The following is a 72,089-nucleotide window of genomic DNA, read 5'->3' as shown; positions in this document are numbered from 1 at the left end:
GAAGCCAAACGTCTAAGATAACTTATGTAATTTTCGATAGATTCAACCTCATTCTGTACTCTTTTGCCAAAATAGTATCTCTCCAGAATGCTACTAACTTTTGGTAAGTAATGCAAATCTAGCTTCCTAATACAGGTTTCATATTCATTTAAGTCAACAGCTTCACTGTCAGGAATATCAGGAAGATGATCAAATACCTCTTGACCCTCCATTGCAAGACAATGCAGCAACAACACAGTTCTTCTTTCAGCACTCAGTGAGGTACCAAATACCCTGGAGAATCTTTCAAAAACTTTTTTCCATTTTCCCCACTTTATAGGTGGGTCTCCTGGAGTGAACAGGAAAAATGGAGGAGCTGTACATTTTTGCTGTTTAAATTTGTAAATAAACTAGTCCAACATGCAAAAAAATATTTAAAAATAAATAAAAATAATATATATATATAAATAAATAAACATATTTATATAGTATATAATGTATTAAAAAGAAACGTTTATAAGCGTGCCTTTCGCTGTATGTAGATAGGCCAAAAAAGTTGATGTGTCTCCTTACAAAAGGATGGATTTTTCATGCATGCCTATCGCAGTAGGCAGCAACTTGATAGGCAAAATCCTAATCAGAGTGTGCCTGTCGCGGAAAAGACACTCTGTATTTAACATATAGGTGTGAACATATGCATGCCTATCGCAGTATGAAGTACCATGAGAGACAAATGCCTAGGGGCATATTTATGTCTGCGCCGAATGTGCGTCAAAAACTTTGACACACAATCAGCGCAAACCGTGCACCATATTTAAACTTTGACGCCGGCAAATGCCACAATTCCGCCATGTGCATCATTTTCTGGATGCGGGAAACCACCTTGCATTAATGACATGCAAGGTAGGCGTTTCCGTCCAAAAAATGACTTAAACTCCCATGTGCCTTATTTATGCTACCGCGATAAAATGACGCATGGCCAGGAGGTGGAGTTGGAAAATGCCACACAGCCAGATTTGAGTAAAAAAATAACGCCTGGGTCAGGGCAGGTGTTAAAATGGGGCAAACAACCCTGTACTTCATGAAAACACACAGAAGCAACAGCAGAGCTCCAAAAGGAAGACATGGAGGTGCTTTTCATCCAGCATGCACGCAGACACAGAGCACAGGACCAACCACAGCAGCTTCCACAACAACAGCAGGGACTCCAAAGGCAAAGCAGAAGGCAGGAGAGGATATTCCGCACCAGGACAACCCTTCTGGGACTCTGCCAACAAGACAATATTCAGAGGTACAGGCTGAACTGGCAAGCCATTCAGCAGCTGCTGCACAACATTGAGCCAAGTTGGCACCCTGCATGCAGACACCCCACTTCATTCCACCAGAAACCAAGCTGCTAGTTGTACCCCACATGTTGGCAAGTGGCTCCTTTCATACCACTGGTGCCCTGGTTGCTGGGATCTCACAACCACCATTCTCCGCCTTCCTACCCAAGGTACTGGATGCTAACATCACCCTCACACCCTGCCACATCAGCTTCCCCAACACACAGGCGAAGCTGCAGGAGACAAAACAGGGGTTTTAACAAATTAATGGATTCCCACACGTCCTTGGTGCCATTGACTGCACACAAGTACGCATTATGCCACCTGCTGCAACCGAGCATCTATACCGCAACAGGAAGCACACACACTCCATCAATGTGCAGGCCATTGTCTAACACCGGGGTTTGATCTCCAACATTGTGGCAAAGTATCCAGGGAGTGTACATGATTCATTCATCTTCCGTCACTGCACCATCAATCAACACTTCAGTATTGATGATAGGTAAATGGCCTACTTGTTGGTAAGTACAGAGACCCAGTTATATATACACCGCACAGCAACCCTCTAGGACACACAACACATACACCACAACAACGTGCAATGAGGTAGTGACAGCGCTACGCATGTTTGATATCCCCACCCAATGGGATACACACCTAGGGACAAATGACAGTTTCAAATAACAACAGATGCCACTCCCGAGCCACAAGGGGACAATTTAAAACAACACAATGACAAAGACATGGCCCCAACTGGCAGTACAATTTGGAAGATTATTCTTTCAATATTACATCAATAACACTCAATCCAAATCCCTTCCAACCAATACATACTGTGTAAGGGGCGTGTAATGTTTTTTGCTGCAGGTCAAACACCATGACACACATAGCATGATGATGACTCCAATGAAGGTCACATGCAATCATTGAGGCCGTACCAATATCTCACATCACTCCTGCTCTCACATTGCCCACTACCAATAAGCAAGTGGACTGTGCGCAGAACACATCTTGATGGGACAATATTGAAAGTGCACATTCCAACACATACGCATTGCGACAAATTAACACACACACAGCAGATGTACAGGCATACGGACCTTCAGAAACTCTAAATGACAACCTCACAACCAAGTTAGCCATCTGAACTAGAACATGTTCAGTAGTATAGGTACACGTTACAACCTGAGTCGACTTGGCAGGGGGAGAGAAATAGGTCTGCAGTGAACTTGTCACGCATGTGAAATTAGTGCATATTCAATTGTTAACACGTCAGTGCTCACAACATACGGGGATGTGTTGCACATTGTCACCTTGCCAAATCTAAGGGTCTCACTGATGGTTAAATAATTCTATTGCATATGTGAAATTGGATGGGATGTCCAGGGTATATAGATGCAACCGTGTTACCACCACTGTGGAATTGATTCTGTGTATGGAAGTATCATGTCACCCCCAGTTAAGACACAGGGACACCTATTTCACATGACACAATGCAAGGGAGTACACACTGTACTGCAACTCCACAAAAATACTGCTGACATCCGGTCAACAGCCAAACACCCGTTCAGATAAGGAAACAACCCAATGCTGATGGTACATCCTAGAAGCCTAGGATTCCACACAATAACACAAACACCGATGAGTCACAGACAACACAAGAGAACAACTAGCATGCAAATTGATATTTATGGTGCAAGGTACATCAACATGTTCTCACTCATTTTCTCTTTCAGCTGATCAGGGGTATGGGATCCAGCCATGGATCATGGCCCCATTTGCAAACCCAAGCACAGCATCAGACGTGCCTATAATGAGGCACATAGGAGGACACGCACCATAGTCAAGAGGACCCTTGGCATCCTGAAATCAAGATTCAGGTGCCTCGACATCACCGGAGCCAGCCTCCTATACTCACCTGAAATGGTGTGCAAAATCATTTTGACCTGTGCCATCCTGCACAACATATGTGTAAGAAGGAACATTCCCCTATATGAACCTGATCCACAAATGTCTGAAAAGGAGAAAGAGGAGGATGCTGTCCATCAACATGAGGGGGACCATCCAAACACAGCTTCAAGATTACGTCGGAGACAACCTATTGTCCAAAATGTATTTTAAATCTACTCATCCAGTACCACTGTCTTAACATATGTCAATAAACACCTATACTATACACTACATCATGGTCTGGAAAATCATTTTTGCATAACATTATCTCTAACTATGAGAATCAGAGTGTAGCCTCATGGAGCATTGCTGAAATACAGATTAGGACACAGAAAATTCCAAATCTATTTTGATGCGTTTGAATGTACAGCCACATTCACACACAGTGTAAATGACATATATCATGTACATTTTACATTTGAAGGGCAATAGCAGAGGACCACACCTATTTAACACATACATGTTGGCAACATGGTTCATCGCAGCATATGGCACACAACTAAGACACCATCAGTCAATAAGTGTAAAAAATGCCTCATACATGAGGCAGTGGATGTGCTATTGCATTGGTAACAGGAATGAATGACCAGACCCTTGACAGCAGTAAGTCTCACATCACCTATCTTTGCAAGGACTATGTGTGACAAGATTTCCAAATAAGAAGCAAATTGATATCACAAGTGCACCAGGTATGACTAGCATTGCTCACATGACATCCCCTGCACATGGCAGCCCATGTCCTATGTCCAGCCACACCCATGTTCCCTGTTTCAGCCCACCCCTCTTCAGAGGTCTCTGGAATGGGAATATGTGTCCCAAGATAATCCCTCCTCTACACACACCCAGACTCACAATGTTAATCCAGTGTACTTTCCTCTTTAGTATGGTATGCCATAGTCATTGTACTTCTGTCTGCATGGACGTCAGGTTAAATAATGCACTGGCTTGTATTCGGTGGGACCCGAAATCACCTGTACATTGCTTCTCATGTGAAAGGTAGTGTTGGCCCTTTGAACTTGAATCTCACCTACAGGACTTGTGAGAGACTGATGCTGCACACACCTGTGAGCACCTCCATGGAGACCAGACATTTGAACATGAACTGCCCTTGCAGCTGCCTGGAACAGCATAGCAGCTGCCATTTTATCTATAACACTGTTATGCATTGCCGTCAAAATCAGCTGTGTAATACAGCCCTTGGGTTAATGTGTGACGTTCCAACACACAGGAGATACAATGTTTTCCATTTCCACAGTGTTGTTCCACCTTTGACCAGTCTCATTCTGACCACTGTGTATTTACATTGTTAAATGTTTGGATCCTGATTGACCCTGCATCCTGTTAGCCTGACTGGCTCCTGTCTTTGTGTTACCCTAAAGGTTCCTTGTGCCTACATTTGTATCATAGTTGCTTTCCCAACCCTCACATTCCTCCTGGGGTATTGTGTCAGGTGGGTCTACAATGCATACTCAAATACATTGCATAGCATAATCAGTTTATTTATCGTACCATGGGGGGGGACTTGTCTCCAAATAGCCGAATCATGGCCTATCCCTTGTCTGAATTTCATGTATGCATGAGTAACAAATAGTGACAGTGTACGATGGCTGTATGCATGGATTGGGTATGGTGCCTCCAGCACAACAAACAACGTCAGATAGTGTGCACGAAATGTCTAAACATGTTAGGACTCTGGCAGTCCACACGCTGATTCACATTGCTCCCAACATATTGATGGGGCTTGTGTGGTGAATAGCTGTGAGATTAATCAGCACAGAGGCACTGATGTTCCCAGATGCAGTGGGAATTTTAGAGGCACACTTGTGTACAAATGTTGTGAGGACACCTGCCGGTATAAGAATCCTGAGACATTAACTTTGTCAGCACACCAAGGTTGCCCTGTTGACAGTCTCATAACACGTCTGCAGTGACAGGGCTGGACCATCCCCATGTGTGTTCTCAATTCCTCTATTGATCTGCGAAGGATACTTTGTAGATACAGGAAATGGCTCCACAGACTCGTGACTAGACCTGCATGTAACTGTGACAACATAGACCCCAATAATGATACAGGCTAAACATTGGCCCACACACATGCACCAGGCACCACTGTGCATTTTACCACTGGAAATATGTGAACACGTGCTGCTTGGTCTGCTGGTCCTCGACTGCCACAGGAGAGTCATGGCTCAGTTATATGTCTCCAACTATGGCGTAACATTACAATTGTGTATTATATTTGGGACTCGGTGTCACAAACACAGTACCCACATAGTATTATCCCATGCCTGACTCATGGTGGGTAAACAAACAAGTGCCTAGGAAGTAGTATCCAACATTCCAGGACATGTGATGGCTAAGTTTTGGAACATTGCCTTGAACAACCGTCTTCTATCTATCCTGTGCATGCTTTGTCATGGGTGGTGTTTATGTTCCAAAAAACCTAGGAAGTGCACACAGCAGTTGTTGCTATGTGTATGACTAACACATGTCCTCTCTCATTTCCACACTGACTTGCATCTGAGGGTTGGACACATTGACTCCACATGCATACAAGCAGATTTGCAAAAATGCATCTTGTGATGGTCACACAGTGGGACAACAACAATAGCACTAGCCAAATCACACACATTGACCCATAGGCATTGAGTTACTGTATTGAGTTGGGTCGCCTTGCTATCCTCTCATGACACAAAACATGCCCAAACTGGGTAATACCTAATTGTATCCCACACGTTTGGCCATCTATTGCGTCAATGAAGAGTGCAAATCCAGTACAAATGTAGAGGATCATGGTCCGCAGTAGTGTGAACTGTCACATGTGCCTATACACCGTAATGCCCAATGTGGGTGCAATCAGCCTATCTCTGTACTGTCACAACTGTCATGTACCATTACAAAAGAGAAATTACCCAAACCCAGTTAAAGACAGAAGTTTTGACGCACATGCGTCAAAAAATGATGCATATGCGTTGAAATTTGACGCACATTGCCATGTAACATCCATTGGCCCTGAGCGGTAATTCCCACACTGTACCCCCGGAAATTGGTTAAGTATGAAACATATTTTACAATATGGATGTGCGGTTATTTCTAATCATGTGTGTAAAAAAAATGACGCACAGACTGTAAGCATCATAATATTTTGACGCATAACAATAAAAACGCACCACATTTAAGGCAGGAAGTGATGTAATAGGATATCCTGTTTACAGAATTGGTACAGTGGGTATACTTTCACTTTCACTCTGCAGTCTGTGATATTTCCTGACTGTGTGGCTGTGTTTTGACTTGTCTCTCTGTGCATTTTGTGATTTTGTCTCCAGTGTGGTCTTTAAATTGGCTTTTTGTGTTTCATAACTGTTTGTGGTATCCTGTCTTAGTGTTTTTTTGGTCATTTGTGGTCTCAACATTTGTCTTTGTTGTGTGGGGAGTCTGTTGTGGGTATTGGTAGTTTGGGTGTAGTTGGGCTGTGTTCTTAGTTATTTTGCATTTCCCTGTCCTACTTTCCGTGTATTCTCCTCTGTACCCCTTCATTCCCTTTTTTTTTGTGCAAGAATGTTGGGTAGGCCTCGTCTTGGCAGGATGGGAGAAGAGAAGCTGGGTGGGTTTATTTGGCTGGTGTGCCACTTCCTACCCTTAATGATATAGGCAGGTGGTCGTGTGATCCAAGGCAAGGCAAGGAGGCTCCGTCGGCAAAGGTTGTACCATCTCCAGAGAATATACAACACACGCGCAATGACCACCAGCTGAAGCAGCACTGGGCTGACCTTGCTGCCAGGGAGCAAGACCTGCTGGACCACCTGGGAATTGTGATTGGTGGCCCTGTTGGTGAGTACAAATCAGAGTAATGTGCACATTTAAATGCTCTGTAGTGACGGTAGCTGATTTGTTAATATGCTGCCGGCAATGTTTTTGAACATGTGGAATGCTAGTTAAACATACAGGGCCATATTTCTACTTTATTAGCACTGCAATTTAGACCTGTTTTGAAGCAAGAGCGGTGCAAATTGTATTTTGTAAGTTTGCGCCGCCTTTGTGTCAAAAAGCAGCACAAATGTGGTGCAAAATTTGTATAAATATAGGCCACAGTTGCCTGTGAGGTATACAATATTTCCTACACCGTCATTTGTTGACGCAACAGCTAGACTAACTTTTAAAACACAACAGAAGCCTGTAAATTACTGCTGCCTTCACATCAATTGATGATGCCAATGTGGCTATAACACATGTTTAATGTGTGGTCTGTGAGTGTATCAGGAAACATATGTTGGAAATCCAGATTTTTTCAAGAAATAATGTGTCCCTCAATTGTTTTCAGAAACATGTCTGAACCGGATTCTGTCACATACGTAGCAAGTTATAGCTTACCTCAGGTAACATCTTAGACTGATATTTTGAGATTGTAGTGCCACAGTTAAATTAGGGATGGATGGCAAACGGTATGCACACAGGTTCATATCTCTATGGTTGGTGCAACTTACCATAGCTGTGGCACATCAAATGAAGAAAATGATACAAATTGAGGGCTAACAACTGTCCCTGGCCCTCTGTACATTGTAACTGTGTGTCTTAAATTGGTCTTAGTCACAATGTCTGGGTGAATGGTATTGCAGTCCTCACGGAAAGTGGCTTTGCATGTCTCTCATGGATACACATGATGAGAGGCATACACTCCATAAATTTGTCTGCTAACTAATGAAGGAGCATGTGTGCCACCACATGATAGTTAGGGCCACTGCATGTGTGCAGATATGTGTGTCTCACTCACTGGAGTCCCCGGGTCTGTACATGTTTGCAGTGGTATGTAGGATGCAGTATCATCATGTCTGAGAGGCTTGACATTCTAAGTTAATATTACACATAGTATTTGTATTTGGAAGTGTTGTACAGTGCACAAACATTGAGCACATTTCTCCCTTCCATGCCTTGCAGGTGGACCTGCACCCTACACTATCGGAGAGGTGACTCGATTTGCGGACCCAGACATCTCCAGTAAGTATTGATATTTCTGTTCTGTGTTGTGTTTGCTGATGATGTGTGATTGACTACTGTGTGTTGGACACATAGCACGGTGTGATACGCTGGTCAATGATCTGTTTTGTTCCTTGAGTGGAGTATCATTCTTTCCCCATCTTTGAGTAGGCCAATCCTTATTGTATTGTCATAATTTGGGATTGTAGGTCAGTCCTGTAGGCACAGAAATGTGAATAGGGATGAGGTATGTGGATAAAACTTGAAATCAGAAAATGTAGCAGTGGACCATATTAATGATTTAGTCAGCCAGTCAGACCCTGATTCTCCCAGAGTAGGGATGCCAAAGTCTTACCCGCAGACTTCAGCTTCCCTCTTCACTAATAAACATGTTTGACTTCATGTTTAACTTCCTAGCAGCATGTAGCTCCACATGGTGTGCTACCAGTATGAGGCACTTGAGTACAATGGCCTAGGTGAGCATGCAAACTCATGGCCAGAGGTGTGCTTGCATCTATCTGTTTGTTGTAAGTAATGGGTTACTGGTAGGAAATGATGTTGACAATGGTCTGCATTTCCAAAGATAAGTGTTGATGGGCTTGTCCAAGGTTTGGGTGCATCCTAGTTGGACTTCCTCCTTACCTGTGGTGTGCTGGCCAAACCCATGTACAGCTTTCCAAAGCGTCCTTGTTCTTAGAAATTATTAGTGGCTTGTCCCCCCTCCCCCCCTCAGGCACAGGCGTAGGGTTGTGAATATTCTACCTAGGACTGATGATCCAAGTGTAGTACACAGACATGTAAATCTGTAAATCACTTGTCCAAACCTAGGATACTCACTCATGATTAGCACCTGGATTCTATACTGGCAATTCCATTCACAACTCGCAGATATTGTGGCCCTAGATTGTCATCAAGAACATAGTAATTTGTTGGCCTGTCAGTGGTGGAGGATTTGCAGCATGATTTTTACCTGACAAGTGGCTGAATAATGATGCCAAAGTCATTCTAGTTGTTACCCATCTTTTAGGGTTTTGATGTGCTGTTTGATGATAGGACATGTGTATGCTGGCTTGGCATGTACTGCCTCAGGTACAATCAATGATCTGTATGATGATATGGGCTGTTTCAGGTACATTAGATGTATTGTCTGATTTACTTCTTGAGCCATTTCACACAATGAAGTACCCAATGTTTGGTTTTCTATTTGTCTTAATAGCTGCCAATATGACTCCCATCCAGATTCAAGAGTTTCAGCGCAGGGCAATGCGTTACCGCCACATTCTGGATGTGGAGTCTGGGTTCCGCAACATGGCAAGGCTTTATCGCCATGAAAGAGCCTCCGGAGTGTGGAGGGCATTTGCCCAAGGGGGCCCATCCGTGTCCACCACAGCCACCACCACCAGCACCACCACTACCACCCAGGTGGCACTAACATTAGCAGGGACCTTTACTGGACCATCAACATCCACAGCTCCAGGAACTGTCACAGCACCACCTGCACCTCAGACAACAGACATGGCACCGACAAGGGCCCATACTTCCTCCACTGGTACCCAGACCACCCCTGCTGCAGTCATAGACCCGGCAGCTTTTAACCAGATGCAACGGAACTTGGACCGTGGGTTGCGTAAAATGACCAGACTGCAGCAGGAGGTGGCACAAGTGAGTCAGAGGCTGCCAATTTGTAGGCTTATACTCAGCCATGATTCCCACCCCCACCCTCCTCTTTCCTGGTTCTTTAAATTAGTGGGTTTAGGGGGCTTAGTGTTAGGTTAGTATATGTTGTTAGTTTAGTTAGTAGTAGTGGGTGGGGTATCATACTTTTTACAACGTTTTTTATTATGTGTGTGGGTTGGTGGGTGGGGGACGATGTTGGGGTTTTGGTGTTTAAAAAAACATATATAGATATATATATATATATATATATTTGTTTAGTATACAAGAGTATGTGTTTAGGTTAGTATATGTTATCCTCCGTGTGTCCCATCTTATAAGGGGGGTGTGGGGTTGATGTTTAGATCGTTTTGTTAAATGTGATAAGTAAGTTTATCTTAGGTTAGTTAGGGACAGTTGTGGGTAATGTGTTGTTAGAGTAGTTTAGGTTAGGTAAGGTGTTTCCCCTGATTTTAGCTTCTGTTTTTACTGTTTAATAAATATCTAGATAACCCTTTACATTATGTGTCAAATACTTGTAGATCAGGGCCTTGCATGAGTGAACAGTATCTCTTTTGTATTAGCTTTTGTGTCCCATGCTGCAACCATATCCCAACTGAGATGTTACAGTGGCAGCTACACCAAAGCTACTTTGCTAAGATTCGGCCATCCATTGCACCCACCACTCATGGTTACTATGGATCCCAAAGTGTGGTTATTTTGTGATGTATATTTTCAATGGCACATACTTTGCTAACAGATTTGATATTGGGGACACTTTGTTAAGTCCGCCTGCAGCCTGATCCAAGCGAATCCTTATAAGGTGAGTGGTAGTATGCTCTCATGTAGTATGGTATACAGAACTCACACCTATCATTTGTTGCAATGTTCAGCCCTGTGGCTTATTTCTATGGAAACTTATACACATCAATTCATGCTGTATGTTGTGTGTTAGCTAAAAATTGGGGCAAATGTCACATACGTAAGTTTTAACTTTCAGTAAAAGTTGAAGGCACTATTTCCTGGCTTAGACATCCCTTGAGGAAGCGTTATTCTGTCCAACACAGCATTATGATGTATAGTTTATATTTTCCTAGGAAATAACGCTCAGGGAGGGCAGATGATGGTACAATCCAGACCACTGGGCATAGTTATCAGCCAAGATTTGTTCAGGCCAGATGTATTGACAATCAATAATCATTGACCCAAGGTAAACATCACTGATGGCCATCACGGTTGATGTGTCACATTACACAGAGACAAAGTTGTTGTGTAAGTGCTATTTATTATAAAGTGCTGTCGTGCTATATGTACTTTGTCCATGATTGTGAGTCCATTAGTGTGACATCTTCCATTGTGATCCTTCACAATTGCAAAAGGACATGTCATTGGACATGCTGGGGTGAAGTGTCAGACATTGCAGAGGGACAGGATTTGCCAATAAGGTAGTGAGAGACAATCACAGGGCAGGATGACAAGATAAACAGTGGGTTGAAGAACAGTGCTTGAGTACAGTTGTTGCAAGACTGGCATGTTACAAAGCACTGGACCTTGGTAATAGGTGGCCATGTGGCAGGGACTAGTGCTACCGGGTACTCTTACGGGTGAAGGTGATCTGTTCCACGTCTTCATCTTCTGATGTGTGTGTTGTCTCCACTGCCCTTGGTGGTGGTGGTTGTGAAGTGGCAACACACACCTCAGTGTTTGAAGACGTGGAGTCAGACATCCCGGTAGCTGCCAACTGTGGGGCTCTTAAGGGCAGTACTGCAGCAAGGAGGAGCTTTTGGTTCTTAAGAATAGCAGCCACATCACGGTGTTAGGCAGCCAGGTCGGCCCTGAGGGGTTCAATATTGCATTCGTTCACGCGTTGACAGGATTGTTGTTGTAGGTGTTGGGTCAACTCTATTACAGCTGTGCTGATTTCCTTCAACCTTTTTTCAAGTTCCTGTAAGATTGTTGTTCGCCCTTGCATAGCTGCTGCCTGTTCTTTATTTGACATCATGCATGAACGCACCCACTCTAGGCTGGCTGCCATAGTTTGCATCCCCACCCGCACCTCCTTGGCCAGCTCCCGCTGTACTCCAACTACAGTTCTCTCAAAGCTGGTGCCAGTGTCATCAGAGTCCTCAGCTGTGTTGGAGCTAGCAGGTCGTACAATTGGGGTGGTAGGTGGGTCCTCTGTGATGGCTGCTAGTTCTGTGCTCCTCCTTGTGACTGAAGGTGGGGTCTGGAGGGTTCCAAGGACATCTTGGAGGGTCTGCTGGCTGATGTTTGTCAGCTCATCATCCATGTCATCAGGGTAGTCCTGGACAGGCATATCTGCAGGAGAGCCATCGTCCTCTGCAATGAGATATGATACAATTAGTGTGTCTGTGTTGTGGGATTTGTAATGTGGCATGCCTGCCTTCCGATTATTTTCACATTGTGATCTTGGTTCCTGTTCATTGTTCATGTCTATAATATAATCATTCTCCCAGGACTATGCCCCACCTGCATGTCACATGTATTGTGGCCAGTTTGTGGACTTGCCAGCATCACATCATCTAGGTGTTGGGTTGGGCCAAACTGTGAATTTCCACCTTCTTGTCCTACCTCCCCTCCGTCTACTTCCATTCTCATGGTGAGGCCTTTCACTGGCTGTGGGTGTTCTGATGGCACTAGCACCACACTTAACAATCTGGAACTGCCCCAGTCTCTGATCTTTCACATCCACCTATATGTTGTTGAGATCTAGCATATACTATGTATAGCATTGTTATGGCATGATATGGATGTCAGCATTGGTAATGTGTACTGCTGATGTTGGGGAATGTGGGGTACATTGGATTGCACTGATTGTCCTAGCAGTGTTCCATTTCCTCCTCTGACTGTGCAGGTGTATTTCTCTAACCAGTTACATGTGTCCTCCCCCTCAATGCTGTTGTCTGAGCAGTATGACAGTTGGGAAGTTGCATGGTGTCATTTGAGCTATTGTGACCCAGGCACAAGGTGGACCCTGACATATGCAGCATGGTTATGGCATTGGTGTTGTGTACCTCCTAATGCTTATGACAATGGCTGATGTTTGTAGCAACTTTGGGCAATCACATTTGACAGGATTGGAACATTTGTATTGATTTCAGGGGATTGAAAACGTTGTCATTCTGAACACTCTAATTTGGGTGTGTTTTATCCATGGGGACGTTACTGCCATTAGCTGTCCCCCCGGTGGCTGTTAACATTTGTGCATTTTAGTTCCCCATGCGACTTACCCTGCATCTGTGTTGTCTCATGGTAGTCTGCGCTGTCCTGTCCTTGAATCCCTGTGACGATCTCCTCAGGGATGACGGCTGCCACCATCTCCTCCATGTGGTCCAGGGCCTCCTGCAGTGCTGGACTCCCACCTCCAGTCTGCAGTGCTGCCTTCCTGTTCCTGGACACATTTTCCTTGGTCCTGTGCTTGCAGTCATGCCAACGTTTCTTGCACTCAATGACTGTTCTCCGTACTTCTGCCACACTTTTGATCTTGTCAACAATTTGTTGCCATATTGCCTCTCTCCTACTGATTGTCAACTTTGAGGTGACAAACAGTTGGTGCTGGTGTTCCGTCACCTCTTTAACCAGAATTTCCTGCTCTCTGCACTGAAGCAACACTTTCTTTTCTTCTTCTCCCTTTCCTGGGCCTTGTGTGGGTCCTTCTGGCTGGTTCCTGATCTGGTGTCTTCTTCCTGGGGTCTGTGCAAGCATCTGGGATCCATTTTGGCTCTCCTTAGCACATTTTGCAGTGTTTGCACCGCTTTTTGACGCAATTGCATAAAAAAACGGCGTGTATCCGGTTTGCGACGTCGTAAACCGGCTCACAGTCATTTTTGCCGCATTAACGTCGTTTTCCTTTACGACGTGACGCATTGGTTTGAGTAAAAAATAAATGGCTCACACCTGTGGTTTGCACCGCCGTGCGTCAAAGTATAAATTTGACGCCGCACGGGGCAAAGAAATGGCGTTAGCCGGCGGTAATATTTTTGATGACAAACTGTGTCAGCGCAGTTTTGAGTCAAAAAGTATAAATATTGCCCCAAGTTTTAACAGGCAGTACCTATCGCAGAAAATCTCAGTAGTGTCAAATTGAGGCTCCTAGCATTGGTTCGTTGCTAGTCAGCGGTAGAAAGTCTTCGTAGAAGTGAGACTGGCTAACTCTAAAACTCGTCGCTAGGCAACTGAAGATTACGTAGCGGGGAAGCGTCTTCGTGTATCCACAACACATTGCCAGGGAATGGGAGATTGTGTTGCGTCGAGACATTGCAAGGCAACCACCCTGGACTTCCAGGATGCGCATCAGAGAAACCACAACAAAGTCCGTCAAATGCCAGCACCGAAATGCCCAGGACTTCCACATAACATCCCAGCCTCAGCTCGATCACTGTCCACCAAACCACTGTCAGTTGCTCAAAGACAGCAAATGCCTGCCGCTTATTTAAAACTGCTTCATGCATAAAATAAAAGTATCCATTACAGTAAATACCGTTCCGACGTTGAGATGTCAGTCTCCATTGAGTTCGTTCCACTCGTCGCCAGTGTTACAAGAAGGGTAGATTTGTTGATCTAAATTATCTTTATTGTCGCGTTAAAGTACAGGCCTTATGAACATCTCACCCACTGCACCTCCTCTTCACATCCTCACCCTACCGGTCTCCTCCTTTCAAATCAAAACACCCTTTCGGCTATAACATTTTACAGTCCTGAACAACAAAACACTTTCTTCACTTGGCCTGTTGTTTAACTCCACATACATATCTTTAGCCAACTGAGATTTTATACACACTCCAGACAGTATGCACACTCCCACTGCTTAACTTGAAATGGAAATAGTAAATTTGAGACATCAAAAACATAAACAACAAGCAGTGACAAAGCCAAGAAGTTTGGCTTTCATGTGCTAATGAATAAAAACACATGCTCGCACAATTGCTGTGTTTTTCATTCTCAATATTTGGGTTGCCTTTGTTTTGTATTCAACACGTTTGTGGTGGTGATGCATGCAGCGTCCAAAGCGTGAGGCTCAAATAGAGGGGCACATGCCTGAGAGAAAATCAAGGGGCACGTTACATAGAGACAAATTTACAAATATTTTATGTTTGTTTCTGTATGCCTGCATACCTCCTAATGCATGCAGTAGCAAAATAAACCTAAACCTATCGGCTGTGCCAATGCTGTTACTTTTTCTCTATATATACATATACATATGTATATCCACTCTACTGAGTATATGGAATTAGAGACATGACTTTATAACACTAGGGGCCATACGTCCGAAAGCTTTTTTCCATAGACACAGAATGGGTAAAATCCTTTCGTACATCTGGCCCTAGATTATCTATTTTTTGCGATTCTCAGGCTCTACACCCAGGGCCTGAATGATCAATATTTGACACACCACAATGCCACAAAGCAACTTGATGCGTTACGCTGCGTCAAATTGAGAGAGCAGAAATGTGCCATATTTGCTAACATATGGCTCATTCCTGATCTCTATCTGCTCTGGAGTACTGTGTGCTGCCTATCACCAGTGCAAGCACCCTTGCACCATGGTGCAAGGATGCCTGCATTGCAGGTAGGAATATTTTTGTATAGGAAGGGACACTTTTCTGCACAAAACCAATCATAAGAGGCATTTTCCTCTGTCTAAGTGTCCTGCAGAATGCAGCATACTTAAAAAGAGGAACCTCTTTGCGCCTCTGTCGGAAAGGCATACAACTTTGATATATTCGCAGGTTTACTTGTTTTGGTAAATATGGGAATGCACCAAAATTCATGGGTGGATGTGTAGGAAAATCCACACTCCACCTATGTGACACCTTACCTGCAAAGAGTAATGCAAGCCAGCAACTTGCACTGCCTTGAATTTCTCCAGCTTTACCAAGCCAGGCAGGGCCACGCAAAGTGGCTTTGCGTGCCTTGGTAAATCTGATTTAAGGATTACATTGCTCTTCTGTTGCCTTGCGTGACGCAAGCGCAATGCAATCCTTTGGTAATTCTGGTCCCAAATGTATTTCTCTTTCTTTTTTTCTTTGAGTTGTGTTTTCTTCCTATTCATTTTTTAAATATCCTAATTTTGGTTTTTAAGAATTTACCTAGGAATTTCGTTTGGTATCTTGTGCTGAAATGTAATAACGCCCCTTTAATACGTTGATTAATTCTAATGGTTATTGCAAATATAATTTTCTTTACCTAACAGCTGAATATAACCAGCACTTGTATACATTTATAGGTCTGAAAAATGATACTGTGAGCAAGATGGCAAGGGAAATCCATTCAGCAATTTATGCGGAGTGGCTGCAATGAACAATGTCATCTAAAATATTCACTTTCTATGAATATGTTTTCTTTTGGTTTTCTTCAGAATTTAAATGTGTTTCCGCACCAAAAATTATTTTGCATTATGTAATGAAAATATATTATGTCTTTGTAGATATAACCCTTCCTTGACGTATTTTGTAAGCTTTGCTCTGTCATTTGTTGAGCAAGCCTGAAATGGAATATTTGTCTTAATTTGCCAGATATCAGCGCGTTCAAATAATTTGTAGCCACATGATTTGTTTTACAAATTAAAAATCGTAAACCCTTCTAAAACTCATTCTTCAACACAAGTCGCACGGTTCATGTTTATCTTGCTCACACTCTGGTTGCTTTGTGCTGCTATTTAAAGCAAAAACTATGTGGGAACGGGAGGCAAAAAACCTTCTGGTGCTGGTTTCCACAGTCATGATCCACGGGGAAATGTTTAACAGACATATGCATCCATTTCATTGATAAATAACGCCATGTAAACGTCTTTTTACAGGAATAGAGGATGTAAACATAATACTCTCGACTGTAAAGACAGCCCTTGGTGAATAATTCCTTCCCACTAGTGACGCATCTACAGAGGTTGAAAATAATGCAGTGAAATAATTGATCAACACTTATAAAACTGCAGTATATGCCTCTAAGTCGGTTGTATTACTGAATAGTAATGCCAACAATACTTTGGTTCACGAATATCAAGAACAGAATAACAAGGGACATAGGGGGTGATTCCAAGCTTGGCGGGCGGCGGGAGCCGCCTGCCAAGCGGGAACCGCCAGAAGACCGTACAGCGGTCAAAAGACAGCGGCGGTCATTCTGGGTTTCCCACTGGGCTGGCGGGCGACCGCCAAAAGGCAGCCCGCCAGCCCAGTGGGAAACACCCTTCCACGAGGAAGGCGGCTCCGAATGGAGCCGGCGGAGTGGAAGGGGTGCGACGGGTGCAGTAGCACCCGTCGCGTATTTCAGTGTCTGCTAAGCAGACACTGAAATTCTAAGTGGGGCCCTCTTACGGGGGCCCCTGCAGTGCCCATGCCATTGGCATGGGCACTGCAGGGGCCCCCAGGGGCCCCACGACACCCCATACCGCCATCCTGTTCCTGGCGGACGAAAGACTGGCGGGCAGCGGAAAGCCGGCGGGAGACCGCCGACTTTCCGTTTCTGGCCGCGGCTGTACCGCCGCGGTCAGAATGCCCAAAGGAGCACCGCCAGCCTGTTGGCGGTGCTCCCGCGGACCACGGCCCTGGCGGTTTTTACCGCCAGGGTCAGAATGACCGCCATAATATGGAAAGGTAACTGCATGTAGAGAAGTATAGATTTACTATTCCTAATTCCACATCTACAAACACGAAGATATGTACGCACATAGGTGCATATATGTGTAGTTAGGTGTAGAAAATCTAGACTAAATTACCTGTTGATATATATTTTTCGATATTTTGTACTCGATATTTTGTTCAGCAATATTGTGGGTTCAATATTTAGGGTGCACATTCTCTGAGTCTAACTTGAAAGAAAGTTGTCACTTACACCTGAATGGGCTGTGCCTGCACTCACACAATGCATTCTCAAACCGCCTGGTGTGTGGACCAACACCCCAGATTTTTAGATGACTTCTGGAACCAAGAGGAACCTCTACCAAGATGAAGAGCAGAAGAGCTGGAGGAGGAGTACTGCCCCTTTGCCTGTGACTGTACTTTGTTGGGTTGGCCTGTAGTTGCTGCTTCTGCCTGAAAGAGGGCAAATATTTGACTTTGTGATATATTCCTGCTTGTGAAGAATCTCCAGGGGCTTAAACTGGGCTTGCCTCCTGTTTTGAAGTCTCAGGGCCATCAAAGACGTCCTCTGCCAGCATCTGGACTCTCTGCTGAGACTCCTGCCTTGCCAAGTAGTGCCCTTTCAGTTCCTGGCCCTTGAGAGGTGAAGTTGGCAGAACAAGGACTGAAATCCACACACAGGACACCGTGTGGGGAATTTTTCAATGCACCACCCGTAACATGGCTGACAAACGATGCTCCACCCATTTGCGGCTAAAATCGATGCTCCACCTGCATCAAGCTCGGAGATCAATGCATCACGGCTGGAGAAATTATGCAATACCACCTGCAGTTGCTGATAACGATGCAAACCCCACGCAGCGCAGTGTTCCAACACCATGGGGCCAGATTTTTCATGCATCATCGCTGGGTGTCAAAGTCATTGTGAACCTGCAAGGATCCGAGTTATCCTGTCCAAAAATCGATCCATCGCTCTCTTGTGGGGGCAAAAAGGATGCATCGGCTACCTGACCAGAGAAGAAATGACACACAGCCTCACTTGCGAGTAAGGAATCGCCGCATTGCTGACTTTTCTGCTGCAAGCTCGCCTGTGCAGCTTTATTTTTGATGCAAACCAGGTACTTTGTTTAAAATCAACTTTTCCATTATTTCCTATGCAATAAGACTCTTATTCTTTTGAAAATGTATATCTTGACTTGTGCATGTTGGATTTTTGTCGTTTTGGTCTTGTTTGATTTAAATAAGTATTACCTATTTGTCTAACCTGGTGTGGTGTCCATTCTGTAGTGTTTTCACTGTATTATTGTGTGTGTTGGCACAAATACTTCACACATTGCCTTTGAGATAAGCCTGACTACTTGTGGCAAGCTATCAAGGGGGTGAGCAAGGGTTATCTTAAGTGTGTATCTCTATTGCCCTGACTAGAGTGAGGGTCCCTGCTTGGACAGAGTGCAAATTGACTGCCTACCAGAGACCCCATTTCTAACACATTTGTTGGAAATTGGCTCTCTAGTTTGCAGAGGTATGCACCCTGTCAAAGTAGGGACCACAATCCTTTTAGTTAGCCTGTGCTCACCCTCTAATAGCTTGGCACAGAGCAGGCGGGCTTAAGTTAAGAGGCAATGTGTAAAGTACTTGTGCAACACATACACACTGTAACACAATGAAAACCCCACAAAAAGATTTCACACAGGTTTAGAAAAAATAGGGAATATTTAGCTGATTAAAACAAGACCAAACCAACAAAAATCTGATGTATACTTTTCTCAATATTAGCTTTGAAAGTGTGAAGTGCTTAAGGTTCTGAATGTTGGGAGAACACTCACATTTTGCAGGTTATTTACAGCCATGTCAACCGGGTTGCACTGAGTGAGATCCAAGCAATGGATCATTACTTAAGCAGTTTTGAACATATATGGAAATTAGTGCCCTACCCCTACTGACATGGGTAATCCTTGACAGTTCACTTGAGGCTCAGGTACCAATACTAAGTCAGCCGCCCGTGAAAGAGCACAGGATGGCTACGGGAACCACGTGGATCTTACCTTGCACAATATCTTCTCTTGAGAAGTAGCAGGGTCACCGTTGAGTTGTTGGGGTCTTGAGCCCAGGGAATGAAGTTTTGGAGGTCGTGATCTTCTCCTTCATGCAGAGATCAGGGGTCGTTGCAAGTCGCATCGGCCTGGTGCCATGCGGCACCAAAGTGTTCTCCCCTCAGAGTTGTAGATGGGGCTCAACACTGACTTCACCATGCTCGGTGCTGGAAGGCAGTTGATTATAGCAGCACATTTCTGTCAATAAGGACCCTGCCAAGTTTGTCCCTGAAAAGTGGATCTTTGGATACAGTCAAACATGGAGCGCTGAGACTAGCTAGAGATCAGCCAAGCACTGATTTTTACAACACGGAATCATTGGTAAGTACAGAGCGGAGAGGTGGTTGTCAATGCACAGTACTGTTCTCTTGTGCAGCTGATGCGCTAATTCTCATACAACTTCTGCAGCAGTGTAATAAAAACAATAATGAAGTCTTTGATGGCCCTGAGACTTCAAGAACAAGAGGCAATCCAACAAGCCCTTGGAGATCACTTGGTGCAATTAATGCACATTCCAGTCCTTCAAGCAAAGTCAGGGAGCAGAAAAGCAGTTCCTTGAAGTAGCACAATCCCTTTGAGTCATTCAGGAAGCTCAGCAGTCCTTCTGACATAATCTGACATAGTCTCAGTTCTGGGTCCAGAGCGTCTCATTAGATGGAGTCAGGTCACCAGTACTTATACCCAAAAGTGCCTTTGATGTGGGGAAGACTTCAAAAAAAGGTCTTTGAAGTGCACTGAGATCCTTTCCTCCTAGCCCTGGCTCCCGGCAACTAGTAAAGACAATCAGCCTTTTGTGTGGCAGGCGCTTCCAATTGAATTATGTGTCATCTCCCATCTACCGCTCCTGCCAGGAAGGCTCATCAGAATAGAAATTAATGCAGATGATTCCTTTGTCACGCCCACCCTTCCTATGCTTGTGGCTGTCTGGAGGGAATACGCAAAATGTAGATCTCACTTAGCCCAGATGTGTATTGAAGAAAGGCTGCAAGGCACATGGAGCAGTAAAAGCAGAGAAATGCATACTTTCTAAAAGTGACATTTTGAAAATGGAAATGTTAAATCCGACTTTACCAGTAAGGAGTATTTATCATTACAATACCAATGATATAAATCATGACCAAGCTACTCCTTTCTGATCAGGAATTACAGCTTAAAATTATATTAAGGAATTCTCAATGCTGGCCTATGAGAGGAGTAGGGCTCACAGTAGTGAAAAATGACTTTGGGAGTTTTCACTACCAGGACATGAAAACATAAAGTGTACATGCCCTGCTTTTTACTTACATAGCATGCTTCCCTATGGGCTACTTAGGACCTACAATAGGGATGACATATGTAACAAGGGGAATTTAAGGCTTGACAAGTGATTTAAAATGGTGAAGTGGCAATGAAACTGTACACATAGGCTCTGAAATGTCAGGCCTGAGACATGTTTGAAAGGCTACTTGTGTGGATGCTGCAGGTCCAATAGTAGCATTCAAATTACAGGTCCTGGTTATATCCTATACCACTTTATAAGGGGCTTACCAGTAAATTAAATATGCCAATTTTGGATACACCAATGTTACCATGTTTAGGGGAGAAGCACATGCACTTTAGCACTGGCTATCAGTGGTAAAGTGCTCAGAGTCCTAAGGCCAACAAAAAATACAGCATAAATGTGAGGAAACCACAGGGAAAAATGACCCTAAGGCTGCCAGATCTAATACATTTACCCCCTGCTAAAAGTGGGGAGAGCTAGCCAACCTCTAGGGAGTTCTCATCACTAAGGCAAAAAACCCTAAATAGACCTTCAGGATTGGCATGGTTTACCCCAGGCCTGTGTTCCATCCTGAAGTCCATACCCTGTAGGGAACTGGGCCACCTCAATAATTTCAGATTCTTACCCTTCTTTTGCATTAGCCACCTGCGGGGCCTGTGGTCAGTCTGAATCAGGAAGTGAGCGACACATAGCTATGTCCTCAACTTCTTCAGAGCCCAAACCACAGCAAAAGTTTTTCTTTCTGTAGCACTCCTCCTCTGTTCCCACGGAAGTAACTGCCTAGAGATGAAGGCTACAGGTTTGTCCAGGCCTTCTTCATTGAGCTGTGATAAAACTGTCCCAGGCTAGACGCTGAAGCATCTGTCTGAATGATAAACTCCATGGAGAAGTCAGGGGCCTTGAGCACAGGGTCTGTGCACATGGCTTGCTTCAGAAAGTCAAATGCTTTAAGCATGCCTCTGTTTAAATAAGATTTATTTCTGACTCTTTGAAATCAGCTCTGTCAAGGGAGCAGCAATGGTGCCAAGTCCTTTGACAAAGCTTCTGTAGTTCCCAGTGAGGCCCAAGAATGCTGTGACCTCAATCTGTGCTTTGGAGGCTCCCAGGTCATGATAGTTTCTATCTTGCCCTGGAGGAGCTGCACCTTAACTTTGCCCAAAAGTTGTCCCAAGTACACAACAGACTCCTACACTATCTGGCACTTACTGTCCTTGGTAGTCAGGCCTGCCTGTTACAGAGCCTGAAGAACTTCCTGGAGGTGAAAGATGTGATCCTTCCAGGTGCTACTTAAGACAGCTATGTCATCCAGATAGGCAGCTAAGAAGGCCTCCATGCCAGCAAGTACCTGGTTTACCAACCTCTGGAGTGGAGAAGGATGACCTCTCCTTGGCACCATCTGTTAAGGCAATCTGACAATACCCTGTTGTACGATCAAAGGTACCTGAGTACTGGCCAGCCCTTAAACAAACAGCTCATCAGCCCAGAGGATGGGATAAGTGACTGTCTTGGTCAAATAATTTAGCCCTCTGTAATCCACAAAAACCTCAGTTCAGGTGTGATGCCCCATGGGGAAGCTTTCTGTACCAGAACTATAGGAGTGAGCCAGGGGCTGGTGGTGGCTTCTATCACCCCCAACTCCAGCATTTTAGAGACTTCACTCCTAATGCTGCCCCTCAGCTTATCTGACACCCTGAATGACTTCTTCTTGACAGGGATGTTGTTCACTGTGTCTACATTATGGATATACAGGTGGGTAATCCCATAAGTAAGGGAGAACAGAAAGGAAAACTTTCACAACACTTGGCTGCAGTCACCTATTGTTCAGGAGTTAGAGCAGGGGAAAGGATTGCTCCTTCCACAGATACACCTTTCTCCTTGGGGTTAAAGAGATCAGGGAGAGGCTTACTCTCCCCTTCCTCTCCTCCATCTGTCACCAACAGCACGGTGAGCTCAGACCTTTCAAAGTGGGGTTTGAAGCAATTGATGTGGAGCACCCTGAGGGTTTGCCTAGATGCCTTAAGATCAACCAGGTAAGTGTCCTTGCCCTTCATCTCAATTACCTCATAGGTCCTGGTCAAGTGGTCCTGGAGGGACCCAGGTTCTATGAATTCTACAGCCCACACCTTTTGCCCAGGCTGGAATTACACAGTGGTAGAATTTTGGTCATACCATTCTTTCATCACAACCTGGCTGGCTTCTAAGTTGTCAAAAGCTTGCTTCCACAACTTTGCTATCTGGCCTCTGAAGGCCGGCATGTAGCGTACTACATCTTGGGAAATCTTCCTGGGAACTTGTTCCTAGCTTTCCTTGATGAAACCCAGAGGTCCTCTAACAGGGGGTCCATACAGAATCTTGAAGGCGCTAAAGTCTACTCCCTTCCATGGTACCTTCCTGTAGGCCACCAGCAGGCATGGTAAGAGGATATCCCGCTTTTTCCTAAATGCCTCAGGTTCGCCTCTGATCATGCCTTTAAGGGTCTTTTTGAATCTCCCATCAAGCTCATTGGTTTGTTCGTAGCAAGGAGTGGAGAAATTGTTGGTCCCCACACTCCTTCCACATTGATTGCATGCAAGCAGACATGAAATGTGTACCCTTGTTAGACATAACTTTCTCGTGGAAACCCACTCCAGTAACAATCCCTACCAGGGCCTTTTCCACTGTAGGTACAGTTGTGGTCCTCAGAAAAAAATGCCTCTGTGTACCTGGTGGGATGATCCACAAACACCAGGACAAACCTGGGACCTGAGATAGTCTGCAGATCCATAGGCCCAACACTATTTTAGCCCACTGTGAGAAAATTGGGCTGATTGCACAAGCCCCCTCACTTCTTACCCCCAATTGTAACTGATACTGGTGTTTTCTGACTCTAAGTGTGCCCTGGGCACTGCTAATCAGTCCCCCGGCCTGTGCTTTGTTTAATATGGTACATGATAAGTAGGCATAATTACAATGGGCTCTGTCAGCCAACCTATAAGTCACTAGTATATGGTGGGGCATGTAGGTTTGGGGACCTCTGTGTAGTTTGGGCACCCCTGAGTGCCCTGTTGTGGTTTCTGGTGTCATTTTAGAAGCAGGCCTGCCTTGCTGGATGCCTTTAAATTAAAGTTAACCCCAAATTCGACTTTGGAATTAAAAGTGCTTCCAAAGTCCTAAACTACCTCATTTTTACATATGAGTCACCACTAAGGTCTGCCTTAGGTTCCCAAAGGGTTGGGTGCAATGTAAATATAATCAGGAACTTTATACAAGCTGTTTTATAAAAACAGCAAAATTAGTTTTCCCCATTCTAGTACATTAGCTCCCTAGGCTAACATTGCAAAAGTAATAAAGTCATATTCCCAATATTTCCACTAGAACATAGCTTAATCTCTCAAGTTTGGTATCAAATTCAAAGTTAGAATAACTCCAACAATTTGCCAAGGTTGGATTATATATAACTAGTACAGAGAAAGGGTTTTAGAACACCTTCTCAAAGTTACCAAAATGAACCCAGTAGTGCCCTTTCCTGATTGGTCAGTCTCTGGCAGCCTGAGTCAAGCTGCCTTAATGAGGTGTGAAGTGGCCTGGGCTGAAACAAAGGAAGCATCTGGTGTGCTGTAGCAGACAGCAGAGCAGGATGGGGGAAGAGTGACCAAACTGGTTTTCAAAGAAGGGGAAGCCAACTGGGACAGAAACTTCCCCCCCCCCCCTTTTCATGCTTCCCCAGCCATATACAGAAATTAGATTAGGATAGGGGCTGAAAGGGGTGTGTTAGGGAAACTTAGACACACCAGTGGGTAGAATACCAGATGTAACATTCAAGGAAAGATTTCCTCCATGTTAGATTTTGAAAGAATGTTGCTTTCTGGGATTGATTTTAGTCACACTTCACAGGAGGTCATCACCTCAGAGGGTGGCACCCTGCATCCCATTGGTCAGGGGTACTCCTCTACTTACCACCTCTGGAGCAAGGAGAAATATGTCAGAGAAGCCCAACAATTCATATCTCTGCTGGAAGAAAAGACTGGAGAAGAAGGACTGCCCTGCAGAAACCGCAATCTGCACCTCAAATGATTGCACTCACAAAGACTGCATCTTCTGCACACTCTGGGCTTCTCAAAATAGGACTTTGCCTGGCTTCTAAAGGGTTTATGAGTGGACTTCCTGTAAGAGACAGGTATAATGGAGCCAGCTAGAGTCACCTGCATCAACTCCTGCCAGTAGAGCCCAACTGGACAGAGTTCAGTGGACTTTTAAGGATTTGGCCAGATGTACTGTGGTAATTGTAGTCCCAACGTCCCAAGGAGTAACTCAAAGTTTCAGGAACCTTGGATTGGTGTTTTCGACTCCCAAATACCCATAAGAAACAACTGTAGAAGAAGAACTGCCTTGCTGGATCCCTGCATTGCATAAGAGAGGGTGGCACTCATTAGGAATGCACCTGCTACACTCACAAGGCTTCCTAGCAAAAATACTTTGCCTGTCTTAAAGGATAAGGAGCTGACTTCCTGATCAGCAACAGGTAGAAAAGTGCTGGAAGGGCTACATGACATCAACAGCAAGGATAACTACGTGAATGTTACTTGAATTAACCAAGAACATTGTGGTAGTTGAAGTCCCAGACCCCAAAAGGCAAACCAGAGCTTCTGAGCCCTTGGCTGGCGCTCTGGACCACTTTCTTGCATCACGAAACACTTCTGGAAGTAAGTATAAAAGTATTACATCACAGGCAGGTGGAATGTTTGACTTTGTCACAGCCCAGCGCAACATTTTTTAACCCTTTGAGTGCTATTTGCTTCTAAGTGGCAGTGTCACTTTTAATCTTTAAAAAACTTATCTCTGGTTCCCTAAGTTGGATTTTTGTTGTTTTGGTATCATTTTAAGGATAAAAATATGTCCTATTTTTTTTAATGGGTGTCAGATTTTTATTGTCTGTTGTGTTTTACTTATTTACTGTTTTGCTGATATTAGATGCTTTCATACCTGTCTCCCAAGTTAAGCATAACTGCCTGTGGGCCATGCTATCAAGGGTTGAGCAATGATTAATTTATTGAGACCTCAACTGGACCTAGAGGGGGATTGTGGCCTGTTGCTAAGTGTAGGTCCCTACCTGCCCTTGCAATACCCCACCTTCCAACACCCACCCGCTCAAAGGTTGTGCCAACAACAGGCAAGGGATCAAGGATGGCCTTCAGCCTCTTCCCCTGGGATGGCAAGGAACACACATCCCAAAAGAATGTATCTGAGAACGTTCTGATATTTGGCCATTAAAAGTGGGGGGGTAAGTCTTGCAAAGGTCTTGTCTTGGCCCAAGTGTCCTGCCAGGGGAATTTCATGAGCCAGCTCCTGTAGGAAGGCCCTGTAGCCCTGGGGACCACCAGGCCCCTGGTTGCCCCATGTATGGGAGCCTTAGGCTCAATGTAGAGGTGGTTGTCCTCCCAGTAAATGTGATAGCTCCCAGAGGAATCACCTGCTGGTTGGGCTTCAGTCTGCCACCTCATGCCCTCAAGGGTTGAACACTTCCTGGTGAAGTCACCTTCTACATGCCATATAGTAAGTGTAGGCAGGTCATCAAGTGAAGCAGTGCCTTCCTCAGTTGACTCTGGGGCGGCCACTGCAGGTGCACCATTCATTTTCCTGGGGATAAACTCAAGGGCTGTTTTTCCATGCCCTTTGCATTTCTTCTCTTTATCAGCTGACTAGACCATTTTTCCAGGCTCCAGCCCTTTCTGACTCCCCTCCTGTGCAGAAATGGATCTTATGGTGGCACAGATCTAATCAGGTAACCTGACATCTCCACATGAGCTTTAAGTTCCACTTCTTTCTAGAAAGTGGACTGCAGGTCATTACCCAACAAACAGTCCACAGGCACGGCAGGACTCACAACAACCTTCAGAAGTCCTGAAACCTCCCCCACTGAAATGGAACAAGGGCCACGGGATATTGACCTTCTCTGTTGTTAACCATCAGAACCTGGTAGAATGCATGGGTAATCCCCTGCTCTAGAGACACCAGCTGACTCCTTACCCTAGTCATGCTGGCACCTATATCCCTTAGAGCCTTCACACTTTGCCCATTGATGGTGATCCATTGCCTATACTTTGTAGTATTTGAAGACACATGGATCATATGAACCATCTCACTGCTACCCAGGGACTCTAGGGTAACCCCACTAAACTCTCCCCTATTAACTGAGACAAACTCTTCCTCCCCCATGGCTTCATTAACCACCCCAGGGGTGTCCCTCAAGTTGGAAGTGATGGTATTTTTGGACACTTGGGATCCCCTTTGTAGTGTGCATACTAGTAGCACTCAAAGCACTTGGGAGTTTAGTGCTGCTGACTTTGGTCAGAGTAGTTTTTCTTCTGGTGGCCAGTTTGCAAATGAGAACCATATGCTTTCCCCTGTGAGTTTTTTCCCCCTTTTTCTTCTGGTGGGAACCCTGCCAACCTTTTGGGAGTCCCTCCAATGCCTTTGGTGCTGACCCAGAAATCCTCCTCCTCAGCAAGCTTTCTAGGGTCAGTAGGCTTGCTATCAACCAGGTATTGGTGCAGCTCTAGAAAATAAGTCTCAAGCATGTTCTCCTTTAAAATTAAGTTGTACAACCCTGAATAATCAACCTTGTTGCCCCTCACCCAGCCCTTCAGTGCCTTACTGGCATAATCCAAGAAATCCACCCACGTTTGTGATGAGACCTTCTGCCTTCCCTTGAACCTGAGTCTATGCCTCTGAGGGGTCAGTCCAAACTTACTGGCCAGGATGGCCTTCTTTGCAGTGTAGCAAACCCAGTACTGTACATCTAGTGTAAGGAGAGTGCCCCTCCCCATTGTGGGCATACACCTCCATAGACTTCCACCCAAGAGTTCCTCTGGGATCTTCTGCACTCTCAGAGCCACTTCACAAACTGAAACCATTTGTCTATGTCATCCTCCATCACATAACTGGGCTCCAAATCCTTGGGTATCCTGACTCTGGACTCACCAGTGGACAGTGCAGGTATGCTGCCACCACTACTGTTGCTGGACCTCTTTCTCAGGGCTCTGATGTCCAGCTATATCAGGCTGAGCTCATGGGGCATTTTTCTTTCCCCCATGGCCAGTTTTTCTCCCCTTGAGCTTGCTCTTTCTCCATTTTAGTAATTGCCTGCTACTTCTATAGTTTTTGATGCTCTGCCTTCTTGGTACTTCCCTTATGGAACACACTTCTCTCCTAGCAGAATCCCTTGGGATGGGCCACTGTGTATGCCTCCAGGTTGACTGACTCAGATTCCATATTGCCAGGCAGGACAACACACATTGCAGAGAAAAATGTGACTTGGGCAAAACGACTTTGGAAAAATCAAAAGATGTCAGAAGGGGGAGAATCAAATAAGGCTTGAATTGATCTAAGTATAGAGCTGCAGTAAACACTGACTTAATTTGTGGTATTGCACAAACAGAAGTCCTATCTTCACCGCTTATCACCAATTTTAGAAATTGGGTCTCTAGTTGGCAGAGGTATGCTCCCTGTCCAAAAATAAAGCACAATCCTAGTCATGATAAGTTAGATATATACTTTCAATTAACCTGTGCTCACTCTATGGTAGATTGGCACCGAACAGGCAAGCTAAATTAAGAGGCAATGTGTAAGGTATTTGTGCAACACATATACACACAATAACACAAGGAAAACACCACAAAAAGGCTCCACACAGATTTAGAAGCAGAAGGAATATTTATCTGATTAAAACAAGGCCAAAACAGCAAAAATCTAATGTATACTATGCTCAATATTAGCATTCAAAATGTGCAGTGCTTAAGGTTCTGAGTGTTGGAGAACACTCGCTTTTTGCAGGTCATTTATGGTGACATCGAATGGGTTGCACTGAAAGAGATCCAAGCAATGGGTCATTAGTTATGTAGCTGTGAACATATCTTAAATCAGTGCCTAACCCCTACTGACACAGGTAATCCTTGATGGTTCCCTCAACACCAGAGTACAAATACTACGTCAGCTGCCTGTGAGAGAGCAAAATCCTTCAATCTGAGGGTGGGGGCTACAGTGAGTCGCACCAGCCAGGTGTTGTGCTATGCTGCAGCTGTCTCCCTTCGGGGTTGTATTTGGGGCTTGAAGCTGTCTTTGCCATGCTTGGCGCTGTAAGCCAGTTGATTATAGCAGACTGTTGCTATCAATCAGGACCCTACCGCATTTGCGTCTTAAGTGTGGGTCCTTTGTTGCAGTAGAGCAGGGAGATCTGAGCCCAGCTGGAGATTGGGCAGAATGGAGCGCTGGTTGTCACCACACAGGACTCTTCTGTCTTGCTGCTGATGCACTAATTTGCACAGAATGACTTCTGCAGCAGTGTAATAAAAACTTTAACAAAGTATTTGATGGCTTTGAGACTTCGAGAACCGGGGGCAAGTCAACAAGCCATGGATTAATGCAAAGTCCAGTCAAGCAAAGTCAGGTAGCTGTAGGCAGCAGGGCAACAAGCAGAAAAGCAGTTCTTTGGTGAAAAGCAATCTATTTGAGTCCTTAACACAGCTCAGCAGTCCTTCTGACATAGTCTCAGTCCCGGAGTCTGATTAGATGGGGTCAGGGTCTCAGTACCTATAATCAAAAGTGTCTTTGATATGGTGGTGACTTTAAAGAAGGGTATTTGAAGTGCACAGAGATCCTTTCTTCCTAGCCCTGGTTCCAGGCAACCAGTAGAGGATAATCAGACTTTTGTGTGAGGCAGGCTCTTCCTATTAAGTGTGTCAGCTCCCCACCACCCTACCTGCCCAGAAAGACCCATCAGAATGCAGATGAGTCCTTTGTCACACTCACCCTTCCTGTGTTTGCAGCTGTCTAGAGGGAGTGTAAAAAATGTAGCTATCACCTAGCCCAGATGTATATTGGAGACAGGCTGCAAGGCACACAGAGAAGAGAAATATCCACTTATGACATTGGCAGTAAATTCCAAATACTGCTGCAGTGACTTCCGCCAACATACTGCTGCGAAGGCAAACATCTGCCCACCAGATTATGACACACAAACACAAAACCAATAGAAACCAGCCACAACCAAAAATCCACCAGACCCAACAAAGGTGAAAAACTGTTGGAACTAACACCCATACCGTTTCACAACCAAGACAACGCCCTCCAAATAATGACCCATAAATCACCACAGTGGACTGTCAACGGCAGTAAATCATTGGCGGTGCACACCGCCAAGGCAGAAATTGCCACCCGAAACCAAAACAAGACAACATTGGCCAGAACAACAAAAAAACACACCTTACACAAATACACACACCCTATACACCAACCAACAGCACTATAAAACACACACCCACATCACCCACAGTCCTTTGCACACACGAGAAGATCGCCACACCTACCCAGGCCAATCCCAGAGATGACTGCACACATATACCACAACCACCCATTCACCCGTCACGTACCACACACCCCACCACATTACACAATACCCTCTGCACAACACACACACCACACAACACCCATGTCACCACAAAGGCACCCCCAGTTCACTGATGTGGAGTTGCAGGTGATGGTGGAGGAAATAGTCAGGGTAGAGCCACAGCTGTTTGGAGCACAGGTACAGCAGATCTCCATTTCAAGGAAGATGGAGCTATGGTGGATAATCGTGGACAGGGTGAACACCGTGGGATAACGTCCACACACGAGGGACGACATTCGGAAGAGGTGGAATGACCTACGGGGGAAGGTGCGTTCCATCGCAGGAAGGTACCAGCTCGCCATCAGGAAGACTGGCGGTGGACTCCCACCTCTTCCCCCATAGCTAACAGCATGGGAGGAGCAAGTCTTGGCAATACTGCATCCTGAGGGACTCACTGGAGTAGCCGGAGGACTGGACACTGATGAGTCACCATTAACCTACCACCACCCCATACCTGCATGCCAACCAACCCCTCACCCTGATTCCCTTCACCCTACTCCATCCCACACAGTGCCCTACCCCAAATAACACACCTAAATATCCACCCCTGCATACCATACCCACTGCAAGCACATCCTACCCAGCTCTGCATGCACACCCACCACCAACGCATGAACAGCATGGAGAACTACCAATCCCAAAATACATCACCATACACTGACAAAGGTGGGAGGACAAATCCAATAACATTGAGAAAGCTACAAATGCGGAATAGGTCACAGACAAATACCCTAGTAAATCACTTACATCCCCACGGCACCCCAGCCAATGTCAGCAGCAAGGAGGTGCCATGGCAACCCAGTCCCCCACCAGACTCGATCTGGATGAACTCCCTGACCCATCTGGGACCACTGCTCAGTTGGTTACCACATTCCACAGCCACTCCACCACTGGGCCCCACTCAGACTCAAACACCACATCCAACAGCCCCAAACCTCTGTCCCCAGGACACATCAATCAGTAGTGTGGCCAACTGTACAGGAACCCGAGTCAACACCACACAGGAAAGATGATGAGGGTCCTGGTATAAGTGGGAGTGGGCACACGGTTCAGGGGACACAAGCACAGCGGGCCAGGGACAGTCGGAGGACAGCTGTCCTCCAGGAAGAGGACAGGCCTATGGAATCGACTGCCCAGGAGGAGCACACAAATGCCCTGGGGGCATACCAACAATCCCAGGACAGGATGGGTCAGGTGTTAAACATCATGCAGGAGAACTAGCAGCTTCAGGGGTCATACCACCAGGAGGTCATGCAACAGTTGCAGTCCTTGAATACCAACGTGGCCTCCATTGCAGGAGTACTGAGTGACATGGCAAACATCATGCAGGAGTACACAGCACACCAGCGGGCCCCTACCACTAGCCAGTGTACTGATCAGACCTCCACATATGCTGCAGCTAGTGGACAGGAGGCCTGCCACAGGACCCACAGGCCAAAAGCACCCCTCTCCCTGTAGAAGGTGAACCACCCCACAAACGTTCCCTGTGACCCAGACAGACACCGGAGACAGTTGCCAAGACCAAGACCACTGCCAGGAAATGATCCCCTCCAGAATGTCACCCTCGTGTTCCACTGAGTCACCTTGATCACTTTGGACTGCCACGGCTCCTCTTCCTACGGCCCCTTGGACACTGGACCTGTGATACAAAGAGACTGGCCCACTACACTGGACTATTCCCAACCATCACCCCACTCTATTGCACTATCCATTGTTGTTTTTGTTATTCAAATAAACACCCTTGAACACAACTTGAGTAATAGTGCTTTATCAGAAAGAAATGTGCAATGTAGTGAACTGTATTGAACTGCAGTATCCTGTGCAAATGTCCTGTAATGTGTTTATCCATCCAACACATGTCTCTCATCAGTCTGTAGTCATATGCCAGTTTAAACTTTCCTGCATGGTCCTGCTTAGCTATGTAGGGGGTATGCATTTCTGGTATTGCTATGTAGCTACCTTGCCAAGGCTGACAGGGCTTAGTTGTTCCTAGTAGGTGTGGAGATGAAAGTGGTTGGGTTCCTACCTGCTGTAGTGCCTAGGCAATGGTTTGTCACTGTGGTCCATACTGCCCAATCTTAGTTTGGGTTTCTACCTGCTGTGGTCCCTAAGCAATGGTTTGTCACTGTAGTCCATACTGCCCAATCTTAGTCCCAGGAAATGATTGTGATGTGTATGCCATCTGTGCAGTTGGTGCTGTGATTGACCCTGTGCTCCCTTTCTTTCTCCCTCACCCTCTCTCCTTTTGTCATTCTGTCCATGTGTGCATTAGCATCATCTGGCAAAGGAGTTCACCTACGCCGAGGGGACGAGTGGGTTGGAGGTTGAGGGGAGCACCACTGGGGAGATTGGAGCTGAAACAGTTGACTCTGATTCCTCCTCCGATAGAAGCTCCCTGGTGGTGGCAGACCCCTCCGGGACCACCCCAGCTATATCATCTTCTGCCATCCCCTGTACCAGCACCACCTTCCCAGTAGCCTCACACCCAGTTGCCCTTGCCTGCTCACCAAGGAGGGTGGGCATCTTCTTCACCCCAGGCACCTCAGGCCCTGCCCCAGTCAGCCCTGCTGTCCTCAGTGAGGAGGCTATTGACCTCCTGAGATCCAACTCTGTAAGGCAGTCAACCATAGTGAATGCCATCCAGAAGCTGGCATCCCAGATGCAGAAATGCAACTGCTTCCTGGAGGGCATTCACGGCGGCTTGGTGGCCCTACAGAGATCGTTTCAGGCTCTGGCCTCTTCTTTGATGGCAGCCAGTGTCCCTGTTTATTCCTTTAACTACCTCTTCCCAGTCCCTGTCTCCTCTCCCCCAACCCACCCACACACATTCTGACAAGCATGCACCCAAAACAACAGACAGGATTCGTATAGGACTCGTACAGACAAACACTGGCACCACACTTCAGTCCACAAGCACACACACAGCCAATACACAGATGCACACACAACAGCAGCCACTGCCTCCACTTTCACCCCTCCTCCTCCTCCCTCACAGTCACATCAGCACTCACACCTGCATGCACTGCATCAACACTCGCAGATCCTGCCACCTACACAGCCTTGCCCACAGTCACTACAACAGCTGACCTGCAGACAGGCACCCCACAAACCACATGCACAGTTACCACCAACATTACCATCTCCTGCAGCACACCCACCTCACTTGAAGATAATAACACAACATCCATCCACACGTCCTATTTGTCCTCCCCCTTCCTGTCTGCCTCCCTCCAAAGACACACAAACGCCCACACTCAGACCCCCAACAGCCATCTACCTCACACATGCACACCGTCCATGCACCCAAATCCAGCACACCTCCTCCTCCTACATCCACTCCCTCTACCTCCACTCCAATACCTCCTCTTACAACCTGCCCCGTTGTTCATAAGAAGATTTTAATTTCCTGCCTTGACCTCTTCCCCCCTCCCCAAGTACTCATCTAAGTGAAAAGTTCCAACCCCCAGTCCAGTACGTCCAGCACCAAATCAAGCCCTGTTCCTTCCCCTAAGACTTCAGCTGCCACTAAGGGGCACAAGAATGGCACTCCAGCCCCCCAACCCAAGCCCGCTTCTCCATTCCCTAAACAGAAGGGTAAAGACCCGCTCCCTCCAAACCCGAGCCCAAGGACCCCCTACCAATAAGAAGACCCCCCACCCCGTCCCCTTAGGTGCCTGCCTATTTCCAACATGATTTCCCTGCCCAGTGGAGTGCCAATGTTGTCAGGAGTCAAGTTGGGCCTTGGATTTTGCCCTGTGGCCATTTGGAAACTTTGGACTGTCCATGGCCCTGCCTATAAATATGTATATATTTATTTATTTGAATCTGAGCTTGTCATCCAACATTATTACAGTGCTTGGATCAGAGGTATGCATCATTGCTTTCTTTGCTCCTGGGTTCTGTTGCTTTCGATTTACTCTGCAGATAGTTCAGATGTGTGTTGTGTGTGTGTGGTGTATGTTGTGCATGTGTGTCACTCTCCCCTCCCTCCCTTGTGTACTAGGCAGCTGTACTCACTGTCATCATCTTCATCGAAATTGGTGCTCCTGGATGGCCTTCGAGTGGTACAGCATCGGGAAGACTTCCAGTTCTGGTTCCATGGCGGCCGCTGACTCCTCTGTGTCCCTGGAGGTGAGTGTCTCCTTTTATATGATGTGTTTCCGCCAGGCTTTTGGTGGCGTTGCTACCGCCCCGGAAATCATGGCGGTCTGCAATGTCATAATTTAGTGGGTAGATCCTTGTCTTCCGCCTACCTGAAAAGGTCTACTGTTGTGTTCAGTGGTCATATTGCACTCACGGTTGGGGTGGTACATTGGCTGTCTATTGGAGTTATCACCGCCATGGTCATAATATGGCAGTCATTACCACTATTGTGGCAGTGGTACTACCGCCATCACCGGCGTGGCAGTCAGCTGACCGCCAATGTCATAATGACCACCTATATGCCAGTTGTGGATACACCAATGTTGCCATGTTTAGGGGGGAAACACATGCACTTTAGCACTGGTCAATATTGGTAACGTGCTCAGAGTCCTAAGGGCAACAAAAAAATACAGCAAAAATAGGAGTCAAACAAGCAAAAAGATTGAGGGAAGACCACCCTAAGGTCTAACAACATCACTTTTCACAACTTCACATCTCTTTGTCTATTACTCACGACTACGCTATAAAACAACTGCACACTCTGCCACCTCAGCCTCTGTCTGCACAACCTGCACACACAAATCCAATACAATGCCTTTTAAGCCTCTTGGACGAGGATAACAATATAGACACACAACACTATTTCTGTGCTGATACAGTAAACTTCATCACCAATTGTACTCAAACTACAATTTCAAATGATACTAATCACTCTTCTGTAAAACAAATTCACGCCACTGCCAAAACACAATCTCTAAACTGCATTTTAATAAATGCTTGATCTCCTTCTAAAGAAAATACCACATCTTCAATCTATACACAGATGTCCAAACTGACTTGGGCCTGATTTAGATCTTGGCAGATAAGATTACTCTGTCTCAAACATGATAGATATTCCATCCACCGTATTACAATTCCATTATATCCTATGGAAAGTGTAATATGGCAGAGGGAATAACCATCACATTTGGGACAGAGTAACCTGCCCACCAAGATATAAATCAGGCCCTTACTCTTCATAAATAAATCATGGTTAAGGGAATGACATGACTCAGGTATTGTATGAAACTGTTCCGACAGCCTATGAAACTGACCTACAAAATCGCATAGGCGAAAAAGGTGGGCTATCTATTATATTTGAGGAAATAACAAATCCCACCAACGATGAGCACATTTCCATAATAGGCTTTGCGGCCCTCATTGCCCGACCCAACTCTATACCAACTTTCTCCAGTAACTTCCTTTTTCTTTACAGTCCTCCACCTAGCAGTGGAGCATTCCCAGATACATTCCTAGACAAAGGTGGTCATTACAACCTCGGCGGTCTTTTTACAAGACTGCCGAGGGACCGCCGTGCGGAAGATCGCCAGTAGTAGCGGTTTGCAGCTCAGTGTATTATGAACGTTGGCTGCTCTCCGTCTTTTTTCCGACGGAGAGCCGCCAACAGCCATACTGGCGGGCGGCGGGGAAGTGGAGGTTGCTCCACCTTCACCGCCACGCCAACTGAACACCGCCCACCGAATCACGTCCTGTGATTCGGCGTGGCGGTGTTCTGTTGGCGGTGTGGTGTCGGCGGAGCAGCCCCCATGGCTCCCATCCCCTCCCGGAGGATCGACGGAACAGGTAAGTCGATCGTCCGTTAGGGGAGTGGGTGTGGGGGGGGTTGTGTGGGTGCATGGGGGTGTGCGCCTGTGTATATAGAGGGTGTGTGTGAGTGCGTGTATACTTGCGGGGGTGTTGCGTGTTTTGGGAATGAGTGCGTGTATGTCTGTGGGTATGTCTGTATGGATGTGTGCATGTATGTATGAATGTGGGTGTGCGTGTCTGACTGTGTGTGTGGATGTAGGCATGTATGTCGGTGTGTGTGCGTGTGTGTGTTGGTGGTGCCTGCGTGCGTGTCATGTGTGTGTGAGTTCTGTGATGTTGGGGGTCGGGGTGGGAGGGGGGCCCTGCAACCTTTGGGTGGTGGCAGGGGTGGTGGGGGGTGTAGGGGAGGGAGTCGGGGTGGGGGGTGGTGGAGACCCTTATCAGTGCCAGGGAAGGAATTCCCTGGCTCTGATAGTGCTTACCGCCATGGATGTCATGGCGGTTCCAACCGCTGGAAATCCACGGCGGAAAGCCAGGTCAAAATACCGCCAGCGGTATAGTGACGGCCGCCGGGCTGGAGACCCAGGTCTCCAGCCCGGCGGGCGGAACGGAGAACCGGCGGATGACCATGGCGGTAACCGCCATGGTCATGATACAAAAAAAAAGACCGCCAGCCTGTTGGCGGTCTTACCGCCGCTTCTCCACCTTCCGCCAGGGTCATAATGACCCCCAAAGTTTCTAAACTTCTTACACTGTATTCTAAACTATGCATCCCTAATGACATTAGCTTATTTTCTCAAAAACCAATGTGTCCAACCCAGAACCATCATCACTGGCCTAGACGCACTGAATCAATATCATACTGTCCCCAAAACGTCACACATGGCTGGATACATCGTACATGTAATTTTTGCACTACTAGAAATAGTTAACTTCCAAATGATTACTCCAGTCATGTGGTCGGGTCATCACCTGGTAGCTTTCAAACACAAGACACCACAGCTCATCTCACCTAAACCCACTATACCTGCAACTACATATCGACCTTGGAGCAAACAGAATTTTGGGCACCAATAAACACAAGTAGCATCAAACACAGATCTGGGCACAACAAATTCAGTCAGTGGCCCCAGAGAGCTTTTTATTTCCTAATACCACTAAAAACAACAAAGCATGACCATAGAGAACAAAGCCCTTGGATGAATACAGAACTAAAAAAACATTTAAAACAACAAAATGCAAAACTTCAACACATTTGGCTCAAATCAAACAATACTCTAGACAAATTTCACCTATGCACACATAACAGAATGAACAAGTCAACTAAGCTAAGAAAATGCTTCAATTCAAACAGAATTCAAAATGCAAAATGTGTGAATAAAGAATTCAGAAAAAAGTTCTCATTGAATTTCATACATAAAAAGAAAGAATGCATCCTATTTTGCAAAATATTTACTGGCAAAATGGCAAATCATTATACGACCAAAGCAGAAATGGTGGACTCCTATTTAAACAAAAAGAATACCACCAGCATCAACCTCTTTCTAGGAATCCCATTCAAAGTTGGGTTATCACAGCTTTTTCATTCCTTCACCCACCTATCAGAAACTGAATTTGTGGAATTGTCAAAACAAGCTGGTAGGCCATTTGCCCCTCTGACCCTTGCCCACTACAAATCTTCAAGAACCTCCTTTTAACAACCTTTTGATTGGCTCACAAACTACCTTCAAAATAAAACATGGCATTCTTACTCCTTCTTTCTCATCCAAACTCTACATCATAATGATTGGAGTCCCTCAAGGCTCTGTCAGCTCACCCATGCTTTTCAACATCTACATGAAGCCATTGCCAGCAATAATCAATGAATTTCAATTCACCTACTATAACTACACAGATGACACACAAATACTTCTTAAAAGGAAAAGCCCCAAAGACACTGAAAACTCATATATCTTTAATTGTCTGTGAGCCATTGATTAGTGAACGCCATGGAGCCATCTCAAATTGAACGTTTTTAAAATCGAAATAGCCACCTGTGGCAATCGAAACACTATGACCCACTCTGTGCTTGGCCTGATGTTCTCGGACCACCTCCTAAAGTATTCAAGGAGGAAAGAAACCTAGGAATTACCAGGGAATCAAAGCTCTCAATTAAAGTCCAAATGTATCAAGCTTTATTGCTATGAAAACTGTGACACTTCTTTGCCCACCTACAATTTCCATGCAAAGTCCAAGCTACTATCTCCCTTGTACTGTCTAACTTGATTCGGCCAATGGCCTCTACCACAGATCACTTCTATCAACTATGAAAAGGCTTCAGAACGCTGCTGCCCAACTACTTCTACATGTAAACCACAAGCCCATATCTCCAGGACATTTGTATATTCTGATTTCTCTACTCCAGGCACTGCTGGGCTCAAGGATATATGGATTCATATCTGGATATTTGGATTCAGGATACTGGCAATCAGGATTATTCAGATACAGGAGTCTGGACTTGGATTTCCTCTAATAAATCCACACTTTAAAACAGGAAAAACTAAACAGATCTTTGGCATTAACTAAGGTCAAATCAGCATACCAATAATTCACATTCCACAGTGTGCTTTAAGAATTATCCAGGAATGAACATGAACTGGAATTATCATGTACAAGGATTTCACTAAAAGAAGAAAATAACTGGGTTAATCACAACAAAACTACTTCAAATTCTTCAGTAATTCAAGAGCCTCAAGAGATCAAGGTTCAGATGCAAATATGCAATGGCACTCAGATTGTCGTTCTCAATTGTCCTAAACCAACTATGAGCACAAGATTCCAGAAGTCACACCTATTACAAGAAATACAATATTTCTCTAATGTCTTTTCAGGCACAAGATTGACCCGCATATTATTGCTGACTTTAGATAAGTTTGATTAATCAGCACTGATCAAGAGCCCAAATTAAACAGAAAAGCTTGTGTTACCTTATTTGGGATGACTCGTGTCTTTTTCTCAGTGCAAGAACGTGTGGTGCAAGAGAGGATTTGCAAGCTGCCCAGTTACTGTGGTAACTGCAGAGAAAATCAGAAATACTAGGTTGGAACTCAAGAAGCACGCCGCTGCAAGGAGAAGCCTGTCGCTGTGGAGGTATGGATGCCGTTGCGAAAAGAGGACTGCTGTAGTGAAGGGAAGGCTGGCAAAGACTGGAGACGGGTAAGTGCTTCCAAGTTAAACAATGCTAAGCAGGATTAAGTCTGCTTGAACCAGGTGCAAGAAAACAAATGGGGAAAACAGAGGAATTTGTTAGTCATTATTGTAATTGACATGTTTCTCAAGTGTCTTTTTCCATTAGGATGATCAATTAAAGAATCAGCACCTGTCAACAGTTGATGTGCTTTCTGGATTCTTGGTGAGGTCCAGGTGTTGAGAAGTGGTCTATATTTGCTTTAAAAAAAGCTATTGTGTGATAACAGAGTTGGCAAGTTGCACAAGGTTTCAAAGGCATATCATGACTCAAACTGGTAGTGTAATGAAAAGAAAATGACAACATCTCTGATAGCACTCATAAAGGGGTGGGGGTAAGACGTGACTAAGGCATGATTAGCCCTGCTCATAGCTGGGCCCATGACAATATCACTGTAACCTTTGTTTTTTTCAGTGAATTTCTAACATTTTCTAATTCTATTTCCTAACTTTAACGTCCCTGTAGCCTTTAGTGTTTTCAGTGAATTTCTGCTTTTTTTAATTTTATTTCCAAACTCTAACGCCTCAGTAACCTCTGATTTTTTGAGTGAATTTAAATTGTATTTTGTGGCTAAAATAGGCATTTCAAAATCGGTGTGTGGTTGCTTGTACAGGTTGGTAAGTGAAGGTATGAGTAGGTGAATGGGTCTCAGTGAGCATGTGAGATGTTTTGTGGGGCTGTGAATATGTGCACAAGTGTCTGAGTAGGTTTATGAATGAGAGCATGAGTCTGTCAGTGGGTCTGTGCATGAGCCTGACTTTCTTTGTGGGTGCATAGGTCTCTGAGTAGGTCTGTGAGTGGGTGTGTCAGTGTCTCAGTGGCTTTGTGAGTGGGTGTGTCAGTGTATGAGTGGGTCTGTGAGTGAGTCTGCGAGGATTTGAGTGGGTCTGTAGGTGGACGCATGAGAGTCTGAATGGGTCTGTGAGTGGATGTGTGTCTGAGTGGGTTTGTAAGTGGGTACATCCGTGTCTGAGTGGGTCTGTGAGTGTGTGAGTGTCTCTGTGGGTCTGTGAGTGGGTGTGTGAGTATCTCAGTGGGTCTGTGAGTAGATAAGTGAGGATCTGAATGGGTCTGTGAGAGGGTGCATGAGGGTCTGAGGGGGGTCTGTGGCTGGGTGTGTGAGTGTCTTAGTCGGGGTGTGAGTAGGTGCATGAGGGTGTGAGTGGGTGCATGAGTGTCTGAGTAGGTCAGTGAGTGGGTGCATGAGTGGGTCTGTGAGTGAGTATGTGAGGTCTGACTGGCTCTGTGAGTGGGTGTATGAGTTTCTGAGTGCTACTATGAGAGAATAAATTAGTGTATGAATGACTGCCAATGATTTTGATTACCGGTATTCGTGAATTTGTCACAACATTACACTGGGGGCCATGCTGAGCTCTGCAGCGTATTCAGAAATATCATGCGTCAAAAAAATAAAATGTTATGGTCATAACTTTACCATCAAAGACCCCTATATCATAGCCTTGGGGTCGTCTACGTCCATCCTGACCCTTTATGTCACTTTCGATTTGATTTTTTAGCCCCAAGGACTGTGTCTCATACCTAAAATGGCAGCAGTGAGTTTCTGATCAGGTAAGGTAACTATAACTTGTGTCTTCATCATGTACAGCTAATTACTCCACATGTTAAATCACTGATAACATATTCTATGCCATCTTTCATATTCTCCAGGCAACATTTGAATCAAAATTAGTGATGAGGCAACTGTGCATGGTGAGGGCACGAGTTATAGTTACCTTAGGGTGTGAGTTTTAGTTACTTGAAAGAACTCTAACTATAACTGCTGAATTTCTATGGTTGTGTACGAGTAAATTCAGAACCTAACTATAACATCCCTGTAACCTTTGTTTTTTTCAGTGATATATATACATATATATTGCTTATAACCTCATATATTACATGCCGATGACGGTCATTGAAGCAACCGACGTTGTAGCAAGCATCATTTGACCTATGATTGGAGGAAACAGTTTTTATAGAGTTTGATAGGAAGTTCCCAGTTGTTCCTTGTTCCCTAAGATTCCATGCCATTCCTTGGTGTTTTCTAAGCATTAGTGTACTTTTTGGGGGGTTTTGTTTGCAAAATGGCAAGTGCAGGGTCCAATGCGTCTGCCTTGCAGCAGCAAACAGAAGAGCAGGAAGTGCAGGTGATGACAGATCAGGCACCACCAAATCAGGTAGACCATCATGAAGATTCATCAGATGATGAAGGACCACCACCACGGAAACAAAGTCTTGCATAGGAATTTTTTGTTATCCCTTCTGGTTATTCCAGGACCGTTGCCAAACGTGAACGCACGCTATGTGACAAACCCTCTCTCGATGAACTGCAAAGAAATTCATGCAGTACAACAAGCATGTTATACCATCTCAAAACTTATCATTGGAGATACATGGAGAAGGTGAAGAAGATTGTGCTGAGAGGGACCATCTACCACTCGAAATGGAGTACCTAGTAGCAGAGAGAGCATTCAGGGAACTTCTGTCACGAAGACCTTACAATCATCCAGAGTTCCATGACTTTGAAACCTACTGCCTGAAGTATAGTACCACCCTTACTACAGGAGAGTAATCCTTTGATTTGATTTTGGAGGCAGTAAGAAACCACACTTGCCATTTTTTGTATGTGTGCATAAATCGCCCCAGTGATTTAGGAGTTATTTCTTTTTGTTAAGAGAGCTTTTTCCTAGTTTTGATGCCATTTTGATTACAGAAATTACATAAAGAGTACACAATTGTTAGAAAATATAAAAAAAAAAAAAATTTAATTGCACAAAAAAGCAAGAACAAATTGGTTCTTCTTAGAATCCTTTTTCATGATTAAAAAAAGTGAATTTGTACGTGTGTATGTTTACATGTAAACATGAGTAATGAATGATGGAGACAGTGCATGCATTTGATGGGTGGATGTGGTTAATGGGTGAGTGCATTAATGTATGAGTGTTGCATGAATGATTGAATGAATGTGTGAGTGTTGTGTAAGTGAGTGCACAAATGGTGCATATATTACTAATGGTGTGGATATGTGCATCTATAGATAAACCAGTGACTGCATGAATGGTGTATGGTACACTGCCTGACTTAATGAGTGTGCACATCTGTGAGTATATGAGTGAGTGAGTGAATCTATGAGTGAATGAGTGTGGGAGTGGTGCTTGGTTGAATGAGTGCATTAGTACTGTAAGAGTGACTGAAGAAATGTATTAGTAGTATATGGATTACTGAGTGAGTGTATGAGTGCATGTATTAGGATTGACTAAGTGTATCTGTCCATATATGTGTGAGTGAGTGAGTATATCGATGGTGTAAGGGTAAGCCACTGTACTAGTGATTGACAGTGTGTCAGTGCATATATGAGTGAGTGAGGGACTGTATGAATGGTGTATGGGTGATTGACTGAGTGCATGTATAAGTGAGTGAGTAAGTGCATGAGTATCTGAGTAGTTGATGAGTGGGTCTATAAGTGAGTGTATGAGTGAGGGACTTAGAAAATGAGTGATACATGAGTAACTGAAAGACTGTCTGAGTGTATGCATGGGGGAGTGAGTGCAAGATTGTGCGTATCAATAAGTGACTGCTTGAGTGGTGTATGGGTGATTGAGTGTATCAGTTTATGTATGAATGATTTAATATGTGTATGAGCAGTGCATGAGTGATTGCATGGGTGACTGGTTGTTTGTATTATTGCATGAATGGGAAGTGATTGAGTGTATCAGTGCATGACCGAGTAAATACGTTAGTACATTAGTGTATGTATGGGTGAGTGAGTGTGTGCATCTATAAGTGAGTGACTGGGTGCAAGGATTTGTGTATGAGATAGTGAGTTTATGAGTAGTATATTGGTGATTGAAAGAATGCATGAGTGAATGTATTGGTTAGTGACTGACTGTATGTCTACATGTATGGGTGAGTGAGTAAGAGCATCAGACCATGTATAGGAATTTGGAGATTGCATGAGTGTTGGATGGCTAAATAACTGAGTGCATGTATATATGTATGGGTTAATCACTGAGCGTACAAGTGTATGTATGAGTAATTAATTGCATTCATAAATGTATATATGGATGAGTGAGTGCATGAGTGCTTGTATGGATGAGTGAGTGCATTTATGGCTGTGTGAATGAGTGCATGTATGTATGAATGACTGAGTGGATGAGGGCATGTGTGCGGGTAGGTTATTGGAAGAGTTCATGTACAGATGTGAGAGTGAGTGCATAAGTGCATGTATTATTGAGTGAGTTTATTAGTGCATGTATGGGTAGGTGAGTAAGTGAATAGAATGGTGTGTATAGGTGTGCATGATTGTTGGAACTGTTTGTGGGTGACTGAGAAAGTGTATAAATGTTTGTATAGGTCATTGACTGAGTGTATAAGTCTGTGGAGCTGAAAGAAACTCGGTGTAGCAGTGGTGTATTTGTGATTGAGTGAGTGTATGTGTACATGTATTGCTAAGTTAGTGAGCTCATAAGTGCAATATCAGTGACTAAGTGAGTGTATAACTGGTCAATATATGAGCATGTGAGTAGAAGAATTGTGTATGAGTGAGTGACCCATTACATAAGTACTTGCATTAGTGAATGAGAAGATGGAAGTGTAGGTATATGAGTGTGGTAGTGGGACTGTGAGTACCTGTTGAATTGATTGAATACGTCTAAGAGTGTGTGAATAGATGTATAAGTGTATAAGCAAGTGCTTTACTGATTAATTTACTTACTTTAAGACTTCATGAAAATTGGTTCTTTACAATTAAAGTTTGATTAGGATTCGGAAATAAAATAATCTGAGGGAAAGAAATAGGAACAGCAGTCTTTTATTTAGAAACACTCTCCCTGGTATCTGTCAAGAATATGCCTCTTCTTCTAAATTTGGTAAACTTCAGTCGCTATTTAAAGAGAAAAAAACAGATAAACTTAAGTTAGTATTTACATTTCACTGTAATAATAATATACACTAGTCATTGCTAATACCGTAAGAGTCAATTGCAGTGCATTCAAGTTATAATTTTAACTGTTTTCACTTTTCTCTGCTTTTATACCTCTTCATCTACAAACAGTGGTCTGTATAAAGTATCATCTTTGAACAGTGGAGGAAAACAATCAATGGATTGCAAAAAAAACAAAGCTGCACAGTAGGATACTACATATAAGTGATACTATGCCTTGCACTCACTACATTTTAATACTTATACATATTATCAATACTCACTACAGGAATGCAAACAAACAGATTTTATTTTTTTCTTCAATGATTATCTCTGAAATAATACCAGAAATAGATTGGGAGGTAATCTTCAATTATAGAGACTGGGTTGAAAGCATCCTCCTTAGTAGTCCAAATGATGTCTATACTACTGATGATCCATGTACACAAAAGCCACCACAGTAGTTTTTTCCTCAGTTAGGATGCAGACAGTGTGTTGGAATGAATTTAATTATTTCTACTTCAGCCTGCTGTAATTGAGATATGTCCATCCAGTTTCACACTTTAGAGAGTCTTGTAATATGCTTTTATATAGAGTTCTTTATGGAATAGTAAAATGAGTCTTAACATTGAAGATCTTTTTTTAAAGATACTACCCTTATTAGGCTGAATAATATCTAAAAAACAGATGAGTCATATGTCAACTTTTTCTCTATACATTTTCCCTTGGAACTTTGGTTAAAGAAAGATAAAGATATGAGTTAGGTAGTTGGAAAGTTGTTTTTCAGGTTGCTGTCATTACATTCTGCCCATCCAGTTTTTCTTAATTAAATATACAGTGTAGTGTCCTGTGGTTGTATAATCTCCTTCATAAAAGATGACAGCAAAAGTAGTAAAAGGTCTTCCTGAAAGTGATATTTGTCCAGCTTTAAAGTTTGTATTTTGAGATTCATATTTGGAACCATCTGCTCTGCATCCTTGTAGCATTACAATAACATATTTTCCTGCTCTTTGGAGAAATAATTAGAGATAAGTTCATTTCTGCAGGTCGGAGAGGTCATATTTTGAGTGGCATTTCTGCATAATTTCTCAAAAGGCAGTTTTTGAATCTGGTAATGTTAAGTAAAGAAATTGTTCAGAATTGATCTCAGTGGTAGAGGTAAATGCACAGTCTTCACACTCATGGTCCCATTTGTAAATGAATCCAAATAGATCAACAATGTTTACTTCTTCTTCTTCTAAGCTTCCAAGGATGACCGTAATAAATTCTTGTGCATCTTGTTGAATGTTGAGAATAAATATCATTGATCTTTTACATGTGTCTGTAAAATGTCGGATCCCTGAAGCAGAATGTATTATAGTTCTTAAACATTTCAGCAAATTATATAGTGCAGGTGACATTCTCTTATCTAATTTGTTTTCAATGTGGTTTACTACATGTTCTAAATAGAACAGCACATTAAGAACAACATTTGCATAGCAGTTGACACCTGAACTGTTTTCAAACTGTTAACCTATAATTTCATTGTCATTTTCCAGTTTTCTTTTCTTAGCTATGAATGTGTTTTTCTTTTCTATATTGCTTTTTTGAGAATCTGCAGAGTTTTTTGTAATCTTCCGCTTTGAACAGAGTCTCTGTTTCTCATAGGCTTCTTAAACGACTGCACTCTGTTACACAGCTTACGTCAGCAGTTTCTTCTCATGAAAGTCAATCAAAAACAAACCTGATAATATTCTAATTTGTGACAATACTACATATGATTTCCTTATTTGTATAAAGAGCTTCCAATATTAACCAAAGCTGCACCGACCCTTAAACCTTGGGGTTAATGAATGGATACAGCATATGTTTAAGAGAGAGGGAATTGTTGATGACGGATATATAAATCTTTTACAAGCAAAAAACGTACAATATACCAGCCAATCTTCTTCACATCATCTATCTAATCAAATTTAATAGCCAAATATTCTACTTCATCTCTACTTGGAAAATTAATAAAATCAATAACTTTACCTATTGTACCATTTACTAAGCCTTCTTCAAAAATGTATGTTATGTCACAATATAACTCGACAATCTTTGCAGATACCTAATTATTTTCTATTCTTGCTGTCTTACACACTAATTTCTCCAAGAAATCAATTTTCCTTCTTATTTGTAAATATTATTATTACTTCCATTTTATCTATAGCTGTAATTTCCAAAATATCTTCTTTCTCCAATTGTAGTAATTTTTCATTACAGTTGGAGCACTCTTGAAGTTTTGGCAATAAACAAACTATAGATTTATCCTCCTTAACCCCTTCGCTGCCAGGCCTTTTCCCCCTCCTGTGCCGAGCCTTTTTTTGGCTATTTGGAGCAGTTTGCGCTTAGGCCCTCATAACTTTTTGTTCACATAAGCTACCCACGCCAAATTTGCGTCCTTTTTTTCCAACATCCTAGGGATTCTAGAGGTACCCAGACTTTGTGGGTTCCCCAGAAGGAGGCCAAGAAATTAGCCAAAAAACAGTGAAAATTTCGTTTTTTTCAAAAAAATGGGAAAAATGGGCTGCAGAAGAAGGCTTGTGGTATTTCTCCCGAAAAGGGCATCAACAAAGGGTTTGTGGTGCTAAAATCACCAGCTTCCCAGCTTTCAGGAACAGGCAGACTTGAATCAGAAAACCCAATTTTTCAACACAATTTTGGCATTTTACTGGGACATACCCCATTATTACGATTTTTTGTGCTTTCAGCCTCCTTCCAGTCAGTGACAGAAATGGGCATGAAACCAACGCTGGATCCCAGAAACCGCAACATTTCTGAAAAGTAGACAAAATTCTGAATTCAGCAAGGGGTAATTTGTGTAGATCCTAAAAGGGTTTCCTACAGAAAATAACAACTGAAAAAGAAACATATTGAAATTGATGTGAAAAAAACATCACTTTTTCTCTACGTTTTACTCTGTAACTTTTACCTGCAATGTCAGATTTTTTAAAGCAATATACCGTTACGTCTGCTGGACTCTTCTGGTTGCGGGGATATATAGGGCTTGTAGGTTCATCAAGAACTCTAGGTACCCAGAGCCAATAAATGACCTGCACCCTGCAGTGGGTTTTCATTCTATGCCGGGTATACAGCAATTCATTTGCTGAAATATAAAGAGTAAAAAATAGCTATCAAGAAAACCTTTGTATTTCCGAAATGGGCACAAGATAAGGTGTTGAGAAGCAGTGGTTATTTGCACATCTCTGAATTCCGGGGTGCCCATACTAGCATGTGAATTACAGGGCATTTCTAAAATAGAGGCCTTTTTTACACACTGTCTCACATTTGGAAGGGAAAAATGTAGAGAAAGACAAGGGGCAATAACACTTGTTTTGCTATTCTATGTTCCCCCAAGTCTCCCGATAAAAATGATACCTCACTTGTGTGGGTAGGCCTAGCGCCCGCAACAGGATATGCCCCAAAACACAACGTGGACACATCACAGAAAACAGCTGTTTTTAGCAAAGTGACTACCTGTAGATTTTGGCCTCTAGCTCAGCCGCCACCTCGGGAAACCTACCAAACCTGTGCATTTCTGAAAACTAGAGACCTAGGGGAATCCAAGATGGGGTGACTTGTGTGGCTCGGACCAGGTTCTGTTACCCAGAATCCTTTGCAAACCTCAAAATGTGGCTAAAAAAACACATGTTCCTCACATTTCTGTGGCAGAAAGTTCTGGAATCTGAGAGGAGCCACAAATTTCCTTCCACCCAGCGTTCCCCCACGTCTCCCGATAAAAATGATACCTCACTTGTGTGGGTAGGCCTAGCGCCCGCGACAGGAAACGCCCCAAAGCGCAACGTGGACACAGCGAAATTTTTGAAGGAAAACAGAGGTGTTTTTTGCAAAGTGCCTACCTGTAGATTTTGGCCTCTAGCTCAGCCGCCACCTAGGGAAACCTACCAAACCTGTGCATTTCTGAAAACTAGAGACCTAGGGGAATCCAAGATGGGGTGACTTGTGTGGCTCGGAACAGGTTCTGTTACCCAGAATCCTTTGCAAACCTCAAAATGTGGCTAAAAAAACACATGTTCCTCACATTTCTGTGGCAGAAAGTTCTGGAATCTGAGAGGAGCCACAAATTTCCTTCCACGCAGCGTTCCCCCACATCTCCCGATTAAAATGATACCTCACTTGTGTGGGTAGGCCTAGCGCCCGCGACAGGAAACGCCCCAAAGCGCAACGTGGACACAGCCAAATTTTTGAAGGAAAACAGAGGTGTTTTTTGCAAAGTGCCTACCTGTAGATTTTGGCCTGTAGCTCAGCCGCCACCTAGGGAAACCTACCAAACCTGTGCATTTCTGAAAACTAGAGACCTAGGGGAATCCAAGATGGGGTGACTTGTGTGGCTCGGACCAGGTTCTGTTAGCCAGAATCCTTTGCAAACCTCAAAATTTGGCTAAAAAAACACATGTTCCTCACATTTCTGTGGCAGAAAGTTCTGGAATCTGAGAGGAGCCACAAATTTCCTTCCACCCAGCGTTCCCCCACGTCTACCGATGAAAATGATACCTCACTTGTGTGGGTAGGCCTAGCGCCTGCGACAGGAAACGCCCCAAAGCGCAACGTGGACACAGCCAAATTTTTGAAGGAAAACAGAGGTGTTTTCTGCAAAGTGCCTACCTGTAGATTTTGGCCTGTAGCTCAGCCGCCACCTAGGGAAACCTACCAAACCTGTGAATTTCTGAAAACTAGAGACCTAGGGGAATCCAAGATGGGGTGACTTGTGTGGCTCGGACCAGGTTCTGTTAGCCAGAATCCTTTGCAAACCTCAAAATTTGGCTAAAAAAACACATGTTCCTCACATTTCTGTGGCAGAAAGTTCTGGAATCTGAGGGGAGCCACAAATTTCCTTCCACCCAGCGTTCCCCCATGTCTCCCGATGAAAATGATACCTCACTTGTGTGGGTGGGCCTAGCGCCCGCGACAGGAAACGCCCCAAAGCGCAACGTGGACACAGCCAAATTTTTGAAGGAAAACAGAGGTGTTTTCTGCAAAGTGCCTACCTGTAGATTTTGGCCTGTAGCTCATCCGCCACCTAGGGAAACCTACCAAACCTGTGCATTTCTGAAAACTAGAGACCTAGGGGAATCCAAGATGGGGTGACTTGTGTGGCTCGGACCAGGTTCTGTTACCCAGAATCCTTTGCAAACCTCAAAATTTGGCTAAAAAAACACATGTTCCTCACATTTCTGTGGCAGAAAGTTCTGGAATCTGAGAGGAGCCACAAATTTCCTTCCACCCAGCGTTCCCCCACGTCTACCGATGAAAATGATACCTCACTTGTGTGGGTAGGCCTAGCGCCTGCGACAGGAAACGCCCCAAAGCGCAACGTGGACACAGCCAAATTTTTGAAGGAAAACAGAGGTGTTTTCTGCAAAGTGCCTACCTGTAGATTTTGGCCTGTAGCTCAGCCGCCACCTAGGGAAACCTACCAAACCTGTGCATTTCTGAAAACTAGAGACCTAGCGGAATCCAAGATGGGGTGACTTGTGTGGCTCGGACCAGGTTCTGTTAGCCAGAATCCTTTGCAAACCTCAAAATTTGGCTAAAAAAACACATGTTCCTCACATTTCTGTGGCAGAAAGTTCTTGAATCTGAGGGGAGCCACAAATTTCCTTCCACCCAGCGTTCCCCCATGTCTCCCGATGAAAATGATACCTCACTTGTGTGGGTGGGCCTAGCGCCCGCGACAGGAGACGCCCCAAAGCGCAACGTGGACACAGCCAAATTTTTGAAGGAAAACAGAGGTGTTTTCTGCCAAGTGCCTACCTGTAGATTTTGGCCTGTAGCTCAGCCGCCACCTAGGGAAACCTACCAAACCTGTGCATTTCTGAAAACTAGAGACCTAGGGGAATCCAAGATGGGGTGACTTGTGTGGCTCGGACCAGGTTCTGTTTCCCAGAATCCTTTGCAAACCTCAAAATTTGGCTAAAAAAACACATGTTCCTCACATTTCTGTGGCAGAAAGTTCTGGAATCTGAGGGGAGCCACAAATTTCCTTCCACCCAGCGTTCCCCCACGTCCCCCGATAAAAATGATACCTCACTTTTGTGGGTAGGCCTAGCGCCCGCGACAGGAAACGCCCCAAAGCGCAACGTGGACACAGCCAAATTTTTGAAGGAAAACAGAGGTGTTTTCTGCAAAGTGCCTACCTGTAGATTTTGGCCTGTAGCTCAGCCGCCACCTAGGGAAACCTACCAAACCTGTGCATTTCTGAAAACTAGAGACCTAGGGGAATCCAAGATGGGGTGACTTGTGTGGCTCGGACCAGGTTCTGTTTCCCAGAATCCTTTGCAAACCTCAAAATTTGGCTAAAAAAACACATGTTCCTCACATTTCTGTGGCAGAAAGTTCTGGAATCTGAGGGGAGCCACAAATTTCCTTCCACCCAGTGTTCCCCCATGTCTCCCGATGAAAATGATACCTCACTTGTGTGGGTAGGCCTAGCGCCCGCGACAGGAAACGCCCCAAAGCGCAACGTGGACACAGCCAAATTTTTGAAGGAAAACAGAGGTGTTTTCTGCAAAGTGCCTACCTGTAGATTTTGGCCTGTAGCTCAGCCGCCACCTAGGGAAACCTACCAAACCTGTGCATTTCTGAAAACTAGAGACCTAGGGGAATCCAAGATGGGGTGACTTGTGTGGCTCGGACCAGGTTCTGTTAACCAGAATCCTTTGCAATCCTCAAAATTTGGCTAAAAAAACACATGTTCCTCACATTTCTGTGGCAGAAAGTTCTGGAATCTGAGGGGAGCCACAAATTTCCTTCCACCCAGCGTTCCCCCACGTCTCCCGATAAAAATGATACCTCACTTGTGTGGGTAGGCCTAGCGCCCGCGACAGGAAACGCCCAAAAGCGCAACGTGGACACAGACAAATTTTTGAAGGAAAACAGAGGTGTTTTTTTGCAAAGTGCCTACCTGTAGATTTTGGACTGTAGCTCAGCCGCCACCTAGGGAAACCTACCAAACCTGTGCATTTCTGAAAACTAGAGACCTAGGGGAATCCAAGATGGGGTGACTTGTGTGGCTCGGACCAGGTTCTGTTACCCAGAATCCTTTGCAAACCTCAAAATTTGGCTAAAAAAACACATCTTCCTCACATTTCTGTGGCAGAAAGTTCTGGAATCTGAGAGGAGCCACAAAATTCCTTCCACCCAGCGTTCCCCCACGTCTCCTGATAAAAATGATACCTCACTTGTGTGGGTAGGCCTAGCGCCCGCGACAGGAAACGCCCCAAAGCGCAACGTGGACACAGACAAATTTTTGAAGGAAAACAGAGGTGTTTTTTGCAAAGTGCCTACCTGTAGATTTTGGCCTGTAGCTCAGCCGCCACCTAGGGAAACCTACCAAACCTGTGCATTTCTGAAAACTAGAGACCTAGGGGAATCCAAGATGGGGTGACTTGTGTGGCTCGGAACAGGTTCTGTTACCCAGAATCCTTTGCAAACCTCAAAATGTGGCTAAAAAAACACATGTTCCTCACATTTCTGTGGCAGAAAGTTCTGGAATCTGAGAGGAGCCACAAATTTCCTTCCACCCAGCGTTCCCCCACGTCTCCCGATTAAAATGATACCTCACTTGTGTGGGTAGGCCTAGCGCCCGCGACAGGAAACGCCCAAAAGCGCAACATGGACACAGACAAATTTTTGAAGGAAAACAGAGGTGTTTTTTGCAAAGTGCCTACCTGTAGATTTTGGCCTGTAGCTCAGCCGCCACCTAGGGAAACCTACCAAACCTGTGCATTTCTGAAAACTAGAGACCTAGGGGAATCCAAGATGGGGTGACTTCTGTGGCTCGGACCAGGTTCTGTTACCCAGAATCCTTTGCAAACCTCAAAATTTGGCTAAAAAAACACATGTTCCTCACATTTCTGTGGCAGAAAGTTCTGGAATCTGAGAGGAGCCACAAATTTCCTTCCACCCAGCGTTCCCCCACGTCTCCCGATAAAAATGATACCTCACTTGTGTGGGTAGGCCTAGCGCCCGCGACAGGAAACGCCCAAAAGCGCAACGTGGACACAGACAAATTTTTGAAGGAAAACAGAGGTGTTTTTTTGCAAAGTGCCTACCTGCAGATTTTGGCCTGTAGCTCAGCCGCCACCTAGGGAAACCTACCAAACCTGTGCATTTCTGAAAACTAGAGACCTAGGGGAATCCAAGATGGGGTGACTTGTGTGGCTCGGACCAGGTTCTGTTACCCAGAATCCTTTGCAAACCTCATAATTTGGCTAAAAAAAACACATGTTCCTCACATTTCTGTGGCAGAAAGTTCTGGAATCTGAGAGGAGCCACAAAATTACTTCCACCCAGCGTTCCCCCACGTCTCCCGATAAAAATGATACCTCACTTGTGTGGGTAGGCCTAGCGCCCGCGACAGGAAACGCCCCAAAGCGCAACGTGGACACAGACAAATTTTTGAAGGAAAACAGAGGTGTTTTTTGCAAAGTGCCTACCTGTAGATTTTGGCCTGTAGCTCAGCCGCCACCTAGGGAAACCTACCAAACCTGTGCATTTCTGAAAACTAGAGACCTAGGGGAATCCAAGATGGGGTGACTTGTGTGGCTCGGACCAGGTTCTGTTACCCAGAATCCTTTGCAAACCTCAAAATTTGGCTAAAAAAACACATGTTCCTCACATTTCTGTGGCAGAAAGTTCTGGAATCTGAGAGGAGCCACAAATTTCCTTCCACCCAGCGTTCCCCCATGTCTCCCGATGAAAATGATACCTCACTTGTGTGGGTAGGCCTAGCGCCCGCGACAAGAAACGCCCCAAAGCGCAACGTGGACACAGCCAAATTTTTGAAGGAAAACAGAGGTGTTTTCTGCAAAGTGCCTACCTGTAGATTTTGGCCTGTAGCTCAGCCGCCACCTAGGGAAACCTACCAAACCTGTGCATTTCTGAAAACTAGAGACCTAAGGGAATCCAAGATGGGGTGACTTCTGTGGCTCGGACCAGGTTCTGTTACCCAGAATCCTTTGCAAACCTCAAAATTTGGCTAAAAAAACACATGTTCCTCACATTTCTGTGGCAGAAAGTTCTGGAATCTGAGGGGAGCCACAAATTTCCTTCCACCCAGCGTTCCCCCACGTCTCCAGAAAAAATTGATACCTCCCTTGTGTGGGTAGGCCTAGCGCCTGCGACAGGAAACGCCCCAAAGCGCAACGTGGACACAGCCAAATTTTTGAAGGAAAACAGAGGTGTTTTTTGCAAAGTGCCTACCTGTAGATTTTGGCCTGTAGCTCAGTCGCCACCTAGGTAAACCTACCAAACCTGTGCATTTCTGAAAACTAGAGACCTAGGGGAATCCAAGATGGGGTGACTTGTGTGGCTCGGACCAGGTTCTGTTACCCAGAATCCTTTGCAAACCTCAAAATTTGGCTAAAAAAACACATGTTCCTCACATTTCTGTGGCAGAAAGTTCTGGAATCTGAGAGGAGCCACAAAATTCTTTCCACCCAGCGTTCCCCCACGTCTCCCGATAAAAATGATACCTCACTTGTGTGGGTAGGCCTAGCGCCCGTGACAGGAAACGCCCCAAAGCGCAACGTGGACACAGACAAATTTTTGAAGGAAAACAGAGGTGTTTTTTGCAAAGTGCCTACCTGTAGATTTTGGCCTGTAGCTCAGCCGCCATCTAGGGAAACCTACCAAACCTGTGCATTTCTGAAAACTAGAGACCTAGGGGAATCCAAGATAGGGTGACTTGTGTGGCTCTGACCAGGTTCTGTTACCCAGAATCCTTTGCAAACCTCAAAATTTGGCTAAAAAAACACATGTTCCTCACATTTCTGTGGCAGAAAGTTCTGGAATCTGAGGGGAGCCACAAATTTCCTTCCACCCAGCGTTCCCCCTTGTCTCCCGATGAAAATGATACCTCACTTGTGTGGGTAGGCCTAGCGCCCGCGACAGGAAACGCCCCAAAGCGCAACGTGGACACAGCCAAATTTTTGAAGGAAAACAGAGGTGTTTTCTGCAAAGTGCCTACCTGTAGATTTTGGCCTGTAGCTCAGCCGCCACCTAGGGAAACCTACCAAACCTGTGCATTTCTGAAAACTAGAGACCTACGGGAATCCAAGATGGGGTGACTTGTGTTGCTCGGACCAGGTTCTGTTACCCAGAATCCTTTGCAAACCTCAAAAGTTGGCTAAAAAAACACATGTTCCTCACATTTCTGTGGCAGAAAGTTCTGGAATCTGAGAGGAGCCACAAATTTCCTTCCACCCAGCGTTCCCCCACGTCTCCCGATGAAAATGATACCTCACTTGTGTGGGTAGGCCTAGCGCCTGCGACAGGAAACGCCCCAAAGCGCAACGTGGACACAGCCAAATTTTTGAAGGAAAACAGAGGTGTTTTCTGCAAAGTGCCTACCTGTAGATTTTGGCCTGTAGCTCAGCCGCCACCTAGGGAAACCTACCAAACCTGTGCATTTCTGAAAACTACAGACCTAGGGGAATCCAAGATGGGGTGACTTGTGTGGCTCGGACCAGGTTCTGTTTCCCAGAATCCTTTGCAAACCTCAAAATTTGGCTAAAAGAACACATGTTCCTCACATTTCTGTGGCAGAAAGTTCTGGAATCTGAGAGGAGCCACAAATTTCCTTCCACCCAGCGTTCCCCCACGTCTACCGATGAAAATGATACCTCACTTGTGTGGGTAGGCCTAGCGCCTGCGACAGGAAACGCCCCAAAGCGCAACGTGGACACAGCCAAATTTTAGAAGGAAAACAGAGGTGTTTTCTGCAAAGTGCCTACCTGTAGATTTTGGCCTGTAGCTCAGCCGCCACCTAGGGAAACCTACCAAACCTGTGCATTTCTGAAAACTAGAGACCTAGGGGAATCCAAGATGGGGTGACTTGTGTGGCTCGGACCAGGTTCTGTTAGCCAGAATCCTTTGCAAACCTCAAAATTTGGCTAAAAAAACACATGTTCCTCACATTTCTGTGGCAGAAAGTTCTGGAATCTGAGGGGAGCCACAAATTTCCTTCCACCCAGCGTTCCCCCATGTCTCCCGATGAAAATGATACCTCACTTGTGTGGGTGGGCCTAGCGCCCGCGACAGGAAACGCCCCAAAGCGCAACGTGGACACAGCCAAATTTTTGAAGGAAAACAGAGGTGTTTTCTGCAAAGTGCCTACCTGTAGATTTTGGCCTGTAGCTCAGCCGCCACCTAGGGAAACCTACCAAACCTGTGCATTTCTGAAAACTAGAGACCTAGGGGAATCCAAGATGGGGTGACTTGTGTGGCTCGGACCAGGTTCTGTTACCCAGAATCCTTTGCAAACCTCAAAATTTGGCTAAAAAAACACATGTTCCTCACATTTCTGTGGCAGAAAGTTCTGGAATCTGAGAGGAGCCACAAATTTCCTTCCACCCAGCGTTCCCCCACGTCTACCGATGAAAATGATACCTCACTTGTGTGGGTAGGCCTAGCGCCTGCGACAGGAAACGCCCCAAAGCGCAACGTGGACACAGCCAAATTTTTTAAGGAAAACAGAGGTGTTTTCTGCAAAGTGCCTACCTGTAGATTTTGGCCTGTAGCTCAGCCGCCACCTAGGGAAACCTACCAAACCTGTGCATTTCTGAAAACTAGAGACCTAGGGGAATCCAAGATGGGGTGACTTGTGTGGCTCGGACCAGGTTCTGTTAGCCAGAATCCTTTGCAAACCTCAAAATTTGGCTAAAAAAACACATGTTCCTCACATTTCTGTGGCAGAAAGTTCTGGAATCTGAGGGGAGCCACAAATTTCCTTCCACCCAGCGTTCCCCCATGTCTCCCGATGAAAATGATACCTCACTTGTGTGGGTGGGCCTAGCGCCCGCGACAGGAGACGCCCCAAAGCGCAACGTGGACACAGCCAAATTTTTGAAGGAAAACAGAGGTGTTTTCTGCAAAGTGCCTACCTGTAGATTTTGGCCTGTAGCTCAGCCGCCACCTAGGGAAACCTACCAAACCTGTGCATTTCTGAAAACTAGAGACCTAGGGGAATCCAAGATGGGGTGACTTGTGTGGCTCGGACCAGGTTCTGTTTCCCAGAATCCTTTGCAAACCTCAAAATTTGGCTAAAAAAACACATGTTCCTCACATTTCTGTGGCAGAAAGTTCTGGAATCTGAGGGGAGCCACAAATTTCCTTCCACCCAGCGTTCCCCCACGTCTCCCGATAAAAATGATACCTCACTTTTGTGGGTAGGCCTAGCGCTCGCGACAGGAAACGCCCCAAAGCGCAACGTGGACACAGCCAAATTTTTGAAGGAAAACAGAGGTGTTTTTTGCAAAGTGCCTACCAGTAGATTTTGGCCTGTAGCTCAGCCGCCACCTAGGGAAACCTACCAAACCTGTGCATTTCTGAAAACTAGAGACATAGGGGAATCCAAGATGGGGTGACTTGTGTGGCTCGGACCAGGTTCTGTTACCCAGAATCCTTTGCAAACCTCAAAATTTGGCTAAAAAAACACATGTTTCTCACATTTCTGTGGCAGAAAGTTCTGGAATCTGAGGGGAGCCACAAATTTCCTTCCACCCAGCGTTCCCCCATGTCTCCAGATGAAAATGATACCTCACTTGTGTGGGTAGGCCTAGCGCCCGCGACAGGAAACGCCCCAAAGCGCAACGTGGACACAGCCAAATTTTTGAAGGAAAACAGAGGTGTTTTCTGCAAAGTGCCTACCTGTAGATTTTGGCCTGTAGCTCAGCCGCCACCTAGGGAAACCTACCAAACCTGTGCATTTCTGGAAACTAGAGACCTAGGGGAATCCAAGATGGGGTGACTTGTGTGGCTCGGACCAGGTTCTGTTTCCCAGAATCCTTTGCAAACCTCAAAATTTGGCTAAAAAAACACATGTTCCTCACATTTCTGTGGCAGAAAGTTCTGGAATCTGAGGGGAGCCACGAATTTCCTTCCACCCAGCGTTCCCCCACGTCTCCCGATAAAAATGATACCTCACTTTTGTGGGTAGGCCTAGCGCCCGCGACAGGAAACGCCCCAAAGCGCAACGTGGACACAGCCAAATTTTTGAAGGAAAACAGAGGTGTTTTTTGCAAAGTGCCTACCTGTAGATTTTGGCCTGTAGCTCAGCCGCCACCTAGGGAAACCTACCAAACCTGTGCATTTCTGAAAACTAGAGACATAGGGGAATCCAAGATGGGGTGACTTGTGTGGCTCGGACCAGGTTCTGTTACCCAGAATCCTTTGCAAACCTCAAAATTTGGCTAAAAAAACACATGTTCCTCACATTTCTGTGGCAGAAAGTTCTGGAATCTGAGGGGAGCCACAAATTTCCTTCCACCCAGCGTTCCCCCATGTCTCCCGATGAAACTGATACCTCACTTGTGTGGGTAGGCCTAGCGCCCGCGACAGGAAACGCCCCAAAGCGCAACGTGGACACAGCCAAATTTTTGAAGGAAAACAGAGGTGTTTTCTGCAAAGTGCCTACCTGTAGATTTTGGCCTGTAGCTCAGCCGCCACCTAGGGAAACCTACCAAACCTGTGCATTTCTGAAAACTAGAGACCTAGGGGAATCCAAGATGGGGTGACTTGTGTGGCTCGGACCAGGTTCTGTTAACCAGAATCCTTTGCAAACCTCAAAATTTGGCTAAAAAAACACATGTTCCTCACATTTCTGTGGCAGAAAGTTCTGGAATCTGAGGGGAGCCACAAATTTCCTTCCACCCAGCGTTCCCCCACGTCTCCCGATAAAAATGATACCTCACTTGTGTGGGTAGGCCTAGCGCCCGCGACAGGAAACGCCCCAAAGCGCAACGTGGACACAGCCAATTTTTGAAGGAAAACAGAGGTGTTTTTTGCAAAGTGCCTACCTGTAGATTTTGGCCTGTAGCTCAGCCGCCACCTAGGGAAACCTACCAAACCTGTGCATTTCTGAAAACTAGAGACCTAGGGGAATCCAAGATGGGGTGACTTCTGTGGCTCGGACCAGGTTCTGTTACCCAGAATCCTTTGCAAACCTCAAAATTTGGCTAAAAAAACACATGTTCCTCACATTTCTGTGGCAGAAAGTTCTGGAATCTGAGGGGAGCCACAAATTTCCTTCCACCCAGCGTTCCCCCACGTCTCCCGATAAAAATGATACCTCACTTGTGTCGGTAGGCCTAGCGCCCGCGACAGGAAACGCCCCAAAGCGCAACGTGGACACAGCCAAATTTTTGAAGGAAAACAGAGGTGTTTTTTGCAAAGTGCCTACCTGTAGATTTTGGCCTGTAGCTCAGCCGCCACCTAGGGAAACCTACCAAACCTGTGCATTTCTGAAAACTAGAGACCTAGGGGAATCCAAGATGGGGTGACTTCTGTGGCTCGGACCAGGTTCTGTTACCCAGAATCCTTTGCAAACCTCAAAATTTGGCTAAAAAAACACATGTTCCTCACATTTCTGTGGCAGAAAGTTCTGGAATCTGAGAGGAGCCACAAATTTCCTTCCACCCAGCGTTCCCCCACGTCTCCCGATAAAAATGATACCTCACTTGTGTGGGTAGGCCTAGCGCCCGCGACAGGAAACGCCCCAAAGCGCAACGTGGAAACAGACAAATTTTTGAAGGAAAACAGAGGTGTTTTTTTGCAAAGTGCCTACCTGTAGATTTTGGCCTGTAGCTCAGCCGCCACTTAGGGAAACCTACCAAACTTGTGCATTTCTGAAAACTAGAGACCTAGGGGAATCCAAGATGGGGTGACTTGTGTGGCTCGGACCAGGTTCTGTTACCCAGAATTCTTTGCAAACCTCAAAATTTGGCTAAAAAAAAACATGTTCCTCACATTTCTGTGGCAGAAAGTTCTGGAATCTGAGGGGAGCCACAAATTTCCTTCCACCCAGCGTTCCCCCATGTCTCCCGATGAAAATGATACCTCACTTGTGTGGGTAGGCCTAGCGCCCGCGACAAGAAACGCCCCAAAGCGCAACGTGGACACAGCCAAATTTTTGAAGGAAAACAGAGGTGTTTTCTGCAAAGTGCCTACCTGTAGATTTTGGCCTGTAGGTCAGCCGCCACCTAGGGAAACCTACCAAACCTGTGCATTTCTGAAAACTAGAGACCTAAGGGAATCCAAGATGGGGTGACTTGTGTGGCTCGGACCACGTTCTGTTACCCAGAATCCTTTGCAAACCTCAAAATTTGGCTAAAAAAACACATGTTCCTCACATTTCTGTGGCAGAAAGTTCTGGAATCTGAGGGGAGCCACAAATTTCATTCCACCCAGCGTTCCCCCACGTCTCCCGATAAAAATGATACCTCACTTGTGTGGGTAGGCCTAGCGCCCGCGACAGGAAACGCCCCAAAGCGCAACGTGGACACAGCCAATTTTTGAAGGAAAACAGAGGTGTTTTTTGCAAAGTGCCTACCTGTAGATTTTGGCCTGTAGCTCAGCCGCCACCTAGGGAAACCTACCAAACCTGTGCATTTCTGAAAACTAGAGACCTAGGGGAATCCAAGATGGGGTGACTTCTGTGGCTCGGACCAGGTTCTGTTACCCAGAATCCTTTGCAAACCTCAAAATTTGGCTAAAAAAACACATGTTCCTCACATTTCTGTGGCAGAAAGTTCTGGAATCTGAGGGGAGCCACAAATTTCCTTCCACCCAGCGTTCCCCCACGTCTCCCGATAAAAATGATACCTCACTTGTGTCGGTAGGCCTAGCGCCCGCGACAGGAAACGCCCCAAAGCGCAACGTGGACACAGCCAAATTTTTGAAGGAAAACAGAGGTGTTTTTTGCAAAGTGCCTACCTGTAGATTTTGGCCTGTAGCTCAGCCGCCACCTAGGGAAACCTACCAAACCTGTGCATTTCTGAAAACTAGAGACCTAGGGGAATCCAAGATGGGGTGACTTCTGTGGCTCGGACCAGGTTCTGTTACCCAGAATCCTTTGCAAACCTCAAAATTTGGCTAAAAAAACACATGTTCCTCACATTTCTGTGGCAGAAAGTTCTGGAATCTGAGAGGAGCCACAAATTTCCTTCCACCCAGCGTTCCCCCACGTCTCCCGATAAAAATGATACCTCACTTGTGTGGGTAGGCCTAGCGCCCGCGACAGGAAACGCCCCAAAGCGCAACGTGGAAACAGACAAATTTTTGAAGGAAAACAGAGGTGTTTTTTTGCAAAGTGCCTACCTGTAGATTTTGGCCTGTAGCTCAGCCGCCACTTAGGGAAACCTACCAAACTTGTGCATTTCTGAAAACTAGAGACCTAGGGGAATCCAAGATGGGGTGACTTGTGTGGCTCGGACCAGGTTCTGTTACCCAGAATTCTTTGCAAACCTCAAAATTTGGCTAAAAAAAAACATGTTCCTCACATTTCTGTGGCAGAAAGTTCTGGAATCTGAGGGGAGCCACAAATTTCCTTCCACCCAGCGTTCCCCCATGTCTCCCGATGAAAATGATACCTCACTTGTGTGGGTAGGCCTAGCGCCCGCGACAAGAAACGCCCCAAAGCGCAACGTGGACACAGCCAAATTTTTGAAGGAAAACAGAGGTGTTTTCTGCAAAGTGCCTACCTGTAGATTTTGGCCTGTAGGTCAGCCGCCACCTAGGGAAACCTACCAAACCTGTGCATTTCTGAAAACTAGAGACCTAAGGGAATCCAAGATGGGGTGACTTGTGTGGCTCGGACCAGGTTCTGTTACCCAGAATCCTTTGCAAACCTCAAAATTTGGCTAAAAAAACACATGTTCCTCACATTTCTGTGGCAGAAAGTTCTGGAATCTGAGGGGAGCCACAAATTTCCTTCCACCCAGCGTTCCCCCACGTCTCCCGATAAAAATGATACCTCACTTGTGTGGGTAGGCCTAGCGCCCGTGACAGGAAACGCCCCAAAGCGCAACGTGGACACAGACAAATTTTTGAAGGAAAACAGAGGTGTTTTTTGCAAAGTGCCTACCTGTAGATTTTGGCCTGTAGCTCAGCCGCCATCTAGGGAAACCTACCAAACCTGTGCATTTCTGAAAACTAGAGAAGAGACCTAGGGGAATCCAAGATGGGGTGACTTGTGTGGCTCTGACCAGGTTCTGTTACCCAGAATCCTTTGCAAACCTCAAAATTTGGCTAAAAAAACACATGTTCCTCACATTTCTGTGGCAGAAAGTTCTGGAATCTGAGGGGAGCCACAAATTTCCTTCCACCCAGCGTTCCCCCTTGTCTCCCGATGAAAATGATACCTCACTTGTGTGGGTAGGCCTAGCGCCCGCGACAGGAAACGCCCCAAAGCGCAACGTGGACACAGCCAAATTTTTGAAGGAAAACAGAGGTGTTTTCTGCAAAGTGCCTACCTGTAGATTTTGGCCTGTAGCTCAGCCGCCACCTAGGGAAACCTACCAAACCTGTGCATTTCTGAAAACTAGAGACCTACGGGAATCCAAGATGGGGTGACTTGTGTTGCTCGGACCAGGTTCTGTTACCCAGAATCCTTTGCAAACCTCAAAATTTGGCTAAAAAAACACATGTTCCTCACATTTCTGTGGCAGAAAGTTCTGGAATCTGAGAGGAGCCACAAATTTCCTTCCACCCAGCGTTCCCCCACGTCTCCCGATGAAAATGATACCTCACTTGTGTGGGTAGGCCTAGCGCCTGCGACAGGAAACGCCCCAAAGCGCAACGTGGACACAGCCAAATTTTTTAAGGAAAACAGAGGTGTTTTCTGCAAAGTGCCTACCTGGAGATTTTGGCCTGTAGTTCAGCCGCCACCTAGGGAAACCTACCAAACCTGTGCATTTCTGAAAACTACAGACCTAGGGGAATCCAAGATGGGGTGACTTGTGTGGCTCGGACCAGGTTCTGTTTCCCAGAATCCTTTGCAAACCTCAAAATTTGGCTAAAAAAACACATGTTCCTCACATTTCTGTGGCAGAAAGTTCTGGAATCTGAGAGGAGCCACAAATTTCCTTCCACCCAGCGTTCCCCCACGTCTACCGATGAAAATGATACCTCACTTGTGTGGGTAGGCCTAGCGCCTGCGACAGGAAACGCCCCAAAGCGCAACGTGGACACAGCCAAATTTTTGAAGGAAAACAGAGGTGTTTTCTGCAAAGTGCCTACCTGTAGATTTTGGCCTGTAGCTCAGCCGCCACCTAGGGAAACCTACCAAACCTGTGCATTTCTGAAAACTAGAGACCTAGGGGAATCCAAGATGGGGTGACTTGTGTGGCTCGGACCAGGTTCTGTTAGCCAGAATCCTTTGCAAACCTCAAAATTTGGCTAAAAAAACACATGTTCCTCACATTTCTGTGGCAGAAAGTTCTGGAATCTGAGGGGAGCCACAAATTTCCTTCCACCCAGCGTTCCCCCATGTCTCCCGATGAAAATGATACCTCACTTGTGTGGGTGGGCCTAGCGCCCGCGACAGGAAACGCCCCAAAGCGCAACGTGGACACAGCCAAATTTTTGAAGGAAAACAGAGGTGTTTTCTGCAAAGTGCCTACCTGTAGATTTTGGCCTGTAGCTCAGCCGCCACCTAGGGAAACCTACCAAACCTGTGCATTTCTGAAAACTAGAGACCTAGGGGAATCCAAGATGGGGTGACTTGTGTGGCTCGGACCAGGTTCTGTTACCCAGAATCCTTTGCAAACCTCAAAATTTGGCTAAAAAAACACATGTTCCTCACATTTCTGTGGCAGAAAGTTCTGGAATCTGAGAGGAGCCACAAATTTCCTTCCACCCAGCGTTCCCCCACGTCTACCGATGAAAATGATACCTCACTTGTGTGGGTAGGCCTAGCGCCTGCGACAGGAAACGCCCCAAAGCGCAACGTGGACACAGCCAAATTTTTGAAGGAAAACAGAGGTGTTTTCTGCAAAGTGCCTACCTGTAGATTTTGGCCTGTAGCTCAGCCGCCACCTAGGGAAACCTACCAAACCTGTGCATTTCTGAAACCTAGAGACCTAGGGGAATCCAAGATGGAGTGACTTGTGTGGCTCGGACCAGGTTCTGTTAGCCAGAATCCTTTGCAAACCTCAAAATTTGGCTAAAAAAACACATGTTCCTCACATTTCTGTGGCAGAAAGTTCTGGAATCTGAGAGGAGCCACAAATTTCCTTCCACCCAGCGTTCCCCCACGTTTACCGATGAAAATGATACCTCACTTGTGTGGGTAGGCCTAGCGCCTGCGACAGGAAACGCCCCAAAGCGCAACGTGGACACAGCCAAATTTTTGAAGGAAAACAGAGGTGTTTTCTGCAAAGTGCCTACCTGTAGATTTTGGCCTGTAGCTCAGCCGCCACCTAGGGAAACCTACCAAACCTGTGCATTTCTGAAAACTAGAGACCTAGGGGAATCCAAGATGGAGTGACTTGTGTGGCTCGGACCAGGTTCTGTTAGCCAGAATCCTTTGCAAACCTCAAAATTTGGCTAAAAAAACACATGTTCCTCACATTTCTGTGGCAGAAAGTTCTGGAATCTGAGGAGAGCCACAAATTTCCTTCCACCCAGCGTTCCCCCATGTCTCCCGATGAAAATGATACCTCACTTGTGTGGGTGGGCCTAGCGCCCGCGACAGGAGACGCCCCAAAGCGCAACGTGGACACAGCCAAATTTTTGAAGGAAAACAGAGGTGTTTTCTGCAAAGTGCCTACCTGTAGATTTTGGCCTGTAGCTCAGCCGCCACCTAGGGAAACCTACCAAACCTGTGCATTTCTGAAAACTAGAGACCTAGGGGAATCCAAGATGGGGTGACTTGTGTGGCTCGGACCAGGTTCTGTTTCCCAGAATCCTTTGCAAACCTCAAAATTTGGCTAAAAAAACACATGTTCCTTACATTTCTGTGGCAGAAAGTTCTGGAATCTGAGGGGAGCCACAAATTTCCTTCCACCCAGCGTTCCCCCACGTCTCCCGATAAAAATGATACCTCACTTTTGTGGGTAGGCCTAGCGCCCGCGACAGGAAACGCCCCAAAGCGCAACGTGGACACAGCCAAATTTTTGAAGGAAAACAGAGGTGTTTTTTGCAAAGTGCCTACCTGTAGATTTTGGCCTGTAGCTCAGCCGCCACCTAGGGAAACCTACCAAACCTGTGCATTTCTAAAAACTAGAGACATAGGGGAATCCAAGATGGGGTGACTTGTGTGGCTCGGACCAGGTTCTGTTACCCAGAATCCTTTGCAAACCTCAAAATTTGGCTAAAAAAACACATGTTCCTGACATTTCTGTGGCAGAAAGTTCTGGAATCTGAGGGGAGCCACAAATTTCCTTCCACCCAGCGTTCCCCCATGTCTCCCAATGAAAATGATACCTCACTTGTGTGGGTAGGCCTAGCGCCCGCGACAGGAAACGCCCCAAAGCGCAACGTGGACACAGCCAAATTTTTGAAGGAAAACAGAGGTGTTTTCTGCAAAGTGCCTACCTGTAGATTTTGGCCTGTAGCTCAGCCGCCACCTAGGGAAACCTACCAAACCTGTGCATTTCTGAAAACTAGAGACCTAGGGGAATCCAAGATGGGGTGACTTGTGTGGCTCGGACAAGGTTCTGTTAACCAGAATCCTTTGCAAACCTCAAAATTTGGCTAAAAAAACACATGTTCCTCACATTTCTGTGGCAGAAAGTTCTGGAATCTGAGGGGAGCCACAAATTTCCTTCCACCCAGCGTTCCCCCACGTCTCCCGATAAAAATGATACCTCACTTGTGTGGGTAGGCCTAGCGCCCGCGACAGGAAACGCCCCAAAGCGCAACGTGGACACAGCCAAATTTTTGAAGGAAAACAGAGGTGTTTTTTGCAAAGTGCCTACCTGTAGATTTTGGCCTGTAGCTCAGCCGCCACCTAGGGAAACCTACCAAACCTGTGCATTTCTGAAAACTAGAGACCTAGGGGAATCCAAGATGGGGTGACTTCTGTGGCTCGGACCAGGTTCTGTTACCCAGAATCCTTTGCAAACCTCAAAATTTGGCTAAAAAATCACATGTTCCTCACATTTCTGTGGCAGAAAGTTCTGGAATCTGAGAGGAGCCACAAATTTCCTTCCACCCAGCGTTCCCCCACGTCTCCCGATAAAAATGATACCTCACTTGTGTGGGTAGGCCTAGCGCCCGCGACAGGAAACGCCCCAAAGCGCAACGTGGACACAGACAAATTTTTGAAGGAAAACAGAGGTGTTTTTTTGCAAAGTGCCTACCTGTAGATTTTGGCCTGTAGCTCAGCCGCCACCTAGGGAAACCTACCAAACCTGTGCATTTCTGAAAACTAGAGACCTAGGGGAATCCAAGATGGGGTGACTTGTGTGGCTCGGACCAGGTTCTGTTACCCAGAATCCTTTGCAAACCTCAAAATTTGGCTAAAAAAACACATGTTCCTCACATTTCTGTGGCAGAAAGTTCTGGAATCTGAGAGGAGCCACAAAATTCCTTCCACCCAGCGTTCCCCCACGTCTCCCGATAAAAATGATACCTCACTTGTGTGGGTAGGCCTAGCGCCCGCGACAGGAAACGCCCCAAAGCGCAACGTGGACACAGACAAATTTTTGAAGGAAAACAGAGGTGTTTTTTGCAAAGTGCCTACCTGTAGATTTTGGCCTGTAGCTCAGCCGCCACCTAGGGAAACCTACCAAACCTGTGCATTTCTGAAAACTAGAGACCTAGGGGAATCCAAGATGGGGTGACTTGTGTGGCTCGGACCAGGTTCTGTTTCCCAGAATCCTTTGCAAACCTCAAAATTTGGCTAAAAAAACACATGTTCCTCACATTTCTGTGGCAGAAAGTTCTGCAATCTGAGAGGAGCCACAAATTTCCTTCCACCCAGCGTTCCCCCACGTCTCCCGATGAAAATGATACCTCACTTGTGTGGGTAGGCCTAGCGCCTGCGACAGGAAACGCCCCAAAGCGCAACGTGGACACAGCCACATTTTTGAAGGAAAACAGAGGTGTTTTCTGCAAAGTGCCTACCTGTAGATTTTGGCCTGTAGCTCAGCTGCCACCTAGGGAAACCTACCAAACCTGTGCATTTCAGAAAACTAGAGACCTAGGGGAATCCAAGATGGGGTGACTTGTGTGGCTCGGACCAGGTTCTGTTAGCCAGAATTCTTTGCAAACCTCAAAATTTGGCTAAAAAAACACATGTTCCTCACATTTCTGTGGCAGAAAGTTCTGGAATCTGAGGGGAGCCACAAATTTCCTTCCACCCAGCGTTCCCCCATGTCTCCCGATGAAAATGATACCTCACTTGTGTGGGTAGGCCTAGCGCCCGCGACAAGAAACGCCCCAAAGCGCAACGTGGACACAGCCAAATTTTTGAAGGAAAACAGAGGTGTTTTCTGCAAAGTGCCTACCTGTAGATTTTGGCCTGTAGCTCAGCCGCCACCTAGGGAAACCTACCAAAACTGTGCATTTCTGAAAACTAGAGACCTAAGGGAATCTAAGATGGGGTAACTTGTGTGGCTCGGACCAGGTTCTGTTACCCAGAATCCTTAGCAAACCTCAAAATTTGGCTAAAAAAACACATGTTCCTCACATTTCTGTGGCAGAAAGTTCTGGAATCTGAGGGGAGCCACAAATTTCCTTCCACCCAGCGTTCCCCCTTGTCTCCCGATGAAAATGATACCTCACTTGTGTGGGTAGGCCTAGCGCCCGCGACAGGAAACGCCCCAAAGCGCAACGTGGACACAGCCAAATTTTTGAAGGAAAACAGAGGTGTTTTCTGCAAAGTGCCTACCTGTAGATTTTGGCCTGTAGCTCAGCCGCCACCTAGGGAAACCTACCAAACCTGTGCATTTCTGAAAACTAGAGACCTACGGGAATCCAAGATGGGGTGACTTGTGTTGCTCGGACCAGGTTCTGTTACCCAGAATCCTTTGCAAACCTCAAAATTTGGCTAAAAAAACACATGTTCCTCACCTTTCTGTGGCAGAAAGTTCTGGAATCTGAGAGGAGCCACAAATTTCCTTCCACCCAGCGTTCCCCCACGTCTCCCGATGAAAATGATACCTCACTTGTGTGGGTAGGCCTAACGCCTGCAACAGGAAACGCCCCAAAGCGCAACGTGGACACAGCCAAATTTTTGAAGGAAAACAGAGGTGTTTTCTGCAAAGTGCCTACCTGTAGATTTTGGCCTGTAGCTCAGCCGCCACCTAGGGAAACCTACCAAACCTGTGCATTTCTGAAAACTAGAGACCTAGGGGAGTCCAAGATGGGGTGACTTATGTGGCTCGGACCAGGTTCTGTTAGCCAGAATCCTTTGCAAACCTCAAAATTTGGCTAAAAAAACACATGTTCCTCACATTTCTGTGGCAGAAAGTTCTGGAATCTGAGGGGAGCCACAAATTTCCTTCCACCCAGCGTTCCCCCATGTCTCCCGATGAAAATGATACCTCACTTGTGTGGGTAGGCCTAGCGCCCGCGACAGGAAACGCCCCAAAGCACAACGTGGACAGAGCCAAATTTTTGAAGGAAAACAGAGGTGTTTTCTGCAAAGTGCCTACCTGTAGATTTTGGCCTGTAGCTCAGCCGCCACCTAGGGAAACCTACCAAACCTGTGCATTTCTGAAAACTACAGACCTAGGGGAATCCAAGATGGGGTGACTTGTGTGGCTCGGACCAGGTTCTGTTTCCCAGAATCCTTTGCAAACCTCAAAATTTGGCTAAAAAAACATATGTTCCTCACATTTCTGTGGCAGAAAGTTCTGGAATCTGAGGGGAGCCACAAATTTCCTTCCACCCAGCGTTCCCCCACGTCTCCCGATAAAAATGATATCTCACTTGTGTGGGTAGGCCTAGCGCCCGCGACAGGAAACGCCCCAAAGCGCAACGTGGACACAGCCAAATTTTTGAAGGAAAACAGAGGTGTTTTTTGCAAAGTGCCTACCTGTAGATTTTGGCCTGTAGCTCAGCCGCCACCTAGGGAAACCTACCAAACCTGTGCATTTCTGAAAACTAGAGACATAGGGGAATCCAAGATGGGGTGACTTGTGTGGCTCGGACCAGGTTCTGTTACCCAGAATCCTTTGCAAACCTCAAAATTTGGCTAAAAAAACACATGTTCCTCACATTTCTGTGGCAGAAAGTTCTGGAATCTGAGGGGAGCCACAAATTTCCTTCCACCCAGCGTTCCCCCATGTCTCCCGATGAAAATTATACCTCACTTGTGTGGGTAGGCCTAGCGCCCGCGACAGGAAACGCCCCAAAGCGCAACGTGGACACAGCCAAATTTTTGAAGGAAAACAGAGGTGTTTTCTGCAAAGTGCCTACCTGTAGATTTTGGCCTGTAGCTCAGCCGCCACCTAGGGAAACCTACCAAACCTGTGCATTTCTGAAAACTAGAGACCTAGGGGAATCCAAGATGGGGTGACTTGTGTGGCTCGGACCAGGTTCTGTTAACCAGACTCCTTTGCAAACCTCAAAATTTGGCTAAAAAAACACATGTTCCTCACATTTCGTTGGCAGAAAGTTCTGAAATCTGAGGGGAGCCACAAATTTCCTTCCACCCAGCGTTCCCCCACATCTCCCGATAAAAATGATACCTCACTTGTGTGGGTAGGCCTAGCGCCCGCGACAGGAAACTCCCAAAGCGCAACGTGGACACAGCCAAATTTTTGAAGGAAAACAGAGGTGTTTTTTGCAAAGTGCCTACCTGTAGATTTTGGCCTGTAGCTCAGCCGCCACCTAGGGAAACCTACCAAACCTGTGCATTTCTGAAAACTAGAGACCTAGGGGAATCCAAGATGGGGTGACTTCTGTGGCTCGGACCAGGTTCTGTTACCCAGAATCCTTTGCAAACCTCAAAATTTGGCTAAAAAAACACATGTTCCTCACATTTCTGTGGCAGAAAGTTCTGGAATCTGAGAGGAGCCACAAATTTCCTTCCACCCAGCGTTCCCCCATGTCTCCCGATAAAAATGATACCTCACTTGTGTGGGTAGGCCTAGCGCCCGCGACAGGAAACGCCCCAAAGCGCAACGTGGACACAGACAAATTTTTGAAGGAAAACAGAGGTGTTTTTTGCAAAGTGCCTACCTGTAGATTTTGGCCTGTAGCTCAGCCGCCACCTAGGGAAACCTACCAAACCTGTGCATTTCTGAAAACTAGAGACCTAGGGGAATCCAAGATGGGGTGACTTGTGTGGCTCGGACCAGGTTCTGTTAACCAGAATCCTTTGCAAACCTCAAAATTTGGCTAAAAAAACACATGTTCCTCACATTTCTGTGGCAGAAAGTTCTGGAATCTGAGGGGAGCCACAAATTTCCTTCCACCCAGCGTTCCCCCACGTCTCCAGAAAAAATGTATACCTCCCTTGTGTGGGTAGGCCTAGCGCCTGCGACAGGAAACGCCCCAAAGCGCAACGTGGACACAGCCAAATTTTTGAAGGAAAACAGAGGTGTTTTTTGCAAAGTGCCTACCTGTAGATTTTGGCCTGTAGCTCAGCCGCCACCTAGGGAAACCTACCAAACCTGTGCATTTCTGAAAACTAGAGACCTAGGGGAATCCAAGATGGGGTGACTTGTGTGGCTCGGACCAGGTTCTGTTAGCCAGAATTCTTTGCAAACCTCAGAATTTGGCTAAAAAAACACATGTTCCTCACATTTCTGTGGCAGAAAGTTCTGGAATCTGAGGGGAGCCACAAATTTCCTTCCACCCAGCGTTCCCCCATGTCTCCCGATGAAAATGATACCTCACTTGTGTGGGTAGGCCTAGCGCCCGCGACAGGAAACGCCCCAAAGCGCAACGTGGACACAGCCAAATTTTTGAAGGAAAACAGAGGTGTTTTCTGCAAAGTGCCTACCTGTAGATTTTGGCCTGTAGCTCAGCCGCCATCTAGGGAAACCTACCAAACCTGTGCATTTCTGAAAACTAGAGACCTAGGGGAATCCAAGATGGGGTGACTTGTGTGGCTCGGACCAGGTTCTGTTAACCAGAATCCTTTGCAAACCTCAAAATTTGGCTAAAAAAACACATGTTCCTCACATTTCTGTGGCAGAAAGTTCTGGAATCTGAGGGGAGCCACAAATTTCCTTCCACCCAGCGTTCCCCCACGTCTCCCGATAAAAATGATACCTCACTTGTGTGGATAGGCCTAGCGCCCGCGACAGGAAACGCCCCAAAGCGCAACGTGGACACAGCCAAATTTTTGAAGGAAAACAGAGGTGTTTTTTGCAAAGTGCCTACCTGTAGATTTTGGCCTGTAGCTCAGCCGCCACCTAGGGAAACCTACCAAACCTGTGCATTTCTGAAAACTAGAGACCTAGGGGAATCCACGATGGGGTGACTTGTGTGGCTTGGACCAGGTTCTGTTAGCCAGAATTCTTTGCAAACCTCAAAATTTGGCTAAAAAAACACATGTTCCTCACATTTCTGTGGCAGAAAGTTCTGGAATCTGAGGGGAGCCACAAATTTCCTTCCACCCAGCGTTCCCCCATGTCTCCCGATGAAAATGATACCTCACTTGTGTGGGTAGGCCTAGCGCCCGCGACAGGAAACGCCCCAAAGCGCAACGTGGACACAGCCAAATTTTTGAAGGAAAACAGAGGTGTTTTCTGCAAAGTGCCTACCTGTAGATTTTGGCCTGTAGCTCAGCCGCCACCTAGGGAAACCTACCAAACCTGTGCATTTCTGAAAACTAGAGACCTAAGGGAATCCAAGATGGGGTGACTTGTGTGGCTCGGACCAGGTTCTGTTACCCAGAATCCTTTGCAAACCTCAAAATTTGGCTAAAAAAAACACATGTTCCTCATATTTCTGTGGCAGAAAGTTCTGGAATCTGAGAGGAGCCTCAAATTTCCTTCCTCCCAGCTTTCCCCCACGTCTCCCGATAAAAATGATACCTCACTTGTGTGGGTAGGCCTAGCGCCCGCGACCGGAAACGCCCCAAAGCGCAACGTGGACACAGACAAATTTTTGAAGGAAAACAGAGGTGTTTTTTGCAAAGTGCCTACCTGTAGATTTTGGCCTGTAGCTCAGCCGCCACCTAGGGAAAACTACCAAACCTATGCATTTCTGAAAACTAGAGACCTAGGGGAATCCAAGATGGGGTGACTTGTGTGGCTCGGACCAGGTTCTGTTACCCAGAATCCTTTGCAAGCCTCAAAATTTGGCTAAAAAAACACATGTTCCTCACATTTCTGTGGCAGAAAGTTCTGGAATCTGAGGGGAGCCACAAATTTCCTTCCACCCAGCGTTCCCCCATGTCTCCCGATGAAAATGATACCTCACTTGTGTGGGTAGGCCTAGCGCCCGCGACAGGAAACGCCCCAAAGCGCAACGTGGACACACCCAAATTTTTGAAGGAAAACAGAGGTGTTTTCTGCAAAGTGCCTACCTGTAGATTTTGGCCTGTAGCTCAGCCGCCACCTAGGGAAACCTACCAAACCTGTGCATTTCTGAAAACTAGAGACCTAGGGGAATCCAAGATGGGGTGACTTGTGTGGCTCGGACCAGGTTCTGTTAACCAGAATCCTTTGCAAACCTCAAAATTTTGCTAAAAAAACACATGTTCCTCACATTTCTGTGGCAGAAAGTTCTGGAATCTGAGGGGAGCCACAAATTTCCTTCCACCCAGCGTTCCCCCACGTCTCCCGATAAAAATGATACCTCACTTGTGTGGGTAGGCCTAGCGCCCGCGACAGGAAACGCCCCAAAGCGCAACGTGGACACAGCCAAATATTTGAAGGAAAACAGAGGTGTTTTTTGCAAAGTGCCTACCTGTAGATTTTGGCCTGTAGCTCAGCCGCCACCTAGGGAAACCTACCAAACCTGTGCATTTCTGAAAACTAGAGACCTAGGGGAATCCAAGATGGGGTGACTTCTGTGGCTCGGACCAGGTTCTGTTACCCAGAATCCTTTGCAAACCTCAAAATTTGGCTAAAAAAACACATGTTCCTCACATTTCTGTGGCAGAAAGTTCTGGAATCTGAGAGGAGCCACAAATTTCCTTCCACCCAGCGTTCCCCCACGTCTCCCGATGAAAATGATACCTCACTTGTGTGGGTAGGCCTAGCGCCTGCGACAGGAAACGCCCCAAAGC

This window comes from Pleurodeles waltl, chromosome 4_2, assembly GCF_031143425.1.
Source record: "Pleurodeles waltl isolate 20211129_DDA chromosome 4_2, aPleWal1.hap1.20221129, whole genome shotgun sequence".
NCBI lineage: Eukaryota > Metazoa > Chordata > Amphibia > Caudata > Salamandridae > Pleurodeles > Pleurodeles waltl.
The sequence above is the reverse complement of the archived record's forward strand: the minus strand, read 5'-3'. Positions refer to the sequence as shown.